Here is a 72,089-nt window from a genome sequence, read left to right as displayed (position 1 = left end):
GAGAGGTGGAGGAGGTGCAGAGGACAAGACCTACATATATGCTGCTTGAGTGTTGCCTGGTCATCCTATGTCTTTTTGTGTGCTGTTTGTTTGTGTTTCCCATCTCCTTGGAGCAGCCATTTTGAGTTCTGTGGAGAAGGTGATTTTGGGTCTTGCTGCTCCTCCAATCAACGCTAAGAATGCAAAAAAAAAAGAAAAACAATAATTCCATGGTTGAAGCAACTTTATTTGCTGAAAGAGATTTATCGTTTGAGGTGATTGCACAATCAGAACTCTCGGAGCTTGTATGTTCCATACTTGGAGAGGAAGTTTAAGAATTTCCCAGATATGGAAATCTGCTACACCGGAACTTTGGGACTTGTTAGCTGAACTCTGGGACTTTCTAAGCAGAGACTCAAAGATGGAAGGCTGAGTGAGAAGGACCAATGAAGCTTCAGGAGAAGGCAGTGCCACACTCGGAGACCTGCTACCCAGCGGCATTCCGCATGGACGCAGCCTGTGCCAGACATAGTTCAGTCTTCTGACCAACCACACCACTGATTTCTTCATAAAAGTATATTAAATAATTCTTTTTGCTGCTTTTCTTGTGTATATTTTCTAATTGAGAGTTCTAGATTACAAAAGTGTGTATTAAGTGAGATTTCTTTCGTTCTATCTACAAGTATGTACACGCTCACTTGCCAATTTATTTGACTCATCAAAGTATAACTAATGAAGTATAATACCAATATTAACTTCCTAATATTTTGCCGGTGTCATGTAGATACATTGACAAAGTATTAGGAACACCTCTCAGAACCGTTCATCACCAGCACCAATAAAAGGAACCTCTCTCCAACAGAAAACAGAACATTCTCATCCTCCCAGAGGATTTTAGGCAGGGCTGTTGTGTTATACTACATTCCTTTATCCAAGTGTAGCAAATACACTGGCAAGTGTGTATACATATACGTGTGTGTGTGTGTGTGTGTATATACCTATATGTATGTGTGTGTATATACAATATATATATATATATATATTATATATACACATATATGTATGTGTGTATATATTATATATATATAATATACGCATATGTGTATGTTATGTGTATGTCACACATATATATATAATATATATATATATTCACACATGCATATATGTGTATATATAATATATAAATACATATATGTATGTGTGTATATGTTATATATACACGTGTGTGTGTGTGTGTGTGTGTGTGTGTGTGTGTGTGTGTGTGAATTTTGTGAAAGCATTAATAGGTTATGGTGTATATTAATTTGTATAATATTCCTTTCTTTAGCAAGCCATGGGGAAAATCAGCTATTTACATCTACTAATAACCTAATATTAATGTTATTGTACGATTAATATTGTTGTTATAAGATATTTGAAGTGCTATTTTTTATTCTATTACAGATTTAGAGATTTTAGCCTAAATGAGAAGGTCTTTGGAAAATATTGGATTTATTTAGAATGTTATGTATTTCAGTTATATTGTAAACAGTGTTTAAAATGTTAATATTGTTGATTGATTACTGTAATAATTATTTGTTTTGTTATTCAGACTTATTATCACTGCATTTTATTTGATATTAATTATGGAAAACAGAAAGCACTTGCGAGGTATGTCTATTTTTTAAGTGCCATGTGACTACACTTCCTGCTCCTTTTACCTGGTGGTTTCTCTGAACCTGTCTCTTGTCATTCTGTATATAATATTTGTATTTTCTTTTTACAGGAAAAAAAAAAATTCATTTAGTTTTGATCTGAATGTCTCCTTCTACTTTCTTCAGTTTCATTTTTTGTTACCGTGATTGTTAAATGTACTCCTGTAATAAACTATAAGGAAAAAAGTAGGACTGAGAAATGAATTATTGTAGTGTGCGTCCATTTATATAGTTAGCTAAAGAAAAAAAGAATTACTTTGGAAAAAGATTGCAGATTTTTTTTGGAACCGAATCATGAAAATCTGCTGCTCTTTCTTGGTCCAGTTTCGTTCTAATTAGCACCTTCATGTACACAATATTCTCGGCATTAATGACGGTTCTAAGTCTCATCATGTGGATCAGGTAATAAATCAAAATATCAAGTATCTGAGAGAACAAGCACATCTATCAAATACCAGTAGCACTGGACACAAAACCATTACAATTTCTGTTCATTATAACATTAGCAGGCCAGTCAGTCTAAACTTTTTCAGGTTCAAGTTTCAATTTTTTTTTTTTAAGTGAATTTAGGCGATGTGAATATGTGGAGGAAATAAGGAAGGTTTTGTCGGGTTTTGTGTCTCAAATTCTCACATCTTTTTGTCTTTCAAGGACGAGACACAGTTGTTGGCCATTAGAGGGTTAATGAATGGACAAGTCCTTCAACTCCCAGCTGCCCCCATCACACGTCTTTCCTCTGAGTGCTGAACACCAGCGACTGGTGCACATCTGCCCGAGTGCTGGATGGCGGGAGGTGGTTGCGAAGCGCATCAGAAACAGATCGGCCTCTCAGCATGTGTCGCGGCTGCTGAAACTCCGTTCTGATCGAACTGGGATACAGTTGCCAGTGCTCCCAAGACGGGGAAGATCTAGATATCCAAACCCCTTCCAGAATCAGTCAAGTGTGAATTCCTGTTCGGTGTTTTTCAAAACCACACAAAACACAAGTTTTATAAACCACACCATCAAACATGAAAGTTTGTTCACAAGAACCTCAGCTGGAAAGTGAAACAGATGTGAGGCACCATGGATGGTCGTCAGCACACTCGCATGGACACCAGAGCAGTCGGTCGAGTCTATAACTTCAGCTTAGTGTTAGCTTTTGAGCTAACGGTCAACCAACCAGAAAGGTATCAGCAGACGAGCCCCCACCCTTGTTGCTGCCTGGAGCTTCGGACCCTGCTGGTCTAGGACGTCCTGCTGGGTTGTCCAGGTTTGCGTGCGCTGCACTAAAGCTAAAATAACTCAATCGTGTATGAGAAACTAAACACAGCTTCTCAATATCTAGAAAAATGCAAATAATAATATAGTCCAGTCCGGTCATCTGTCTTCAGTTATGGCTCAAAGTCCTCCATCGACGTCGAAGCGATACTTCAGCCAAAAACTGTATAGTACCTTTCAAATATTAAGTGTAGTACTTCTTTCTGACCCAAGAATGCAGAAAGAGCTGGCCACATATGTTCACCTCGGAGCTAACGGCGCCACCATGAATGAGCACTGGAAGTGTTCTAGTTAGTTCTGATCTTTAATTGGAGTGTTTGTGGATTACTGATCACCCATCTGGATTAGGAAGACCTGGATTATACCAGATGATGAGCTGTTGTTAGCTGTCATTCTCCATTAGCTTCAAGCTAAATATATTTGGCTGGCTCTTCCTGCATTGTGGCGTAAATAAGAAGTAATGAAGGATGGGAAAAACATGTTTGCGAGCTAAAGACTCAGTGAGTACTAGAAAAGTGAAATACACTTTTTGGTTTAAGTATCAGGGCGGCACAGTGGAACAGTGGTCCTCACTGTGGCCCCCCAGCAAGAAGGTTGTGAAACAAACAACAAAGTGCAACAGGTAATGATAATACATATTATAAGTTATACATACGTTCATACATACATACATACTGTACATACACACAAACATACTTTTATCATTTATACATACAGTCATACTGTTATGGCAGCACGGTGGAGCAGTGGTCCTCACTGTGGCCCCCCATCAAGAAGGTTGAGGGTGGAGCAGTGGTCCTCACTGTGGCCCCCCATCAAGAAGGTTGTGGGTGGAGCAGTGGTCCTCACTGTGGCCCCCATCAAGAAGGTTGTGGGTGGAGCAGTGGTCCTCCCTGTGGCCCCCAGCAAGAAGGTTGTGGGTGGAGCCCCGGCTGCAGCACGGGGTCTTTCTGGGTGAGTCTCCATGTTCTCCCTGTTCCTGCTGGGTTCTCTCTGGTACTCCAGCTTCCTCCACAGTCCAAAGACATCAAGAGGGACCAGGTTAATCCAGACTCTAAATTGACCGTAGGCGTGGCTGGGAGAGCCGATGGTTGTCTGTCTCTATGTGTTGGCCCTGCCATGGACTGGTGACCTGTCCAGGGGGAAGGCTGCTGGGATAGGCTCCACCCACACCACCCTCAACAGGAGGAGAGGGGGAACATGGATGGATGGAAGGATGGTTTAAGTCTCATCTTCAAGAATATGAACCAAGTGCACGCATTTGTAACAAACTTTTTTAAAAACCGTCAGCGATTGATTCAGGAGCACTCGAGTAAAATGGAGAGACTTCGAACAAAGATTTGGACTGAGTGCCCTGGCAGGACTGCAGATGGTTTGTGCAGAGTAGTTCTCTACCCAGTGATTTGATTTTTGTTTTGCTGTTTGGTATTTTTGTTTGTGTAAAAGGGAACAAATGTTTTCTCTCTCTCAGCGGAAACGGCCCTGAATGTGATGTATTAGTACAGATACTTCAGAGCACTCAGATACATGGTGAGGATTTATGAGGGTGCCAGTGCCACATTCGAACCAGACTTCTGCTGTTTCACCACCATTGCTCTGGTGTGTCTTCGGTACTGGATTTGTGCCATGAATTTTTGTTTTAATTTAGCCAAATGTTCCTTTGGTAAACAAGGACGGCTGACCTTCTGTGAAAGTCTGGTTTTATTCTGAGAATCCGACAGGAAAGAAAAGAAATTCACACAAAGTAGCGTTTCTGTCGAAGTCGCGATGCTCTTGTTGGGTATGGATGGCGGAACCAGTGGATCGTTAGCATAGACAGAAAACCAGAGCAGGACCAGAGCCTCACCAAAGACCTTGCCTTCATTCTCAACACGTACATGTGAGGGTCTGTTGTGACCGAACGCACTCAACAGTCGCACTCAAATCTTTATTGTCAACAATTTTTGCATCACCATTAACACATCTTCCTGTGGATGCCGCTAAACTGCACACATGTGGAACATCGCTAACCAGGGGGTCCATGTACTTCCTTGATGAGCTGACATCACACAAAAGAAGAAAAACTGCTCAGACGCCTTTGGCTCGCATGGCCTCAACACACGTCCACCTTCTTTGGATCCTCGTTTGAAGAATCTCATCACACGGGGGTCCGGCTCAGCTCTGGCTGAGGTCTGCATGCCGACGTTTGTTCAGCCGCCAGCAGATCAGTGCAGACGGAACACATCAAGAAGGAACAGACTATTTGAGGGGGCTTTTCCTTTAGTTTGACGCAAGACAGAGACAGAGCCAGAGAGAGAAAACCATTACAATAAGCTCGGCTCCCTCTCTCTCTCTCTCTCACACACACACACACACACACACACATATACAAAGCATGTGTTTGTTCTGTTTGTTTGTAGTTTTGCCGCCAGGAGAGACTGTTTGCTACACTAAGTACTCCAAGATGAAGCACTTCAAGGGAAACAAGTGTGTGTGTGCGTGTGTATGTGTGTGCATGTGTGTTTCAAATGTCCTTTATATATTACACGCACAAACACACAAACACACACGCATAGGTACACATACATACAATACTTTCATGAATGCATTCATACATACTGATACGGAATTTTAGCTGGTGTCCTCTGTTCTAGCGATCTTGTACCCTATATATATATAGAGAGAGAGAGAGAGAGAGAGAGAGAGAGAAATACTTATATTCATTCATATATATACATACATGTTTTAATACATACATTCATGCATACTTAAGTATATACACAATTCATCATCGTCATCCTCCTCCTCCTCTTATCCGGTTGGTCCGGGCCGCGGGGGCAGCAGCCTCAGCAAGGAAGCCCAGACTGTCCTCTCCCCAGCCATCTCAACCTGCTCTTCTGGGACAATCCTGAGGCGTTCCCAGGCCAGCCCAGAAATATAATCCCTACACCATGTCCTGGGTCGGCCCCGAGGCCTCCTCCTGGTCAGACATGCCTGGAACACCTCCTGAGGGAGGCGTCCTCACCAGATGCCTGAACCACCTCCACTGACTCCTCTACATGGAGGAGCAGCAGCTCTGCTCTGAGTCCCTCCTGAAGGACTGAGCTTCTCACCCTGTCTCTAAGGGAGAGCCCAGCCTCCCTGAGGAGGAAACTCATTTTAGCCGCTTGGATTCAGGATCTTGTTCTTTGGTCATTACCCAGAGCTCATGACCACAGGTGAGGGTTGGAATGTAGACTGACTGGTAAATCGAGAGCCGCGCCTTTTGGCTAAGCTCCCTCTTCACCACAACAGACTGGTTTAGCGCCCGCATCACTGCGGATGCCGCCCCAATCCGCCTGTCAATCACCCGCTCCATCTTACCCTCACTCCCAGCCGCTTCACATTCGGCTGCAAACTGGCCCAGCAAGAGCTGGAGGTCGTGGCCCGATGGCGCGAAGAGGACTACAAAACGCAATACGCAAACAGCAGAGACGACACCCTCCCGCCACCAAACTCTACCCCCTCACCACCTGGCTGCACCTAGAAATTCTGTCCATAAAAGTTAAGAACAGAACCGGTGACAAAGGGCAGCCTTGGCAGAGTCCAGCCCTCACTGGGAACAAGTCTGACTTACTACCGGCCACGCGGACCAGACTCTCGCTCCTCCGGTAGAATGACCGAATGGCCCTTTGTAAAGGGCCATCCACCCCATACTCCCGGAGTACCTCCACAGGGTGCTCCTGGGAACACGGTCGTAAGCCTTCTCCAGGTCCACAAAGCACATGTGGACTGGTTGGGCAAACTCCCATGACCCCTCCAGCGAGGTTGAAGCGCTGATCCACGGTTCCACGGCCGGGACAAAAACCACACTGCTCCTCCTCAATCTGAGGTTCAACTATCACCCTGACCCTCCTCTCCAGTACCCTGGCGTAGACCTTACCAGGGAGGTTGAGGAGTGTGATCCCCCCATAGTTGGAACACACCCTCTGGTCCCCTTTCTTAAAGACGGGGTCCACCACCCTGGTCTGCCACTCCAAAGGCAGTTTGATACATACAAACAAATATTTTCGTGCTTAAATTTATACATACATATACATATATTTTTCATATGTACACTCATATATACACTCATACATACATTCATACCTTCATACATACATGAAAAATTACATGAATTCAAACATTCATACATTTATACATGCATACACAAATCCATATTTTTATATATACTTAAACACATGCATACATACTTTCATACATATATCCATACATCCATATTGTTATACATATTTTCATACATACAAACTTACAAATATGAATTCATCCATCCATACATACATATGTACTTACATAAATAATACATCCATTTTATACATACTTTCATTCATATTTCCATACATACATATAGGCATATGTACAAACATACATATGTACTTTCATAAATAATTGAGAAATACTTCCATAGTACCTACATACATAATTTAATACATACACACAGCCATTCATTCAGCCATATATACCTGTACCCATACTTTCTTACATACTCACATAAATTCATAAACAATGTGTGTGTGTGTGTGTGTGTGTGTGTGTGTACACACACAAACACGCGCACATTAAAAGTCTTGCCGGAACTCTACACACATGCCGCCGCCGTTTTATGGTTTTTAATCGGTTTTGGGTGATTTTTATTCCAGTTTTCGGGTGTCTGTCCCCCACACAGCTGCAGCCCCCACAGCCCCACCCTTCCCCCTGGAAATGCTTTGAAAGCTGCTATGTACAGTCACTGCCCACGACAGCACTGACAACAGGGAACAGGCAGACATGACAAAACAGATCATCAATGTCACTCAATGCTTTATTTAGCAAAGTATCAGTTTACACTTTACAGTGAGTGACACAACACAGAACGTGGAAAATTTCATGAACAATCACTGTTTTGTTTTCTTTCTCTTTTTTCGTTCCGTGAAAGCAGAACACGTGTGGTTTTAACCAATCAAAACTAACAATGCTAGTAACATGACCCATGTGTCCGTCAACCAGAAACACCTCGCATGCGGAGATGCACTCATGGGCACAACGCCGTGTCAAGGCGGTTTCACACTGAACGCGTAAGGCGCAGGCTGCGCCGGGGAAGTCCATTCATTGGGTATGTGGGCGCACTGTGACGTCGCATGAGCGCAAACCAAGCCCAGCAGCTCGGTAGCGCCGTGCATGCTTGCACCCCACCCCGCACAGCGCGCCGCGTCTCCCGCGTTCAGTGTGAAACCGCCTTCAGATGTTGTTTTCTTTATTTAATATGGGATTTTGACAGCTCCCTTCTCCTCCTTTTTTAACGGAACTCCGTTCCGGCCGTGAATATTTTACCAGAACTGCGTTCTGGCTCACTTTCACCTCTGCATACATTATATTTACAAGTGCAGAATTGCATATATTCATGTATACTTTCATGCATACCTACAAACATTTATACCTACATTCTTACTTTCATACATAGAGTCATAAAGTATATATTTAATAAAAACATACATTCTTATGTACAGAGTCCTTATTTTCATACTTGAATACTTTCACAGGTTCATTCATACTTATATACATACATACTTTCATAGGTTTATACATACATATATTTTATATACCATCATACATACATACATACGTACATACATACTTTCATAGGTTTAAACATACTTATATTTTATATACATCATACATACATATGTACATACATACTTACTTTCATAGGTTCATACATCATATATTTTATATACCATCATACATACATACATACTTTCATAGGTTTAAACATACTTATATATTATATACATCATACATACATACGTACATACATGAATACTTTCATAGGTTTATACATATATTTATTTTATAAACATACATACATACATACTTTCATAGGTTTATACATATATATATTTTATATACCATCATACATACATATAATACATACCTTCATAGGTTTAAACATATATATATTTTTATATACCATCATACATACATACATACTTTCATAGGTTTATACATAAATATATTTTTATATACCATCATACATACATACATATATACATACTTTCATAGGTTTATACATACATATATTTTATATACCATCATACATACATACATACTTTCACAAGTTTATACATACATATATTTTATATACATCATACATACATACGTACATACATACATATATACATACATACTTTCATAGGTTTATACATACATATATTTTATATACATCATACATACATACATACTTTCATAGGTATATACATACATATATTTTATATACCATCATACATACATACATACATACATACATATATACATACATACTTTCATAGGTTTGTACATACATATCTATCATACATACATACATACTTTCATAAGTTTATACATACATATATTTTTATATACCATCATACATACATACATACATACATACTTTCATAGGTTTAAATATACATATATTTTATATACATCATACATACCTACTTTCATAGGTTCATACATACATATATTTTTATATACCATCATACATACATATATACATACATACTTTCATAGGTTTATAAATACATATATTTTATATACATCATACATACATATATACATACATACATACTTTCATAGGTTTATACAAACATATATTTTATATACATCATAAATACATACATACATACTTTCATAGGTTTATAATACATATATGTTATATACCATCATACATACATTCATACTTTCACAGGTTTATACATACATATATTTTTATGGACCATCATACATACATACATACATACGTACATATATACATACATACATATTTTCATAGGTTTATACATACATATATTTTATATACCATCATACATACATACATACATACATACTTTCATAGGTTTAAACATACATATATTTTATATACATCATACATACATACATACATACATACTTTCATGGGTTTATACATACATATATTTTTATATACCATCATACATACATACATACTTTCATAGTTTTATACTTACATATATTTTTATATTCCATCATACATACATACGTACATACATATTTTCATCCGTTTATACAAACATATTTTATATACATCATACATACAAAAGTACATACATACATATACATATATACATACATACTTTTATAGGTTTATACATACATATATTTTATATACATCATACATACATACATACATACATACTTTCATGGGTTTATACATACATATATTTTTATATACCATCATACATACATATATACATACATACTTTTATAGGTTTATACATACATATATTTTATATACATCATACATACATACATACATACATACATAGGTACGTACATACATATATACATACTTTCATAGGTTTATACATACATATATTTTTATATACCATCATACATACATACATACATACATACATCCAGACTTTCATAGGTTTATACATACATATATTTTATATACCATCATATATACATACATACTTTCATAGGTTTATACATACATATATTTTATATACATCATACATACATACATACATACATACATACATACTTTCATAGGTTTATACATACATATATTTCTATATACCATCATACATACATACATACTTTCATAGTTTTATACTTACATATATTTTTATACTCCATCATACATACATACATACATACTTTCATGGGTTTATACATATATGTATATAAAAATATATGTATTTATAAACCTATGAAATAAATGTATGTATGTATGTATGTATGAACGAGTATAAAAATATATGTAAGTAAAAAACTATGAAAGTATGTATGTATGTATGATGGTATATAAAAATATATGTATTTATAAACCTATGAAAGAATGTATGTATGTATGTATGTATGATGGAGTATAAAAATATATGTAAGTATAAACCTATGAAAGTACGTATGTATGTATGATGGTATATAAAAATATATGTATGTATAAACCTATGAAAGTATGTATGTATATATGTATGTATGTATGATGTATATAAAAATATATTTACGTATAAACCCATGAAAGTATGTATGTATGTATGATGTATATAAAATATATGTTTGTATAAACCTATGAAAGTATGTATGTATATATTTATGTATGTACACATGTATGTACGTACATACATACATACATACATACATACATGTGTACATACTAAATATATGAACAAATATATATTCAGACAAATGTATATATGTATGAATATAAATATGTATATGAAATGTATGTATGATCATACAGATGTATAAATGTGTGTATGAAAAAGTTGTTTATGTATGTAAGTATGCATGTATGTGTATGGATGAAAGAATATATGTATGTATAAACCTATGAAAGTGTGTATGTATGTATCTATGTATGATGGTATATAAAATATATGTACGTATAAACCTATGAAAGTATGTATGTATATATGTATGTATGTATGATGGTTTATAAAAATATATGTATATATACACCTATGAAAGACACAAACACTGTATGCATATGAAAGTGAAAGTATGTCATGAACAGCACAGAGCCGTATTATTTTAGCAACAAGCTAGCAGTGGAATCACTTGATTCCAGGTCAAACTTCCACAGCCTAAGACTCTCACAGAAGCCCTGACACGACTCCAGCCATCATGAAACACAATGAAAACGTTTCCTTTTAAAGCTTCCATTTCCTCCCGTTGAAATGTTAGAGCTTTGTGGAATGTGTGCATGAATGGCATTGATACCGCGCTCTGTTCTTCACTCATGACTCAGGGCCGCTACAAATGCTTCCTGGCAACTGTTTTTCACAAGAAAAAAGGAGGACGGAGAAGAAGAAAAAGGAGTCGTCTGGATACAATTTGACTCGTAGTAGTTCAGTCTTCATTGCTACACGCAGAGAGCTGAGTGACTGTGTGATAATGCGTCATTGTGGTTGATCCGGCGTTAGCATGCTGACGTGCATCTCTGGGAAGTCCAAAGGGTTTAGTTTTTTGGCCTGCAGGCAAAAACTGCTCCTGAGCAGCCACAGGTGCTGAGCAGGATGTTACATGTTCATCAGTTTCATTTTCATATCTGAACAGCAACTCTTGTTTCCGAGAATCAAGGGAAAGCCAGTCTCACAGGTCGCTGCATCTGAATCCGTTTTTATATGATGTCACCATCAAACTGCTGCTGATTGATGGTCTGGGTTGAAACCTAGTTAATGTTTATGGTCACTGCCGATCAACCAGGCTAGCAGAAATATTGATGCTCCACAACTGCAACACATTTGTGCATGAGGAGGTTTCATGAATGCAGAAAGAGATCAGATAAAGTTGCTGCATTTGTTGTGCGTCGTCTGCATGTAACTTTCCTTGTAACGCCAGTCCTTGTACAACTGTCAGTGTCTGCAGGCCAGTAGCTTTGTCCTCGTTGCAGCACTGTGGAGTTTCCCTCCGTGATGGCCTGTCAAACGTGTGTGAACGCCGCCTGCTCTCTCAGTGGGTTTTAAATCACACTTCCTGGTGAGGTAGGGGATGAAAAACTCCCAAAGAAAACATTCTCATGTCAGTTCTTCACAACGCTATTTAAGGAACGTGACCTGCAGGCACTGAAGACATTCACGAAAATCTCCTCCTTCAGTTGCCTCATGTAGCACTTGGTTCCGGAAACTCATCTGACGAGGCTGCACCGTCCATCTGTTCATCTGCTGCACAATCCAACACGACAAAATGACGTTGCAGTGAGAACAAATCTCTGAAGGTACCAGCCCCAATCCTCCGGACTTCTCACAAAGATTACAGCAAAGTACAGCAATTGTTCTGAGATGTTGGAGCAAAGATGCAGGTCCACCTACCACATCTTTGCTCCAACATCTCACAAGTGAGGTTTCCGGTCCCTGAGAACCAGAGACCTGGGCTCCAGCCTGATGCTGATGCTGCAAACCTTGTTGCCGAGGGCAGTGAGGGAAGAAGTGGGAGATGCATGTGCAGAAGTTCTTCTGGTTGGTGAAAAATGTAGCCCAGAACCAGACCAACCCTGAGACCTAGATGACTTGCAAATGTGGGATTTCAGCACCAGTCATCTTGAGTTACGCCATCACGTTCCTCATGCCGCCAACTGTAGTCCTTCATGGTTTTGGGTCGGATCAGGGTCGCCGTGCTCTGGCTTCAACGGAACCACACCAGGGTTCCCTTTGAAATCAGGGGAGACCACTCGGGCTATGTGGTCTCAGTTATGGTCCGGATCAGAGTTCCTCTTTCCCAAGCACCCAAACCATGTGAACCAGTTTAGACCACACCAGGGTTCCATTAAAGAGGACTAGATGTTGGGTTGTAAACAGGGGGGCACTGTTAAAAGACCCTCACACATGGACACTGTCATCATGACGTTGAGAATGAAGCTTTACGTCTCCAAACATGTCGGCCTCATCGCTCTGATGGCAGTCGGAGCAAATCAACAGCAAACCACTGTGAGGCAGAAACACACGACCTCAAGCAGAGACAGGTGAGGAAACACCTGCAGAGGAAAGAGGTGAGTCAGCGAGGAGTGAGTGGGAGAGAGAGAGCGATAGAGAGAGACTGAGAGCTGGGAAGATAACATCAGGGGGAACTACGAGTCCCGTGAACTTGTTGTGATACGTCTACAGCCCAGAAGGTGCAAGAGTCAGCTGGAGGTCAAGGTGTACTCACGAGGACCTGCGATGACATCATTCATGTAGCACTAAGTCTGAAATTGAAGCCATAACCCTCTACAGTGCGCACACACACACACACACACACACACACACACACACACACTGCCCGACCCTGTGCAGGTTCTTTTAGAGGAAATAAAGTGAGTTCATAAACACGGCGCTCCTCCTGTGTGAGGGTTTGTCTGAACTTTGTCCTCTTGTCATCTTCAGTCCTGTTGGACGTTGTCTTCTTCTCTGCGGTTGTTTTAGCTCAGCCACGTCCACCAGACCAGACATCTGAGCGGGCCGGTGCTTGTAGAGCGTTCAGGCTTCAGTCGATGACCAGAATGGGACCAGAACATAAAGCATCATCAATGTGCTGCATGTGATCTATGTCTGCAAGGACCCAAGCAGTTCTTATGTTAGGGGGACACCACCTGGGGGGGGGGGACACCCCCCCAGGTGGTGTCCCCCCCCCCACCAAAGCTTAGTAGGTCAGTCAAATGATACATTTATTAAAATTCTCTCAAGAAATCAGGTTTTTGTTTTCTCTATTTGACAAGAAACAGTTTTAAATGTTGATGGTTTGCACGCTGGTGTCCATGTATGTTGTGTTTGTTAGCTGTGGGAGTGTGTGTGTGTGTGTGTGTGTGTGTGTGTGTGTGTGTGTGTGTGTGTGTTCAGAATTTCCTTCAGTGTTTCAGTGACTAACATGCCGTCATTTCAGTGGTGTGATTTTCTTCGTTGAGCTGCCAGGAAAGCAAACAGAACTTTCTCTCTAATCTTCCTGGAACCTCAAACCATCAAGGATCAATGGAGCTGATTGATACGAGATCGCTGGACCTCATCTTGAGGTGGTTTACTGACGTCTGCCCTCAAGAGGCGGAGCCCATGGAATCAAAGTCTGGTAGATTTCAGAGTAGTCAAGTCAAGTTTATTAGTGTGTCACCAAACCCCAACCAAAGTCCTGTCCTGACTCTGTCCAAGTAGAGCAGGTCCAGCACCTCCCTCCTTCAATGAACCTCCACCCAACAATTCTCCATCAGCAGCACATCCTGCAACAGCAGCCACCAGAACCTTCCTTTACCAGCAGGAAGGTGGAGCAGATCCAGGATCAGTGGGGACGGAGAGAGAGCAGGAGAGCAGGACAGAGACAGAGACAGAGAATGGAGGAGGACAGAGAGACAGAAGGAGAGAGAGGGACAAAGAGAGAGAGAAAGGAGGAGAGACTGATGGACAGAGACAAAGAGGGAGAATGGAGGAAGACAGAGAGACAGAAGGAGAGACAGGGACAGAGGTAAAGAGGGAGAGAAAGGAGGAGAGACTGATGGACAGAGACAAAGACAGAGAATGGAGGAAGACAGAGAGACAGAAGGAGAGACAGGGACAGAGGTAAAGAGGGAGAGAAAGGAGGAGAGACTGATGGACAGAGACAAAGACAGAGAATGGAGGAAGACAGAGAGACAGAAGGAGAGACAGGGACAGAGGTAAAGAGGGAGAGAAAGGAGGAGAGACTGATGGACAGAGACAAAGACAGAGAATGGAGGAAGACAGAGAGACAGAAGGAAAGAGAGGGACAGAGGTAAAGAGGGAGAGAAAGGAGGAGAGACTGATGGACAGAGACAAAGACAGAGAATGGAGGAAGACAGAGAGACAGAAGGAAAGACAGGGACAGAGGTAAAGAGGGAGAGAAAGGAGGAGAGACTGATGGACAGAGACAAAGACAGAGAATGGAGGAAGACAGAGAGACAGAAGGAAAGAGAGGGACAGAGAGAAAGAGGGAGAGAAAGGAGGAGAGACTGATGGACAGACGGGGACGTGAGCAGGTGGAGCTACGGGTGGCAGCTAGAGCCTCTTCAGGTCTGGAGCCTCCTCCAGCAGCACCAGGATCTGGGATGAGGGGAGAAGAAGAGGAGTTAGTAACATGTCTGAGGACAGGAGGAGGAGAGAGAAGCCCAGTGCATCATGGGAGATCCTAGCAGTCTGAGCCTATAGCAGCAGATCTAAGGGCCAGCCTAAGCAGTCCTGACTATACGCCTGATCAACAAGGAGGTCTTAAGACTGCTCTTAAACCTAGAGAGGGGGTCTGGGTCCTGGACTGAAACTGGGAAACGGTTCCACAGGAGGGGAGCCTGATAGCTGAAGGCTCTGGCTCCATTCTACTGTTAGAACTCTAGGAACCAGCAGGAACCCTGCATCCTGGGAGTGAAGGGCTCTAGCTGGATCATAGGGGACTAGGAGCTCTGTCAGGGATGAAGGAGCCTGATTGTTGAGGACTTTGATGGTAGAAGAAGAATTTTAAATTCTGTTCTGAATCTGACAGGGAGTTTAATTCCTGCTACTTTAAAGGACTGAGGGACGGAACCAGATACCAGCGCCACATTGATCATGTCTAAGAGGGAGGGGCTAACGAGGGGAGAGAGTCTTGGAGCAGCTTAGTTGGGATGGGGTCCAGGAGACAGGTGGAGGTTTAGAGGAGGACATTATTGAACTGAGCTCATGAAGGCTGATGGGAGAAAAACTATCCAAGTGTGTGTCTGGTCCTCCAGCTGCCTCTAAGGTTCTGGGTTCTAGGGGCCATGTTGTCAGCTGATGGCAGCAGGAGAAGAAGTTTCTCTCTAATCAGGAGAATTTTGTCATTAAAGAAGTCCATGAACTCTTTGCTGCCCAGGGAAACAGGACTACTTGGTTCAGTAGAGCTGTGGCTCTCTGTCAGTCTGGCTCTAGGACTGAAAAGAGTCGAAGTACATCTGGACAGCAGTACCAATAACATCAGATCTGATCAAAGCTGATATATACTGTATACTTGTCCACTGCAGGGTCACGTGACCCGCAATTGGTATTTAAACTGCGAACCATTGGAAGACATTAGCATGTGCTAGCATGTTTTAGCATGTGTTAGGGTTAGGGTTAGGGTTAGGGTTAGGGTTAGGGTTAGGGTTAGCAGCAGGTGTTAGCATGTTAAAAACCATGGTAGAGGACAAATGAAGGAAAACAAAACAGCCAAGAAGGACATCAAGAGAAAGGAGGACAGATGGAGGATGGAGGTTTAGTGTCCCATAGTGAAAGCAAGCAAAGAATCAGGGTGGAAAAAGAGCCAGGCAGGAAAGATGATGACAGAGAGAAGGATGTAAGAAGGAGGGAGGAGGTGTGGCCAAGATCTAACATCCCTATCAAGCCATTAGCATCTAAATTGTGGAGGAAAACTCCATTTCTCTATCAGCGCCATCACACTCTCTCTCTCTTGCCCTCCAGTTCTCCGCTCCTATCTGCTCTGATGAAGGAACAATGGCCTCTTTCATCCGACTGCCCTCCCTCTCGCTCTTCAACTCTCTCTTTCTCTTCTTCTTCTTCTTCTTCTTCTTCCCAGCTTCTCTCCATCCTCGGAATGCAGATTTCTGACCACAGGGTTTGAAGTCGGGTTGGAAGGGAGCTAATTATTATGGAAAAGAGAACAAGACCAGGGAGGGAGGGAGAGAGGAGAGGGCAATAGAGAAAAGAGAGAGATGAGGAAGAGGAGGAGAACAGTACTGTTGTTCATTAGCAAAAGAACAACAAGAAACAAAGACAGAGAAGTGAAGAGTTCACTCTTAATACTTTACATGTCCTTCTTTGGCTGCTGAGCCGGTATCCCAGCATACCCCGGGGCAACATCTTGGATTCTGGTTCACCTGACTATGTTTCTGTAGGAGGACAAACAAAAGAAGTATCAAGAAATGTAAACGAAAACAAGATATAACAGGGATATGCCCACTTTTAGGGGAACTCTCCTATAGTCCAGAGAAAAAGACAGAGACCCAGGCTAGTTAGCTTAGCACAATGACTGGTAGTGGGTGGGAAGTGTTAGCGTAGCTCCGTCTCTGCCTGCATTAATATCAGGAGGGTTGTGTGTAACCTTGGTGATGAATACCAGTTTGACATGAGGAGACGTAGTGGTAGAATCAGACACATAGCCGGAACTACTTTCCTGACTGGGCGCAGTGATTTGACGCAGCACCTCCAAAGCTCCACTGGAACTTGGGTCAACAGAACCAAAGGTTTGTTGAGGACTAGAAGAGCGACTGCTGCTACTGATGAGGAGGAGGAGGAGGATTCCTGTTGGACACACCAGCATCCTGGACCTGAGCTAGCTGATGCTAACACTTCCCACCCACTACCAGCCATTGGGCTAAGCTAACTAACCTGGACCTGAGCTAGCTGATGCTAACACTTCCCACCCACTACCAGCCATTGGGCTAAGCTAACTAGCCTGGAACTGAGCTAGCTGATGCTAACACTTCCACCCACTACCAGCCATTGGGCTAAGCTAACTAGCCTGGAACTGAGCTAGCTGATGCTAACACTTCCACCCACTACCAGCCATTGGGCTAAGCTAACTAGCCTCGAACTGAGCTAGCTGATGCAAACACTTCCACACCCACTACCAGCCATTGGGCTAAGCTAACTAGCCTGGACCTGAGCTAGCTGATGCTAACACTTCCCACCCACTACCAGCCATTGTGCTGAACTAATTAGTGTGGTTGATCTGGGGACAATAAGAGACTTTCCCAGAACTTTGGTGTTTTCCTGTAACACATCAGATCAGTGAGTCAGAGTTGTTCCAGATTTGAGGAGAACCAAAACTAAAAGCTGCTTCACTCCAGGAACAGACAGCAAAGCTTTCCCATAATAAGTGACAGTATCAGCTGGTCAGGGAGAAATCGTGCCAGACCCATTCAGTTCTTGGTGAAGCAGCAGTTGTATTTCACAATCAAGCCAGTGACTTCAGGCTGGGTTAGCAACAATGTACATTCACAAAGACTTTTATTTAAGAGGAAATCTGAGTGAGGAGTTTGGAGCTGGAGAGCAGAAAACCACGACGCTGATACATACATGGAACCACAGCTTCACGACAGGGGGTGGGGGTCCAAACACATGGGGTCAATCCACCATCCCAAATGTTGCCATAGCAACTGTTTTTGCACTCAATAACCGATGTAATTGTTGGTGGGACAAGTGACTGCGTGGACGCAGATCTATTTTTTTCATCGCAGGTTGATATCTCAGAAGTTTCAGTCCTACAACAAGAAATGAACAACCAGAATCAACAGAACTCCTCAGCTCCTCAACTAATGTTCAATCCAGTTTCAGTGCTGTAATTGGCAAGATACTGGGTTTGGACCTTGTCTCCCCCACCACAGGCTTGAAGACTGGAGCCTGACCAGTGACGTGTCCAGGGTCAACCTGCCTTTACACAGGTGACACACCTGTCAGTCACCCAAGTCAGTGGTGTAACACTGACTGGACAGTACTGCAGATACTAGAATTCCGGTCATCGATTATACTTCACGTCATTCTGGTGATAAAAGGAAACTGTAGTTGTGACACATTTCCTGACTGTGTTAAATGTGTGTGTGTGTCTGTGTGTCAGATCTCAGCCCTGGTCTCCACGTAAACCAGCTCCAGGTGTTGACTGAACCCTGAAGATGAGCTACGGCACCCTTCAGATAAAACGCCGGCGTGATCCGTCACTCTTAAGGTGCCTTCAGACGAGGGACTTTTAACAGGCGCCAACATCTGATGGACTTCTTCCAGCTTCTTTTGAAGTAGAACATCCTCGTGTGACCTAATCCAGCCGATGAGTCATGCGGAAATCCTCGACAGCAGCCAGATAACGCAGAGTCAACTAACGGGCTGGAGATTTGAGCTAACGGGCTGGAGATTTGAGCTAACGGGCTCAAAGTTCAGTTCAGGATGAATTTCAGACTTCCTTAAGAGCCAAAAACTGACGAACCTGTGGAGTTTGTGGCACACGTTGAGTGGTTCTACCACAACTAGGTCATGTCGCACCAATGTTCCTGATCCAGCAAAGGTCCAGAAATGGTGAATCCAGCAGCGAGGGTGGGCAGGTAATGGAGGAGAGCAGAAAAACAAAACCAAACAGGAAATCGAGGCATTTAAAGAACAGGGAGTGATATCAACAGCAATTGTGATATATACAACTAAAGGCTGAAATACACATAACACCAGTGTCCTGAGAGTTGAAGCCATTAATGATCAGGTAAATATGATCTCGGTATGAAAGACGAAAGAACCTCCTGAACTGAGCGGAGAACCGACACAGAGCAACTTGTTCTAACACCACCCCCCCACGTGTGATTTCATCTCAGGCCTATTTTAGTAATTATCATTTTTAGTCAATGATTCAGCCCAGCTAGCACGATATTGCTCTAATACACAACTCCAGATCCACTAAACTCATGAAAACTGTCCTGAGTTTATTTGTTCCTGACACTTACAATAAATGTCCCCCAAAACTACTGAAGCTCATAACCAAATTGAAGCAAGTCAACCTGATGCGCTCCTCTCACCGCAGCGGCCTGGAACCAGTGGCAGGTCTTGAGGGACCTGCCTCAAAACCTCTGTCACGGATCAATCTCGCCAGGGTCAATCAATGATGCTGTATCAGTATAGATCAGGCTGGGAATCCTCCTGAAGACGCCTGACAACACACAGCTGCAAGACCACGACACAAAACCGCTACGCCCCGCTGACGTTACGCATGGCGGACGGCCCTGGTGTGTGTCGGGGTCACGTCCCCGGCTGGCTGTGAACTGGCATTCACGCTTCGGTGATTTAACGACCCTCTTCCTTTCCAATTTTTAGTTTGTTGTCAAAAAATGGACAGATATGAATAAATCAGTGGTTACTCATCACACTGTCATCACTTTCAACCAAATCTGTTTACAATTTGGGATCAGAATTTGGTCCCATTTCATTTCATGCCAATAAATCCCTCTGGGAAAGAAAACTAATTAAATGACAAAGACAGAGAGAGACAGAGAGAATGAAAGTGTTGACGAGGGTAAGACCTGAGAGTTGGAAGCTGTGAACAAACAACGCATGCTTCTAATTAACTCTAATTACTACAAGATGAGAGTCCTTAGACTCAGGAAGGCCAGTGCTAATGTGTGTGGGAACCTTCCCTCCGTCTCAGGAAACAACCAGTCATTCATGTCAACCTCAGCTCCACAAGGTTTGAAGATGGTGATTCAAAGCTAAAAGTTGGGTGTTAACACGGTGAGCAGCGTCACTTCCAGGTAGTCCAGCTAACTATCAGACAGCTGTTGAGTGATAATTCAGCTGACCCGCGTCACCATGCTGTGTGGTGCCTTTTCAAAATATCTGTCACCAGGTAACACAGCTTGCTAGCTAGTGCAATAAAGCTAGCTAGTGGTAGTTAGCTTGTGCTAGTTACACTAAAAATAGCAAGTTAAAAAAAATAATCTGTTTACTTTAAGTCATTTCAGCTCAAATCAAAGTGTTTGTGGAGTGTTGAGCGTACAGCTGCGTAAATTAACCTTGGATTATACCGTATGACGTGTTGGTCATCGTGAACAGACATTTTATGGAATTCATCTGCTGTTAGTCCTCTATTTACAATAACTTCCACGGAAGCTGCACAATAAATCAGAATCAAGTATATGCTAGTGTGAGGCTAGCGTACGAATCATACAACAGAAAAAAATGGATTAGTAGCTGTTCAGTAAAAGACAGTATTTCACTCAGGTGAAATATCACATGAATGACGGCAGGTAATGTTAGAGGAGTCCGGGTGTAAGGTTGTCACTGTGAGCGTGTTAGCATGCTGACGTTAGCATCTCAGTTGTGTGAACTCATGTTACACTTCAAACAAATTGCTGACATTTCAATAATACATGGCTTTTCTATCAAACCACTGAAAGAATTCTTGTCTTTGGAAACATAAAACTGCAAAAACAAAATCCTTTTTTGTGTGTTTTGGGGAACGATGTCCTCCCTCTCTGAACGCTAGAGCACATTTTTTTAACAATTTGATTTGAAAATATTAAAACATTGTCTGCAGTTGTGTGTGTCAACATCTTTAAGCAAATTCTCAATGTCATAAAAGCATAAAAAAGAGGGAGAAACAACTGAATAAAGATGCGGGTAACATGAGGACACGATCAGTGATGATGATGGAAGCTAAAAGTCCACTGGGAATCCTTGCGCTACTGGCCTCTCTTTATTTTCTCAATGGAAACCGTATGCTGGTATTTAGAGACTCTCTCCCAGCGTGGATCCATGTGTGTGCCTTGGATTTCTGGATTTTCACAGGGACGCTAACAGGATTTAGCAGAGCCATTTGACCATTAAGCTAATTATCCTCTGTCTCCACACACACTCTGAGCTCCAATCAACAATTTGAAACCCAATCCTCTCCAAGCAACAGCTTTCAGCTCCTTGTCCAGAAAACTGACCCCCCCCCCCCCCACACACACACACACACACACACACACAGGAGCTGAGACGCTATTTTCCTAGGCTGGCATTCCGAGTCCGTTCCCAAATTTTCTAACTACCTTGGAAAAGACACATAAGAGGTGAGCCTGAATACACACACAGAAGAAAAATGACACATGAACACACTGCTGGAAGCGTCCGTGGCCTCAGACAGACCACCCCAATCTTTTAGAAATACTCAAACGACCACGAAAAGGGCTGCGACCTCCTGACACCTCATTATGCAGCAGCGGTGGTGGTGGTGGCACAACTTCTGTTAAAATCATGTGCCATCACCACGGGACCAACGCCAACAGAAAAAGATGCTCTGATGATGGAGACACGCTGGTTCGGGACGGTGGCGCGCTGGGCGGCAGTTGATGTAGTTTATTTTATTTGCTGACTGCAGCTTCTTACATTGAATTCACTGTTGGAAAATAACGTCTGATGACATGTTGACTCTGGTTCGGTGCCACAGGTGGGTTTTATGGAAGATTTATACCTACAGTAAACCCTCTGGCCGCACGAGGGCGCAGCATCTCATCAGAATATGAATCCCATTGTGGTTCCTGGATGCCGTCGCGTGACGTTGTTGACAGACAGCTACCTCGCATTATTTACGCGTCAGAAGTTGTGGTCAGTTTTTTCACGAGTATTGGAGCAATGTATGTAGCTCCGCCTTCAAAGTAACAACACTGCAAAGTAGTGGTATGCATGGGTGATGTGTGCCTGTCACTAGTGACCTCGACCTTTGACCACCAAGATCTTCTCAGTTCATCCATGCGTCTGAAGACTTCCGGACAGTGAGACATTGCGTTACTGAGACTGACAAGCTGACAACGTAATGGCTCTGTTGCGAATGCAGACGCACAAACATTTGCCAGTTAATTCTCTTGAAGGCGTGAGGTTGTTCCTCCCGCGCGGATGCTGAGAGAGAGGCTGAACGAGAGAGGAGGGGTGATCCGTCACGGCTCGTGGCTCTGACAGCATCCTCCTGCTCCCTCCAACCTTCCTTCTATCCATGTGAGGGATGCGTCAAACATGGGATGAAGGGATGTCCCAACGCAAATTTATATAAGTGGTAGCATCAAAGTTTCAACCAGTGAACCTTCAAACACACAGAGAATGAGAGGCAGAAAAGAAGGAAGGGAGGTAAGACAAGAAGCCAAATGAGCAACTTCACACTCCGAGGTACCAGTGTGTACCTACAGGGTACAAATACTAGAACCACACAAGGTTGCTACCTGCAACCAAACTGTGTACCCTGCAGTACGCTTTCTGTAAGTCATATGGCTGTACCGCTGTTGTTCTCTGAGGGAACATTCTTCAGGAGCACCTGCAGGTCGAGAACCGCTCTGAGGTATGGAGGCGATGTATGTAGGTGAATCCAGATGGACTCACCCTTGCTAGCAGTTACAATGCCTTCTTTTTCTTTGTAATCAAACATGTTGACCACAAACAGAAACCAGAACCATCCCAAACCCACATCTTGTCCTGTCCAGATCCTGCATTCTGTTAATGGAGATCAATATGTGTTCTGTCCTGAAATAACTTTTAATCCATCCATCATTCTTGTCTCAAGTGTATTCTCTCGCCGACCTTCCCTGGTTTTCATTTTATCTTACACAATCTGCCCAACAAATCCATTTGGGCCTCGAGATCGACGGGCTGTAAATCATATAAGGCATAAAGCGCTCGACTACTGGACGCATATTCAGCTCATGAAGTCACTGTTTCCCCAACCAGAGCAGTCAGCTGTGAACAGTTGCAACATGGTACAATGAGAACAGGGCCTGTCATTTCCTCGCAAACCACATAAACACTGAGAAATGAAGCCCAGAAGGTCAGAGAGTCAGGCCGACAGCAGCCGTCATCCAGGAGACAGTCACACCGGCGAGGAAGAGCAGAAGAAGAAGAGTCTGCGCTGCGCTCCCAGCTCATCCCCAACACCAGAAAACCTTCTATCGTGTAAACAAGTGAACTAGATATTTGTGACATAGAACAGTTGAATGTCAGCCTCCCTGCTGGACTCTGAAGGACAGCCAAAGGTTACCAGATGCTAAATAACACAAAGCAACGTTATGTAACAGTTGACCAGATAGGAGTCGTAGCATATTAACATCATGCAAATATATCATAATAAAACTCTGCAAAGTTCACTCCTGTAGTCACAGGACAAAGAACATCCTGGTCCCGATTACTGTCATTGCCTGAAACTCTTTACAGTCCGACCCATCAAACCAACCCGGAGGATCCACATTTGAATGTTAAAACCCCCCAAATATGTGGGTTTATTTTCTTGAGGTCCCTGAACAGTTCAGGGTTGGTCAACAGCAGCATTCTAGCTAATCCAATGAAAATAGAGTTCAGGTGCAAACAATCGACTCGTGCCTGCAGACGAACCAGGACCCGATGAGCCAGAACGCTCAGACTGCCACGAACCCTCACATGGTGCATCTGAACACTGGATGGAATTCCTCGAGATACACAGCTGGAAACATCAGGGAGACTCAACCATTGTCTAGGAGGGGTGTCAGGGCAGCACACACCACTACATTTCCATGAATCACCAAACCAAAGTAAACACAGTTCCGTCAGGACCACTTTCAGCAACAGGAGAACTTAATTGCCATTGCAGTGAGTTGAATTTGGAGCTAAGTCTGTGTTCTGGAACCTCACTGCCCCTCAATGAGCAGACGTGGAAAAGAAGAGACCCCCATAGACCAGAGTTAGCAACAGAAGTGACATGAAGTCTGAAAAAGCAAACCTGACAAAACCGTGGACTGCTAGTTAGCTTAGCACAATGACTGGAAGTGGGTGGGAAGTGTTAGCGTAGCTGCGTCTCTGCCTGCACTAATATCAGGAGGGTTGTGTGTAACCTTGGTGATGAATACCAGTTTAAAGTGAGGAGACGTTGTAGTGGTAGAATCAGACACGTAGCCGGAACTACTTTCCTGACTGGGAGCAGTGATTTGACGCAGCACCTCCAAAGCTCCATTGGAACTTGGGTCAACAGAACCAAAGGTTTGTTGAGGACTAGAAGAGCGACTGCTGCTACTGATGATGATGAGGAGGAGGATTCCTGCTGGACACACCAGCATCCTGGACCTGAGCTAGCTGATGCTAACACTTCCCACCCACTACCAGCCATTGGGCTAAGCTAACTAGCGTGGCTCTCCGCTCAGCTGGAGAAGGGTCTCTATCTTCTGGTCTGGCTCTGGTGACGATGGACAGTGAGAGAGTTTCTCTGAATGTGGTTGTGCTCACGCCGTCACTGAGCTCATCACTCAAACGTGTTCCTCTATTTATTAGCTGTATTTACACAACTCAAAGTAGTCACTTATTGATTGATTACTAGACCGAAGCAGGTCGCTTCTGCTGAGCTCCTCTGCTGTTATCGTCCTGTATCTCTACATGTGGCGCGAGGAGGAAGAGGAGGAGAGGCACAGGACAAGAGCCACGAGGAGAAGCTGCACCAGGTGTTTTTAACTACGACTGCTGAGAAAACGAAAAGAACCGAAGATTAAAGACAGAAAGAGTCAGTCCTTCACAGAGAGGATTCTTCTGGTTTTGTATTTTTCAAATTATCATCCTGTGGTTAGCAGTGTGTTTGTGTGTGTGTGTGTGTGCGCGCGCACGTGTGTGCGTGTGTGACTGATGGATTACTGTTGTTGACTATATGTTATAAATTTCATCAAAGTGCTAAAAGATGTTTTATCAGACTGACACTCAGCTACAACATTTAGCAAGGACAACTCACATCCCAAACACACACACGCACACGCACACACACACACACACACACACACACACACACACACACACACACACACACATATACCTTCATACATTTCTTATTTATTGATTTCATGGAATAATAAAAAACTGTTTATGCAACAGTCTTTACTGTCCCTCTATGAATCAGTGCAGCGTTACTTGTGCCTCACTGTTGTGAGGGGGGGGGGGGGGGGGTTCAGGTGTGAGGACACACACGCAAATGTAGAACCCAGGCAAACACAACACAACAGCCCATTAAAGGTCCTCATCAGGAGGACGATCACAAGCCTGTGCGTGGAATTGTGATGAATTACTTTAAAAGCTGTACAGACTTAAGAGGTACCACAAAACAGAACAACTACAAAACTGAGTCTGAAAGTTACAGGATGTTGAAGCTGTAGACACACATCTTCTTCCTGCGGCACGACAGTTGACTCACGACATTTGAACTTAAAACCAAGGAAATGCATTCAAAGTCCAGCATTTTGTGTTCCACAGTGTAACTGAGGGCAACAATCAGGAAGTAGAAAGAAAACTGCTGAGGAATGTCATCAACATCCTGTGTTTGCAGTACAGGCACTGCTACTGGGGCTCACGTGGGGTTTTTTTAATTTTTGAAGATTTATTTCTTTACCTGTGTAGAGATGTTGGGGTTTCACTGCTTATCTCTAGCTAATACTACTACTGCTAGCTACTAACTACAACCTACTACAAGCTACTACCTACCACTATCTACAGACTACAACTTCATACTAACTACTACGAGCTACTACTAACTTCTGCTTACTTCTTCTCGCTACTAACTACTACTAACTACCACTACCTACTACTTAGTCCTTATAGCTACCTCTAACAACTTCTACCTACTAGCTACTAACTACTACTAGCTACCTACTGCTACTAGCTGCTAGCTACTGTTACCTACTACAGGAGTGATTATTGAGCCTTTATCGTTGGATCTGGGTGAGTTTGTCCAGGTTGAAGGAAGAATCAGGAACCATCCATCCACCTGAGGAGCATTGAGATTGAGCCTCCAGACAGAGTAGACATCCCCTACACACACACACACACACACACACACACACACACACACACACACACACACACACACACACACACACCCAGCTGATGACCTTAGCAACGAGTCTACAGACACAACAGCGTCCCAAACAAACTGAGGTCATTCTATAGAAAAAGGAAAACACACACACACACACACACACACACACACACACACACACACACACACACACACACACACAGAGTTTCATTAGCAGTTGTGTGGCGACATTAGCGTCGTTAGCAGCTCGGCGCTGACAATAGAATTAACTAATCCTTCAACAGTGACATCACAGGGGACAAAACACCACGGTGCTAAGAACTACATCGACTTTTGTAGGTGATTTATTGATTTCCCGAAGACGTCTGGAATCAGCGAAGGGGGTGATGGGGGGGGGGGGGGGCGTTTCCCACCCAAAGGTCAACACTATGTTTGAACCATGGTTTCCTGACTACGACCACAATCACCTCAACATCAGCCGGGTCGGGTGAACCAGAGCGTCTGACTATCCAGGTTCAGAGACACGAAGGTTATCAGTGAGGACAACAGAGCAGAGAGGAAGATCAGAGAGGAGAACACAGGGGAGATCAGAGAGATTCAGGGACCTCTCAGCCCCTCAGTCCTGAGGACGCGCCAACCTTCTTTACATTCCATTCATCAGTGTCTCGCTCTTTGTCCTGAAACAACATGATAACCTGCCTACGAGACTGAGATCAGGGGTTTTGCAACAAGGGCCACTCACAAGTAATGCAGTGCTGTTAACGGCCAGCGGAGGGCGCTGTCTAGACTCATCCTCTTTCTCAGGATACTAAACGTAACCACGGAGTTTCACAAGCATGGTTTAAACACAGTGTGTTTGATAGAGAGTATCGCCATGGCAACATCAACAGATGGTTTTAGTGGCTCTCTAGTTAGCGCACTTGTCATCACGGGGAACACCCTGGGAGCGTCGTCCACCTGGCCAGGTGACAGGTCCGCACGCCAGGCGGTGCGGTCGCACCTGGAACCACGGGGCAGGGTTGGCCATGTGTTCCCTTGGGTTCTAGGTGTTCTGTAGCGTTAGCATTCTTTCCATTTACTGAAAAAGGAAGTTGAACTTGCAAATTTGAACGGATGAAAAAAACAAAGGCTCAACCTTCAAACGTAGGAACTAGAGGGCAGGAATTCTACTGCTACTGTACTGCTACTGTACTTTCCACTGTACTCTTCTGCTGTTCCCCTACTGTACTCCTGCAGTACTTCATTAGCTCAGCCAGTGCTAGCCGCACTCCTCTCCTCTAATCCAATCATCTTGCATTTCCAGCCAACAGCTTCTTGGGTTCTATCACCACATTTATTGATGGATTCGGTTGCAGCCAACGTAGATATTTTGTTGTTCTGATCTCATAACAGGAGAGCAGAACCCAGAGGGAACCGTGGAACCGCCATCGGGCACCGTCCTGGTCTTTGATGAGACGCCATGAATGTTTTACACATTACTGCTGTTCTTAAAAGGACACAGTACTACTACTCTAAATACAAGTCATCTGCTTGTCTTGGTCTGCGAGCTAGTAGTTGTACTTCTGTTACTACAAAACTTTTCAGTGTCAGTTCCAGTCGTACTTCACCTTGGTAATCTTACTGCGACTGGGCAGCCATGATGGACTCAACTAAGAACGAAGGTCACATGACTTGATGACTTGTTCCTTGATAATTTGGAGGAATTGATGTGAAATCATTTACCATAAAAACAACAAAAATATCATTTACATTTTTTAATAAATTTGAGTTGAACCAACTTCTGCTAGGTGGACCTGGATCTTCCGATGACACAAGTTTCTCTACGACTTCAATCTTCTGTTCACGCTGAGTATTATTATCATATATTGCTTCTTATTTATATCTGTGCTAGCTTTTTATCGCTAACAGCTAGCATGCGTTTTAGTATTCCTACTGTCAGTCTGAGGTTTTCCAGCCTGTATAAGAAGTAATGTTTCTGTCCTGTATTCCAGGACGTACACCGAGCCAAGGTTATGATATGTTGGCAGTAGACTGTGGTCCCACACTGATTAATATCTGGAATTAAAGCTGCGATCTGGTGGTTCTTCAGAGCAGGCCACCTATGTGGCGCATGACCGGCCAACTGGAGCACAGAGGGGAAAATTACCAGCAGTAATGAGAGGTAAGTTCCATCTTGATTTTCTTATCATTACCAGAGCCATCAGTTCCAAGGTCTTGTCTACTCCCAAAGTCAAAGTCAAACTCGGGGAGGTTCTGGCCTGAGGGTGTGAGGCCCTGAGTCTGGGCTGTGTTACAGTAATGTACCTGTGCTGTATTCCAAGACGTAGCCTGATCCAAAACCACAGCTGGTGGAGGATTCCCTCTGGCATGTCTGGCTTGATGATTTCTGGATGTTTTATCCCGTTGTAGTCCAGATTAAGATGGAGTGAGCTAATCTGTCGAGGTGCAGGTCAGAATGATGAGGATCTCCAGCCACTCGCACTGAAACTGAGTGACACCACAGAGATGCAGGTAGAAACGCCGGCTGATGCTACGTCACGGAGTAATGTTGCAGGATTTAGCCAGACCCAAAACCACAGCGGTGGCTTAGGATCCCCTCCGGCCTGGGGCGAGGCTAACACCTGGACTGAGACAGCAGATCTCCGGCTGGGACGCGTTTGGCTTCACGGTGCCGGCGGCGTCAGTCAATGGCGCCTCAATCTAACACACAGTTACAAGAAATGAGAGCCAGAGGCATTTGGACCCTGGAAGGAACCTGATCTCAGTAACAGGAGGAGAACCGCACTGCTACTACTACGATTACTACTACTACGATTACTACTACTACTATTACGACTAAAACAACTACTACTACGACTACCACAACAACAACAACTACTACTACTACAACTACTACTACTACTACAACTACTACAACAACAACAACTACTACTACTACAACTACTACTACTACTATTACTACTACTACAATTACTACTACTACGATTACTACTACTACTATTACGACTACAACAAATACTACTACAACTACGACTACTACAAAAACTACTACTACTACTACAACTACTACTACAACGATTACTACTACTACTATTACGACTACAACAAATACTACTACAACTACGACTACTACAACAACTACTACTACTACTACAACTACTACTACAACGATTACTACTACTACTATTACGACTACAACAAATACTACTACAACTACTACTATGATGATTACTACTACTACGATCACTACTACTACTATTACGACTACAACAAATACTACTACAACAACTACTACTACTACAACTACTACTACTACTATTACGACTAAAACAACTACTACTACGACTACCACAACAACAACAACTACTACTACTACAACTACTACTACTACTACAACTACTACAACAACAACAACAACTACTACTACTACAACTACTACTACTACTATTACTACTACTACTATTACGACTAAAACAACTACTACTACGACTACCACGACAACAACAACTACTACTACTACAACTACTACTACTACTATTACTACTACTATGACCACAACTACTACTACTACTACTACAACTACTACTACTACGATTACTACTACTACGATACTACTATTACGACTACAACAAATACTACTACAACTACGACTACTACAACAACTACTACTACTACTACTACTACTACTGAAAAACCACTACTATTACTACTACTATGACTACAACTACTACTGCTACTACTACAACTACTACAACTACGACTACAACAACTACTACTACTACTACTACGACTACAACAACTCCTACTACAACTACTACTACAACAACAACTACGACTACAACTACTGCTACAACTACTACTACTATAACTACTACAAATACTACTGCAACAGCAACTACTACTCCTACAACTACTACTACAACAGCTACAACTACTTCTACAACAACAACAACTACTACTACTACTACAACCACTACTACTACTACTACTACAAAAACTACTACTACTACTACTATAACAACAACTATTACTTCAACAATTACAACTACTACTACTACTGCTACTACTACTATAACAACAACTACTACTACTACTACAACTACTTCAAAAACTACTACTACTACAACTACGACTACTACAACTACTACTACTACAACTACTTCAAAAACTACTACCATTACTTCTACTATTACCACAACTACTACTGCTTCTACTACTACAACTACAACTACTACAACTACGACTACAACAACTCCTACAACTACTACTGCTACTCCTACTACTACAACTACTTCTACAACTACTACTACTACTACAACAACAACGACTACTACAACTACTACAACTACTACTGCTGCTACTACAACTACTACTACTACTAATACGTGTTCATGTCCGTCACTGTGTTTTAGTCACACTAGAGAGCGACTCACATGTTATTGTCCCACATGTTTTCTATCTGTTGTTCTGCTGCTGTGTGTGTGTGTGTGTGTGTGTGTGTGTGTGTGTGTGTGTGTGTGTGTGTATCAAAGACTGAGATCCCTCCTCGTTCTCTCTGTGACCCTCCGACACAAAACACAGAAGAACACACAGAAGAAGGCTGTTCCTTACACACTCCACATACATCACATGACCTGGTACACAAATGTAGTACCAGCCAGTACTTGAGTACTACTTCCTGTTTAATGGTTTACGGAGTCTAATTTAAAGCTATCATACGTGAGTAGTCCAGCGGTTTCCACATAATAAATATTAGAGCGGTACAGCGAGTACTTCAGGCCTGTGAAGGAGGCCCCCGGGGGTCCGCTGATCTTCCTAACTCCAATGACGGCGCCAGGGTTTTGGCACTCGGCCAGGGGCTGGAGGCTGATTTCTGGATCAAAATCAAGCAGAATTATCGACATCACAACGTCCATTTCTACAAACTACAATACGGTGATTAATCTCGTCTCTCCTCAAGATGACAAGTACACAACTCCTAAAAAGCTCGTTTCCTGAATGGAGTTCAGCCCAGCAGCTGATCTGGTCCTCGTCTGATGACATCACAAACCATGTGGAGAATGAACAGCGACACGAACAAACTCCAGCAGCAGACTCACAACACACCTGCCCAGCAAACCTTTCACCTGTAAACACGGAGAGGAAGTGCTGATGCTATCACCACGGTAACAGTAACATGACAGATAGCATCAGGGGGCGTGATGAGGGTGCAGGTGAGCTGGACGATGCGTGAGGCCTGGTGGAAGATCTACATCTGTGTGTGTGTGTGTGTGTGTGTGTGTGTGTGTGTGTGTGTGTGTGTGTGTGTGTGTGTGTGTGAGGTCAACAGGTTGCCTGCACCAACATACACACACAAGTATCCTGACTGTGAATGTTGATGATGACAGAAGAACCACAGACATTGTTAAGGGAGGACAGAGAGAGACAGAGACAGAGAGAGACAGAGACAGACAGAGAGAGAGAGAGAAAGAGAGAGAGACAGAGAGAGAGACAGACAGAGAGAGAGAGACAGAGAGAGACAGACAGAGAGAGAGACAGACAGAGAGAGAGAGAGACACAAGGATGAAGAAGAAGAAGGGCAACGATTAAAGAAGAATGAGGATTTGTTCAACAAAACCAAACTGCCTGAAGACGTTCCCTCTGGTCAGGAGGCGTCCACTGCGCCTGGAGGAGCGTCTGCAGCCAGCGGACCTGAGACAGAACGGACGGACACCAGGACCTTCCAGCTCCTCAGGGGTGGGAGCTGGTCTGACCCACCAGCTCTCACGTGATCTGGCAGCAGCGTGATGTCATGCAAGCCTCTCACTGTGTTGTCACGCAGGCTTGAGCCAAACTGAAATGTCTCCACAGGCACATCAGGTGTGCTTCCACCTTCAGGTCGGGGGGGGGGGCAGGCGGCCGGAGATGGCGGTAGAGGCAGCAGGGCTGCAACAACCAGAAGAAGAAGAGTGGAGCGTGAGGGCGGCGTGCAGGGCCAGCGCTGCAGGGCCAGCAAGTGTCGGACATGTTGCTGCAAAGGCAAACCAGGCGGCGGTGACAGCAGCAGAGACAGCTGGTCAGTCACATGACCCAAGATTCACCACGTCAGCGCATACACACATACACATGCATACATACACATAAACACACACACATATACATACACATAAACACACACACATACACATACACATAAACACACACACATACACATACACATAAACACATGCATACATACACACATGTGGACAAACAAACCAACACACACGCACACACACACGTAAGACCACAAGTGAACACACATACGCATGCATACACACTCATGCACAAACAAATGCGCACATACACTTGCACACACACACTCGCACACACATGCACACATAAACAGACACACACATTTCACACAGCTGTATACATGTTTTGTGTGTGTGTGTGTGTGTGTGCATGTGTGTGTATTTCTGAGTGTGTGTGCGTGCGCATGTGTGTTTTTTGTGAGTGTGTGTGCGTGCGCATGTGTGTTTATGGTGTTTATGGGATGTATCACACACACACACACACACACACAGCAGCCTACATGTGTGTATATGGACGTTGTACCACGTCAATGTTTTTAAGCTACATACACGTTCACCATCATGGTTCTACTGGTTTGGGACCTTTGAAACAGCAACTGGAACACGCCACCCTTCTCTGAGACCCATCCTAGTTAGCTTAGCACAATGACTGGTAGTGGGTGGGAAGTGTTAGCATAGCTCAATCTCTGCCTGCATTAATAGAAGGAGGGTTGCGTGTAACCTTGGTGATGAATACCAGTTTAACATGAGGAACCTGGACCTTAGCTAGCTGATGCTAACACTTCCCAACCGCCACCAGTCATTGTGCTAAGCTAACTAGCATGGGTCTCAGCTCCCTAGAGAAGAGCTTCTATCTTCTAATGTGTATGGGGAGGAGTTCTCTAAAAGTGGGCGTGTCCCTCTGAATAGTGTTATGATGTCACAAGAATGATTTATTCTGCTGTTTTGTGTTCGATAACCTTGAGTGTCGGGCCTGAGATTAACTCTCTGAGTTTGGAGCTGAAGCCCAACCAACTTCCTCTCATTACACACAAGGATGTCACATCCATAACCACCGATGACACACGCGCACACACACACATGCACATACACACACACACACACACACACACACACACAGCACAGCACATACACACACACACACACAAATATATACAGACTAAACCACAACATTCTTGACTCAGGGTCAGGACTGATTTTGGCGAGGACACATGGTGTCACTGGTCAAACTGGTCATTTGTGTGTGTGTGTGTGTGTGTGTGTGTGTGTGTGTGTGTATCAGAAGTGTATATTTGAAGTAGAAACCACTGCATAGCCGGAGGACTACATCATTGTTGTGTCTCTGGGGCGGAACCAGGATAGAATGCCACCTCAAGTTCAAATGGCACCACAGACACATTAGACACAGACCGTTGGACAGAATAGACACAGACACACATGCTAACAGTACACTCTCAGAGTCCGTGTCAGCTGGTGCTACCTGCTGGTATGTTTAGCTGCCGCTCACGTCGGCCCTCCTGTCAGGTGCTGACTGACGCGTCTCTCAGACCCACTGACGACCGTCTCCCTGTTTTTTTTTTGGCTATTAGAGACGTTGGAATCACCACAGGTCGGAGTCGATCCAACGCCTTCAGGACCAGTGACGCGCAGCAGTTGCGCTGCGGTAAAGGGAGTCCTACCAGCAACATGGCCGTGGCGTTGCTCTGGTTTGTTTGAGGTCAACTGAGCGTGAGCACTGTTTCTGGTCAGGAAGACAGGAAGCGTCTGACCTCGCCGTTGTTCTGCGACTATCAGGCGTTCAGAATCCCATGGGCGTTGGTCGGCAGAGATCGGCCAGAACCACAAGAGTTGAAACACTCCAGGTCCAGGTACCAGGGTAACATGAGTGTCACCACGTCAGAGAGACATCCGCGGTACTGTCCCACCCGTGTCTCACGCCACCGACTCTCACAGGTCCATCTTACTTTCCTCATCACTTGGCGGTGCGGTTCTGACGGGTCAGACATGTAGAACCTACCGTGACTGACTGAACTGACCCAGAACATTCTGAGATACCGTCACTACGTGGAGGAGATCACCTGAGTCTGGTCACATGTGCAGCCAGCATTCGGCATCACACACCTGTGTGACCTTCGTCTAAACTTTCAATTAGGAGTCCAAGAACAAGAGACCAGAACGGTTTATGTGCCGATGCAGGTTCCCTCAAAGGTACAATAAAGGTCTCAGGGGGTAGAAGAGAACTGAAGGGTACTTTCACGTATTCCCTCCTAGCAACAAGTATCTGTGCCGTCTCAGGAGTGAGGAGACCGTACCTGAGGACCGGGACAACTCGTCTGTTCTCTGTGGAGTTGCTGCGACTCTCCCAACCCCCTACGTGGGGTTCTTCGCTCGTGATGAATTGTGTTGCGACGTGGTTGAAGACAAACAGCAGGAAAAATACTGAGTTTTATCAGAGCAGTGGGGAATCCATCATCATCGGTGACATCAGTCCAATCTCTACGATGGCCCCTCCCCGGCTGTGAGGAGACGGTCCTTGAGCCAACGTTTGAACATCACCAGGGCGACAGGCGGCGGTCCTCTCTCGACCGCTGAGCGACAGCTGATACGACAACAGGAAGGGAGGTGACGTCGCTAGGGACGCCAGGCTCGTTGTTCCATGTCCCTGAAGTACAGAATCATCAGGTCCGGACCTCCAGGTTAGACCAGGACACAGTCGAGCCACCCCAGGAGGTCTGGAGGAAAACAGCCCCTCTGATGTGCAGTAAAACGTCAAGAGCCGCACGGTAACGTGGCTGCGGTGTGAGGGGCGGCGCATCATGGGCCAAAAACAACAGCCTCTATTTAACAATGCAGAAAACCAACTCAGTCAGAGCCGTAAACATGCGGTTGAGGTCATCAAAGCGGCATTTTTTAAAAACTTTTCATGAAATATTTTTTGTTAATTGTTTGTGAGCCGTTATTTTGGCTATAAGAGGTTAAATTCAACACATTTATGCAGGTTTTACTAAACCTGCTAGGATCTACAGGACTTCAGCTCCATTGAGGGGAAACCATGACATTCTTCTCATGAAGGAAAGAACTGGTGACTCAAAAATTAGTTAGAAAACACATAAAACACTCTTTTGGTGCCAAAGAATAAACGCTGCAGGTTATGGACAGTTTCCTTCCAAATAAAAGTGAAGTATTTAAGTTTCAGAGACAACACCCCTGCAATCTCCTTCAACAGGACGCAGGTCAGGAAATGTCCAGTGAGGGACAGAATAACGACGAGACCAACGGGCTCCGACAGAAACTGACGGTTGAGGGTCGATCAGTCCGATCCCAGAGTTGGTAGGACAGATGCAAGCGCAGCATAGCTGGTAATGAGCGTGTATTCATCAGCCACCCCAGGGAGGAGGGACCATGGCAGCCGGGGAGGACGAGGGCTGCAGGGGGGGGTGTAGTTCACTGACTCCACGTCCAGAACCAGAACCGCAGACACATACGTTCTGCCAAAACCTGAAGGCATCTGAAGGCCTGTTATATAATTCATAACAACTGCTTCTATCATTATTAATAACACCAAACCACAAATTGGAGAATGTTTTTTCTGCCTCTGTACCAAGCTGACAATTGGTCGTCGTCCACACAGACCAATAAACCAGCAAACTAGCTGCACTTGTTAAACGGGCTCAAGTATTCCTGCAATATGATTATGCACTTTTACAACCTGACAAATTAATAATGTTCCAAACAGGCTAATAAAATCTACGGTTCGCCTAGAAGAGGGGCGTTCAATAGCTACTAATAAATGTCTGTAATGAACATCAGCGGAGGACCTCGCCGGTGGGTGGACCACATCTGCTGAAGTCCTTTTTCTCAGCTCATAAAAAAGTGTTTGATTTTTGTTTTGATTGTCAAGTACATTTAGGATTATGCAACACTTTTAACAGTTTTAAGGACATTAAGATTTAGACACTCAAAGTAACATCCATCCATCCATCGTCATCTTCCGTTTATTCCTACACATTAAGGGTCGCGGGGGGGGGTGGAGCCTATCCCAGCGTCAACAGGCGAGAGGCGGGGTTCACCCTGGACAGGTCGCCAGTCCATCACAGGGCCAACACAGAGAGACCAACAACCATTCACACTCACATTCACACCTACGGTCAATTTAGAGTCTGGATTAACCTGGTCCCTCTTGATGTCTTTGGACTGTGGAGGAAGCTGGAGTACCAGAGAGAACCCAGCAGGAACAGGGAGAACATGGAGACTCACCCAGAAAGACCCCGTGCCCGAGCCGGGACTTGAACCCGGAACCTTCTTGCTGTGAGGCCACAGTGCTGACCACTGAACCATCGAGATTCCTTCATGGAAACACGGCTGTCAGGGAAGAAACCCTGAGTCACCCTTGATATTTTAGGCTTATACGGACGTAGAAGAAAGACGCCTCTTGTCATGTTTTTGTTACCCCGCCCATCTTGTCTCTAGTGGCGAAGGAAGTTTCTCTTTCGCTGTACTATTTACATTTTCTACAGTCTGAGGATGTTAAGTCTTTTTATATTAACAAGCGTTTCCTGCAAGATGTTGGCGCGACTCATCATTGGTCCACATTACCGTACACCCCGACCTGTTTATTATTCTATTGTCTTTGTGTGTACGCTAGCGGTGACATGAACAAGTCACGACTCCTACAAACACAAACACGGACAAGTAAACCTGGTGTGAGTCACTCAGTGGGCTGTGCCTGATTTCATCTGGAGCAGCTGGAACACACACAAGCACACGCACACTCTGGTGAGCAACGCTGTGGTCATGTGAACCGCAGCTAAACATCCTGGTACCAGACCTCAGGTTTGCCTCGTTACCATGACGCCACACTTGTTACGCTGTCATGTCTACGGCGTGGGGAGAGTTGAATCTGAGGTCACAGCATTCCCGAACAACGCCTCCCTTTAACCCAGAGTTCATATTTTACAACAAAACACTTGGTGATGAATAATGTGAGAAACTGATCCTGAAAGTCACTTATCAAAGTCAAACTACTACAGAGAACACAGTTTATATTTTGTCTCCAGTTCAAAGCGATAGTTCCAACATGTGTATTTTACCTTTCAAGTACCCACTAACAAGTGTTTTCTCCTCCAGGATGCAGTAAGAGCCAGCCACGTAAATTTAGCCTGACGCTGGTTGTGCTGCTGTGAGCACTGAACCAAAAGTGCTCCACTTAGTTTTAATCTCCAATCAAAATGTTTGTTGCTGATCAGGAAACTGGATCACGAAGACGTGAATTAGAGCAGACGGTAATTCAACATAGACAGTTTGATTCTGGGCCTGACATGCGACGATATGCTAGTGTGGAGTTAGCATTTGCTGACTTGGCAGCACAGCTAGTGCACCGGAGGACACCTACTCAGAAGTGGACTGTAAGGAGGCAGACAAGGTAAAGAGACACGGCCCCCGTTTAAGCCGCCCAGGGTGCCAGGTGATGGTGGATGGCTGTCGTGCCCTGAAACCCAGGCTGATCCAGGACTCTGAGTGTTTCAGTGGTGCTCACATTTCACCTCAGGACAAACGGATCTCCTCCTGCACCAGGTGAAGGAGCACAAGCATGTTTAATATTTATATACAGGAGCAGCAGGAATCCACCAAAGCCATCAGAGGTGGAGCAGGTCTGGAGGGGGTGGAGCAAGTGGAGCACCAGGAGCAGGAGGAGCACCAGGAGCACCTGGAGCAGGTGGAGCAGGTGGAGCAAATGGAGCACCTGGAGCAGGAGGAGCACCTGGAGCACCTGGGGCAGATGGAGCAGGTGCAGCAGGTGCAGCAGGTGGTTAAAATTTTTGGAAACGGCATTTGCGCAGGCTTGAAGCTAGCAATGACACTGAGCTTGAGGGAGCGCCACCTGGTGCCAAGCTGCCAGTGGAGTCAACGATCATACACACAGTTTCTGAGATATTTTGATGGCGGCTTGATAAAATAAAGGTATCTGCCACTTCCTCCTCCCTACTTCCTAGAAGAAGCTCCGTACTTTCAAACCCTCCATTTGTTTGTGTGGATGTGACTTGAGTGAACGTCCACTGCCACAGCTGCTTTTGTTTGTGTTGTACATCCTACGTGTTTTTTCTAAAAGACGCTGGTCAGATTACAGGTCTGCGAGGCCCAGCGACTTGTCACTGTATAAACACAAAGTAAACAAAGACGTCTGACCTCTGGATGGCGTTCTGCACAGTCATTCCAACGTGTAATCCCGTCATTCATCCTGCTCTGGTCAGATGAGGCGGAATCCTGTAGCCCTTCCAAAGAATGAAGACAGAGCATCCGATCAAGAAAAGGAAGCTAAAAGATGCCTGCAGTTAACTTGTCACACCTCAGTATCTGTGGATGAACTGAGGATGAGTGCCGCCTCCTGCTTACAACAATGAGGTCATTCGATGTGCACAAGTTTTCGCATTTTCTGTTGCAGAATTTTTGGAAATTCTGTGAGCGCCGTCCAGGCTAATCTCTTACATGATTGGCAGCGTGACGCCAGGTAACCTTCCTTCAAAAGTGGACTCTGGTTTAACTTTTCTGGCGCCGTCCCCAGAGCTTAAAAGCAGCATCCCCACTCCAATGAGGGAGAGGCGCTCACCGCTGCCTCAGACATGACGAGGTGTCACAGAGAATATCATGGAGGTGTCAGCGCAGGTCAGGAGTGGGTGTTTCCACTCTTTCTATCTGAATGTTTGTGTGCGGCACTGAAACAGATTTTCCTTTCGACATCAGCAGGCTACAGAGGAAGAGGCGGCTATTATGGTCCCACGGCGTCTTTAAACTCCTATGTTTGTGCGCTGGAATCCTGGCAGGTCAGCCAAAGGCTAGACGAGCACTTGTTCTTGTATCATCTGTCTTCTTACTTTTTTCTTTTCCTCTCTTCACAGGAATTTCGTCTCTGTATTTAAACTTCGAAAAAAAAGGAAGAAGAAAAATGGAATGATGAAAGTATAAAATGAGAGAGGCCGACAGCAGGGCCTGGAAAGGGAGAACTACACAATACAGATGGTACAGTTGCGCCAAATATGTGATTGGTTGCGACCGATAATGGTATGTTCCAGTAATTGATTGGCTGTCTGATCCTGTTCCAGTCGCTGATTGGCTGTGATGATGTCGCAGTCCAACAGTAGTGTGATCCAGCGGGCAAGACGACGACTCCAAACCAGTGACCAGGGTGCCGCAAAACATCATGTACTGTCATGCAGATGTTCCTGAATATTTCTCCACAACAACGAGAGCCTGAAGGTTACAGAGTGAATCGAGTGAACGCTGGCCAGCTGAATCCGTGACAGTCAGTTGGGTTCGCACTGACAAACATACCGTAGCATTTTGCATCTTCATTGGACTGTGAAACATTATGAATTATTTAGAAGGAAAAAATGATTTCCTGTGGTTCGACCCAACAACCGTTAGATCCAACCCTTTGATACGACCCTGAAGTATGTTCCTCAGCAGACTCACCGGTGGCAGGAGATCCGCCAGATATGGAGGCTTCCAAAACTGCTAGAAACTGTTGACAAATGTTCCATGATGTGTCAACACTCTGGTTAAATGTCTGGTTGAGTTTAGGCACATAAATACTCAGTAAGGGTTAGGAAAAGACTGCGGTTTGGGCTCAGATGAGGACTTTTGTCAAGGTAATGGGAACAAGTTTTTCATGTAAGACCAGTCTCCACAGTGAATGATTTTCCACTCACACATTTGAAAATCTAAATGATGTGCATGTTCTGAGTGTCAACACATGCTTTTGTGATGTACCTGTCATAGCCACCTTTGAAGGAATATCGGAACGCATGATGGGAACGGGGCGTACGGACGTTCAACAACCTTTAAACATTACAGCAAATGATCCACGTCTTGGAAGGAGGTTCCCTCATGGTGAATACAGTCCAGGGGGACAGGAGGGACATTTCAAACAGTTACAATGACTTCCTTTTGTTTACACTTAAAAAGCTGCACAGAAACCAGTCCTGACACCTGCAGATGAAGTATCATTGTTGCACATCAAACTCCTGCTCGACTACAAAAATATGCAGCATGCTATTGATATATGCCATCGTGAAAGTCTCAAGAATAACCCAAAATATTACATCGGAAGCTTATGTTTTCACAGCTCAAAAATATCTCAAGTTCAGCATCTTGACACTGGATGTTGGAAAGCTTGGTGTGCTTCTGTGTGCACTTTCTGGAAGGACGCGACACAGGTCTTGTCCTGGATTTGAACCCGGGACCTCTCGCACTCATAGTAAGAGTTATACGTTTAGATATGGGCAGAGCGAGGAGGCACTCAGAGGCTCAGCCCACACCTTCACACAGACGGCATCAGTTTAGTCGTCTGAGTTCAGTTTACGTATCCACAACATCAATATGTTAGGAAAGGAAGGAAGGTCGCTGGTCGCTGCCAGACAGTTGAGAGCCATGCTGTACTGGCAAACCATGGAGCATGTTCTCTGCTATCAGCGCGTTAAGGCTGCAGCCAAACTGGCAAACATCTTCGTCCTGGCACTCAGACACAAGAGAATCCCAGAAATGTTGTTTTGAGGGGGCAATGGGATAAATGGTAAGCAGCTAAAGCCATGGTTAGGACTGGTTTGGCCCTGCGGTGGAAACCATGCTGCTGGGGAGGATCCAGACACAGTAGGACGCTGGCTTCAGTTGAGATGAAACTATTGGCAGGACATGAGAGGGCTATAAAACACAGAGATGTCTCTGATGACTCGTCCATCTGGGGCAGAGGCCGAGCAAGGGTTAGAGCGAGGCGGGCCGCGGAAACACAAACGTACACACACACACACACACACATATAATATCCATATGTTTTACCATGATTTGTCACCTCCTGTTTGTACTGTCATGTTGAGTTATTGACAAATATGAGTTTTACATACAAATACTTTGCTACCTTTGAACATTTCACCCACTGGCGAAAGTTGAAAAGAAACCATTGGCAGGCTAATAGACAGCAATGAAGAACGCCGTCTAATGATTTGACCGTCTGGCTTCAAGAGGACATTCTAGGGTCAGGGCGTACTTGTGGGCCTCCCTCTGCTTGAGACATGACGAGGACGCGGGACATACATGACCTGATTCACCTATAATTGGCATGATTTTCATGTTGCCTTGGGCCACACATCTAAATCAGCGGAGGAGCACTTTCACACCAACTTATTTTGGTCCAGATCTTCACTTTTCAGCTCAGAATAGCGAGCGTGAAAGGTGCAACAGTTCAGAGCAAAAGACAAAAACTTCGAGCGACTCCTTGTTTTTCCCACCTGTTGTTAATTAACCTGAATCACCTGATGAATCCTTCAACTTGGAGCTTTGCCTCTGGCTTCTTTTCATCCAGGGAAAACTAAAACACAAACCTGTGAGGGAGTTTTCAAAGACAACAAAGAAAAATGTGGAAACGTCCACTGCTTTGATTGGTTAAATGTGTTGAGGGGCGGAGCAAGAGCACCAACGCAGGACGGTCATCTGTTGGGTCCCGTGCGAATCCCTTTTGCTTTGGTAGAAACTGCTCTGGCGAGTCCACGACCGTAGTCCGATCACAATGTTCGGAACCGTTCCGTGAGGACCTCCTCAACTGCTCATCTGGTCTGCACTTGTTGCCACCTGAGAAAAACAGCTGAGGTCACACCTGCACAAAGGGACCGCACCAAGACGAAAACCAGAGCAGGAGCCGGATTCTGCTGAACTAAAACAGGTCCATGTGACAACAAAAAGCTGGTTTGATCTGAATTGAACTGAGTCTTGCTTTGTTTGCAATGCCACTGTTTTTGGATGGTTTGGAATTTTGGACCAGTGACAGGAAGTTGAGGTGGCAGTCACATAAGAAAAACAAGCAGAAGAAGTCAAACTGAGACGTGGTACCACGTGGAGAAATGTGTTGGCATCGCACATCGCAAGTGTAAATGTAAAGCGAAACATATCTGAACACACGTTTCCATGGTAACAAAATCATGACTGGTCCAAGACCTGAGTTCTCACACTCTCAAGACTCGATTCATGCTTTTTCGCCATTATACTGGTATTACCCACAACAAAAATATGAAAATACTGCATTTGATTGATGGTAATTTGTCAAAAGCACCACAGCAAAAGAACTTGGACAACAAATACCAACAAGAATTTGTGGGCCTCCTTGAGTTTGTGTCATCTGTAATGTGTTGCATTTCTTTTGGGCTTTTTTATCGTGCAATTGAATTAAAGGATAATCATGATAATTATGGCCCATTTTCTCCCGTTATGGCATCTAAACAAATAGTAGGGACAAAAGCTGCTGGCTAGCTTCTGACCCATGAACACGAGAGACATGTTCCAGGTTCAAAATATGACAGTTGTCCTTTCAATAACTGAACACAAGACCATTGTGGCCATCCACACTGTACACATGTTTGTGGCTGCATTGCTGACCGGTTCACAGAGCCTATCTTTGTCTGAGTAGATTTTTATTAATGCAGCCACATCAGCAGAAAAAGATGCTGCTCTCGGGCCAAGTCTGGACACACAGCACCGTGATTACATAAAAGCCTGTAGAATCCAATCTCAAAAATAGCAGAGAAATGTTGAGTGTAACCACAGCTCTTAATTATCCCTTCAGTTTGGGGAGCAGAAGGTGGCCTGGTCCCTGTTGTCAAGATGCAACATGAGCCAAAGGTTATCTTCAGTTAGAATTGAAATAACAGCCAGATGCAGGCAGACAGACAGAGGTTACAAGCAGCATAAAATAGCAGCGTACATAAAATACAACTCCCGTGTGATTTAACCTAAAGCTTAACACATGCTAGGATTCTTAGGGCTGAAACAACAGCCAGCAGCAGGAACACACAGCATGAAGTTGGCAGGCTAAGAGACAGCTATTTGATAGGAAATGAAGATGTTTCTCTCTGTTTCTCTTCTCAGCAACTTGGATTCTCCGACTGACACAAAAGGACAGCCAAAGGTTACCAGATGTTAGCCGTTGATGCTAGCTAACACGGTGCTAGCTTGCTCAGCAGCCTGCCACTTCAAGGGTGGCACAACTTGCAGCAGCCTAAGCAGAGAGTGAAAACAGAGCTTACATCTCTAGCATTTGTGCTAAGCTAAAACCGCCCTTTAGCAATTAGCTGCTCTCGGGGCGTATTGACGTCATCTTCCCAGAATGCACCAAGGACACAGCCTCCACTCTAAACAGAGGACTGGGAGGAAGAATGCTCGGGACCACACACCTGAAGAGAGAACAATAGAAGAAGAGTCTGTCCTCACACACGTTGGCTGGAAGCCACTAGCTAGTTAGCTCGCTCGCTCGCTCTCTGCTCAGAGAGACACTAGTTTGGCACCGAGAGATCTGGACAATCACAAACAGTTAAATGATGAGGCCCTAACAGGACGGCCCCTTCAGGAGCCCCACCAACTGATAGGAAGGTCTCACTCATGAAATGCCCTGCTGCGCAAATTGTTTCTCACACTTGAAGACTTTTTTAGCCCTCAATTTAGTCTTGCAGACAGGAAGTACACAGGTAGGTATACAAGTGTCAGTTCCAGCAGGGATCCCTGACTTCTCTTTCCTGGCCACAAGGACCAGCTCTGGCCCTGAAGCGTTCCCAGACTAGCGTGGAGATGTCGTCCCTCCACCTGGCCCTCGGTCTGCCCCACCCTCCCGGAGACGTGCTCAGGTGACATCCTGACGAGACACCTGACCCAGCTCTATCTGCTCGTTCCAACAGGAGCCACACGCCTCCCTCCTGACAGGAACCACTTCTCCCGCCTGTATTCCCGATGTCCTGCTAGTCCTGCTGGCATCAGCGCCCATCACAAAGCCTAAAAATAAACACAATGAAACTCATCCTTTAGGAAAACTCTGGAACTCAAGATTCCACATTTCTCTCTCCACGTTTCAGTCCAACACACGTTCGAATTTTTCATTGTTGTGTACAAAAAGAAACACACCGTCTCTTCCAAAGCTGCACACAATAAACTCAAACGCACACTTTGAATTTCACACACGTGTCTTTCTGGGTCAGAGGTTAACCACACACACACACACACACACACACACACACACACACACACACACACACACACACGCTGACAGCAGAATACACCCAGGCAGGCACGTTGACAAACAACATGATTATAATGATGATGAGCTCTCTGCTCATGAACTCTTCAGGACCTGTGGCTGGCTACTGTTCTCTCTCTCTCTCTCTCTCTCTCTCTCTCTCTCTCTCTCTCTCTCTCACACACACACACACACACACACACACAAACACACACACGCATTCCTCAATCACACTCAGGCACGCAAACCTGCAAATGTACACTTTCACACAGAAACCCACAGACCCACACTCATCCACGTGGCTGGCTGTCTATGTTTTCTTGAGGTGACTTGTTTTGGCCAACATCTGTATCAGCGAGCTCAAGGAAAACACACTCGCAGTTTATGTTCGTCGCCGGCCAAAGATGCTGCGTGCTTTTGGTCAGCTCCGCTATTCATAGAAGCCCACAAATTCATAACTGTTGTGTGTGTGTGTGTGTGTGTGTGTGTGTGTGTGTGTGTGTGTGTGTGATGTGAGATTAAGATTATTTTACCGCGTGGACTGCAGAGAGAGCGAGGGAGAACTGGAATTGGTCTGTAATCAGGACGTCAACCTCTGGTTCTGAACTCGAACAAACGTCTCACACACTGTCAAACAGATCACACACACATTCCTCGCGGACCTTGAATGCATCACATACACCACACAAGGAAGGCATACACACCTACAAAATCATACCTGTGGTTTTGGGACGTCCTCTGGCGGTGAACTTCCGCTGACCTGCAGCTTTGGCCGGACAACTCAAGAACTCCAACGTTTGCTTGAGTCAAGACACAAACGCCGGTCAGTCATACAGGTACACAGGGCGGGAACCAAGGACACAGGTTTACCCGTCATTATTAGCGTCTGCTGCTCATGATGGAGCACTGAATTCAAATCAGCTGCAGTTTGCAGGCCATGAATCCATCACTGATGCCTGGACGAGCGTGTTAAAGTTCCACAAGTCAGCACAACAATGTGCTGATGGCCAAGGTTCCCACCTCTAGTGGAACACGTGGAGGAACAATCTCAATACACATCAGCTACAAAGCTAAAGATGTTTCAAAGGTTGCAGAGGCAAACATCTGTGGGGTTTTTGGCGTTTAAATGCTTCCTGCTGCCTCCCTGCTGCAACACACCTGGTTCAAATGGCACCAACACGTTCTGCACAAGCCTGTCAACGGTTAGCACCATGTTGGTTAGCGCAGCATTGGTTAGGTCAGGTTAGCTCTGCATTAGTTAGCTCTGTGTTAGTTAGCTCTGGCTAGCTCCTGGTGTGTAGCTCTAGTTAGCTCTGGTTAGCCTTGTGTTGTTAGCTCCTGGTGTGTAGCTCTAGTTAGCTCTGGTTAGCCTTGTGTTGTTAGCTCCTGGTGTGTAGCTCTAGTTAGCTCTGGTTAGCCTTGTGTTGGTTAGCTCCTGGTGTGTAGCTCTAGTTAGCTCTGGTTAGCCTTGTGCTGGTTAGCTCTGGTCAGCTCCTGGTGTGTAGTTCTAGTTAGCTCTGGTTAGCCTTGTGCTGGTTAGCTCTGGTCAGCTCCTGGTGTGTAGTTCTAGTTAGCTCTGGTTAGCCTTGTGTTGGTTTGCTCTGGTCAGCTCCTGGTGTGTAGCTCTAGTTAGCTCTGGTTAGCCTTGTGTTGGTTAGCTCCTGGTGTGTAGCTCTAGTTAGCTCTGGTTAGCCTTGTGTTGGTTAACTCCTGGTGTGTAGCTCTAGTTAGCTCTGGTTAGCCTTGTGCTGGTTAGCTCTGGTCAGCTCCTGGTGTGTAGCTTTAGTTAGCTCTGGTTAGCCTTGTGTTGGTTAGCTCTGATCAACTCTGTGCTGGTTTGCTTTCACGTCATTGTCTGCATCGTCCTCATCACAACTGGAAGGACTTGATACATTCAGATGTGCAGGGTTCTACCAGGTTACACAATTTGGAGCTGTTTTCTAAAACGGAACATCGTTTCATCAGGTAACAAACGATCTTATTTTTGCGAGAGAACAAGAGAAAGAGGAAGTCCTTCAGGTTCAATGAGGCCTTGGTTCCCTAATTCTCTCTGTGTTGGGTTTGGTCCTCGTGGGGACGTTGCAGACGTCGATGGCCGTCTGAAAACTTTTACCAAACGACTTTTCACAGAAGCAGAAACTGAAATTTGAGGCATCGTCAATCATGACTCACTTTCTGAATCGTAACTTGAACATTTTGACTGGCAACAGCAGTGATGGTCGACTCGAGTAAATCGAGTGTGCCTTATTTGAATAAAATGGGGATAATCAAAATCAGATAAAACTAATTATCCATAGCAAAGTGATGGAAATTTATCCAATAGAGAACTTAAAATGTCTGCGACTTTGGGTTTGAAATCATTTCAGGCCGCCAGCTAATGTGGAACAGATGTGAACGCAGGATTCGTTATAGCCCCACTGACATTAATAAATTAGACTATTTTATGCATATTTTCCAGTGAAAATATACATTCATATGTGAGGTTCTACAGCCATCATTCTCTCGACTGACACTTCGACTCATTCAGATACAAATATTCAGCTCCTCGGGTCCAGGGAGGGGGAAGAATCAGGTCACGTCATGATTCACATGCTTTCAATAACTGAAGTCGCTGAGATGCTCAGATGTCAGGAAGACACACAAGTCAGAAAACGTTAAAGAGAATGGAAATAAAAAGACAGCTGATGAGAGGAAACATGAGTCCTGCGGCTTTTGGGCTTCACTAATGAAGTTTCATGGTGGCGAGCTGAATTCCCTGGATGCCAATAACAGCCGCTCACCTGGCAGCGGCGGCGGCGGCGGCGGCGGCAAAGGACGACATCCCGACTAGCGGAGCAACACATGAGAATCTCTCGGGTTCGTTCTCTCTCAGAATGCTGACTAGCTATTCTAGAAATTACACAATAAGCTTCGATGATCTTCTTGGATGCGGTTCACCAGCCTTTGGCTTCATGAGAGTAATTCCATTTACTTTCCACTCAAATGAATAAATGACAATTCCCAAAGCTGGAGGGATCAGGAGCGAAGCTATCAGGTGACAGCGGAGATTTAATCAGGACGGTTCGAGTCCGTACGTGCGCACACTTCAACACAAGAACGGAGGGTTTCATGGCAAGCTGCACCTCTTCTGGGTTAAAGAGAAATAGCAAACAGATGGGATGAATGGAGACGATGATCAGGAGTCAAGTTGGGGACAAAAAGAGGATTACTGAGCTGATTTACACCAGACTGGCGCTGGCAGTCCCAGCGGAGCTTGATTAGAGGCTCGCCCGTCCTCTACGTGCAGCTTGATTATCTCTTAATATACGACATCCAGATAATGCCATTAATGTAGACTTCTATTTATACCTGGAGCCCATTTGATTTTCATCTGTAGAAATCTGTTGAAGACCACAGGGGCCAGATGTGCGTATGCCGAGAAAAAAAAACTAACCAAAACCAAAAGTCTTAAAAATCAGGAATAACCGCACAATCACTTGGAACTACTTTTTTGAAAAGAGCCATCGTGGCTGCTGGTTGTTGTGCATTAATGGGAATCAGTCGTTGCAGTGCAAGGGCGTATTTACACGAGCTATTAACACTCACGTCCCGGCCTCATGTTTTGTCCCTTGTAAGCACCCTCGGTTGGCTCGCCTCCCCCAAAGAGTAGCAACTCTCCTGCCTTCGAGGTACGGTACCACTGCTGAGGGACATTTTGAACATTCTTTAGTTGAGAGTGGAGGTGTTTAAACCTCCAATTACCAAGATGATCCCATGTTGTCTGTGTATAGATCCGCGTTATAGAACCGCTTAACCTCCAACACAAGTGCACAGCCTGGCAGACACAGACCTGCGGCGGAACATCGTAGAATGATCTGAATAAATACTCTCATCTCTAGTTGTTTCTATGGTGCTTTCACACTTTAGACTCCTAATCTAATAACAGTTCAGTTTACTCTTCTGATAACAGTAAGAAAGACGAGCCGGGACTCTTCAGTTCCCGGAGTTGCAGAGGGATTTCGATCAGTTCGGAGTGTGGCTCCCTGTGTGGACACCGACCAGGGAGCGGGAATGACAACACTTGCTGGGTCTTGTTGGCTCCACAGAGGAGAGACGTCCAGTAAGCAGCGTGTGTCCGTGTCTCCGCACCTATACTCACTTGTCTGTCTTATTGTCTGAACCATTTCTCCTTCATCTGCTTCTTTGTCTTCATATTCGGTCGGTGTTTGGACGCTCGTGCTGTCATGGAGCGTCCAGATTTAGCGAGCGCAGCCTATGATAACAGGATTATTAGACAGCCGTGTTTAATTTGAGGTGGCCTCTGTTCCAGTAAGAGCTGAACTGGCGTAGCAACCTGATTTACCTTCCTGCACACGCACACACACACACACACACACACACGCACACACACACACAGGGTAAGACGAGAAGACACCACCCCTCATATTTGGATAATACCTCGATATCTTTGACCAGTTCACTTATTTTTAGAAGGGATCCCGTCCAAGAAACATTTATCGTCCTTAAAACACGCAGAGAGACCGGCTGCGCCGTCCAAGGAGAAGACGAGGGGAGAAATGTATCCTCCCTCTGCTGCCAAATACTCCGAGTCGTGTAAACACACTTGGTCTTTCCTTTTGTGCTGTGGTCGAGATGCTGAAATGAGCTGGTCAGCAGTCAGTCGAGTCGAGGGGGGTTGTCGGTTGGATTCCCGTAACTGAAGCTTTTTTCATTTAATGCTATCTGCATTCTTCAAATAACCATGACTCTTAACATTCTTTCCTGCCTTTCTTTCACTCTTTCTACTGTGAATGGTTGGGTCTCTGGCTGCGATCGCATTGTGAGCTCATTAATCAGTGAGGATAAGTAACCAACCCTCCGTAACGTCTTCATTGTTGGGGTCGTTCACCCACAGCAAAGGAAGCTCCTGGCGAGTAGCGCGTTAGCAACATCAACCAGTTATCGTTCTCATGCAGGAGGAACAGTGAGAAGAGAGTCAAGAATGCAAGGATGTGAGGCCGCTAGCGTGGGCCAGGTCACGCAGGACCAGGTAGGTTGTGAATGGAAGACACATTGAACCTGCAAGTGTCTGATGTCACAGGAGTAAGGACATAAATCCGCATCATCCCCCCAACATCCCCACGGTCGTCGTAGTAGCGGGGGTTCAAACCACCGTACGGTCCTCCATCGATTCTTTGGGCCAAGGATGGTGTTAATATCTCATCGCTCGCTGCGTTTCCATGAAGCGTCAGTTTGAGGAAAGCTGCAAAATTGGAAATGCAAATTACAGATTTTCACTCAAGCGGTTTGAAGCAAATGAACTCCGTGAATGAGGTGTGTGGGTTTTTAGGAAATGTAGAAGAAGAAAGTCTAAAACCACCGCAGGTCATTCAGTTGTTGCGGTCAGTGAGACGTTAGGAGGGGTTTCCTTTGGTAGGACGAGATGGAGCAGTCCTTTGGTGCCAGCCAGGCTTGGACACGTTGCTGCTCTGGAGACAAAGACAGCAGCCTCTTCTTTAAAAGATTTAGAGATTAGCTTCATAGGGTTCATGCAAATCAGCTGTTTTCACCTCCCTTACCACAAGGCAAAAACCAGCTCCAGCGAGTCTACGTTCATTTTGCTAATTTGATTTAGCTTTGGTTCGTTTGTTTCTGTAAAAATCAAAATGCGCATTAAAATCCCTTAATAGGAAAACGGCTCCTGAAGCTTTTCTTCCATAAAAAAACCTTCATAAACGAGCTAGCCTTTAGATGTGGGTCTGCTACCAGCTTACAGGGCGTGGCGCCACCTACAGCACACGGTTAGCATGGTCGCTGGAGCGGAAGCGGATCACGTTGGCTCAGGATTGTTTGGTGGACGCTTCGATACGGAAGGTTTGCTCGCCGAGAGCAGCTTCGTCTCTCGCCTGCGTATGTTGTCTTTATCGGCCGTACATTTACTGAGCCCGATAACGTCGCTCCAAACCGTCTTCATGCTTTTAAACCATTCTTATTTTTTTCTTCGCTCCGTTTCTCTCTTCGCTTTCTGCTCGCTCACTCATCTTTGGACTGCAAAGCTCCTGGTCCAGACTAAGCAGTTTTCCAGAGCTTGTGTTTGTGCGAGTGTATTAGTGGTCCAAACCTCTCAAAAGGTGATGACAAGACCTCAGGGCTTTTCTTTCGGGCCTCTCTCTTTTTCTTTTATGACTTATTTTCATTCTGTCTCTCTCGTCTTTTTCATCCTCAGCTTTCTCCTTCGCTCTGATCCAATCCAGGTTTCAATTTTGAAAACATTCATTGGCATAAATGAGAAAAATGCTGCCAAAGCACTTTCAAGTACGTATCAGACATCTGCACTGACAAATGTCTAACACAGTGAACCATGTACTGTTAGGAAATATAATAAACACACTTATTATTTAGTCATGTGAAAAATGTCCACCGCAAGAATCTGCTGCCGAGCCGTCGCATTTGACCGCATTTTTCATTTTTTCCCACCTCATTTACTGACGTTTTTACACCGTTCGCTCCAAGTTGACGTTTTAACTGCAGCATGTTAGTGGATTTTATTTTTAAGTATTTTATGATTTGTTCTCTTCACCAAAGAGGTCATGTGATCACCATGTTTATTTGTCAGTAGAGACGTTTGTGGCTGATGTTCACCAGACTGGGTAGACGGGCGTGGCGTGGTCCCAGGAAGGAGCCGCTCCGTTTTGGGATAGATCGGTTTAACGAAGCGATAAATGGGTTTGGCTTGGTTCTCCTTGGCGGCGGTTTGTTTGTCACCAGGATCTCTCAAAAATTAACGGGAGGATTTTCATGAAATTTGGAGGGAAAATAGAAAATATTACAAGGAACAAATGATGCACTTTTTGAGGAGATCTGGATCAAATTAGAGATCCTGGAATCTAAAGACTTGTTCACCTCAAAGCCATTAGCAGTATTTTTCTCCTCCGCTAGTTTATGACTGTGTCCATGACATGACGGGGGGCGCTCAGCTGGTTCAGCGTGTCAGTTGCAAATATCAAGTACTTGTAGCAGATGGACTTTGACATGGGCAGTTGACCTGAGGCATAAATGCCAGCTCACGGTTGCTGGTCTTTGTGTTCATGCACGATTTGTAGTTCCACCTCCAAAAGGTAAAGCAGTAGTCTGGATATAACCTGTGATTGGGAGTCAGGGACGGTGCAGCTGTTTTCCTGCGGTTTGAGGAAGATGTCTGGATATTCTCAGTCCAGGCTCCAGTGATAGAACCAGGTGTTTTGTGCAACGAGTCAGACATATTCAGCCCTTTTTATCTGAATCTCAACTGAAAGCTACCCCAGTGCTTACCAAGCGTTGGTACATTGGAACAGCTCATCCTAGGAGGTCCTCAGAGAGCGTATCCCTCCACCAAAGATACGCAGAGACCCAGTAAAAACAATGAATCATCGAAGTCTTTTCATGAATACCCCCCCCCCCGGAACCAGTAACAGTTATTTTCCAAAACACCATCAGGATGACTTGATTCTGGGGGCTGAAACGTTCTTCAACGCCATGCCAGTGGCCTACGACAGTCGTCAGCATCCACCGCTGATCACTTGTTCCTTCTAGCATCGCCTCGTTCTAACAAACTCCATCAGAATCCTCCAGCAGCATTGGAGGTACCTCGCTACTAATCAAAAGAACGTACGGCACGGATCACATGACCCAAGACCACAGCAGAGGTCATGACTTTGGTCCCCATCCATCATTTCCACCCGAAAATCCTAATAAAATAGGTCCCAGGTTGACATCGTCCTTCCAAATACCTCCAACGCAATCTTTATACCAAGACGTTATAATCTCATCCGTACATATTTTAAACTGCCACTTAAGCCATAACATAGTTCTCAATACCTCAGAACCAATTTCCTGGTGCTCACACACACACACACACACACACACACACACACACACACACATCACATTCCCAATGGTCCGTGAGCTGTTGGAGACATAAAGAGATAATGAGCCATTGAATACTGTAGATGATCCACTTTTCCAGAACCTTCTGTCTGACCACAGAAAATAGAGCATAGACATTTTTACACGACTACACACACACACACACACACACACACACACACACACACCCTCAGCCTCCCACTGTAGCTCCATGTTGCGCCGTCTCATCTTTCGGGTTCTGTGTTTCGGAAAATCCATGCTGCTGTTAAGTGAGGCAGAACGAGAACGGGAGTCTGGAAGAGGCAGCGATAGGTAGAGGGGGAGAGGAGGGGGAGGCGGCGAGGGGGAGAAGATGAGGCAAAGGGGCTAAAAGAAAGAATGAGGATGAGTCGCAACAAAGTCCAGTGATCGGCAGCAGAGTCCGACTGGTTTGTAAAGACCTGAAGTGGCGTTGAGTTACCGATGGCCTTCAGCACATCAGAAGTAGGTGGCGGCACCATGTAAACAAGGCTCATGTGAAGCAGTTAGGACCCTTCTTCTCCGGGGGAGCAAAGGTCACATGACAGGCTTTAGTCCGCCTCCAAGTCCTGCTGATTACACGGCCTCACAACGATGACCAAACCAGCAACTTCGCCACGTGTTCTGACCACGAACCCTAACCAGACCGTAACTGTTCTGACACATCATGAAGCACGAGTGAGTTTCCTTCCAGCGGTGAACGAGTTGGAAGTGAATTTTCAAAAGGCGTCAAAAAAGGAAATGTGCACCTTTCCATCAATAGGTGGCGACGTTACAGTGGCTGAAAGAGGCAGCGCAGACGAAGAGAGAACACGGGTAAGCAGCAGGTCCGGAGAGAGGAGCATATGGAGGGAGGCGTGGAGGAATTCAGGGCAAAGTTTGAGAATAACCGGGAATAACGTGTGCAGTTTAGGCGCATGGGAATACAGCAGTCGTAGCGAAGCGTCACCAAACGAAGGCGACCAAACGAAGGCGACCAAACAGATGCTCCTCCCTCTGGCAGCCGTAGAGCGCTACGCTGCCAGACCAGAGGTTTTAAGGACTCTTCTGGCCTGGTTTCCACGGTGCTGACACATTTGTTTTTCAGAGAAGTCGTGAAAGTGTAAATCTGGAGGCTGAAGCTGGTCGAAGACTTTAGCAGGACTGGATGGAATGAAATGACTGAGAATCCAGAAGTGGTAGTCTGACTCCAGCTCCATTAACTCTCACACACTCTCCATCTGTTCAGCGTCAACTGTCTTCAGCTCCACACAATCATCCTCTTACACTTCACCACTGTGTGTGTGTGTGTGTGTGTGTTAGGGGGTGCATCTGAAGACAGTTTGGCGAGCGAGTGGTTGGAGAAGGACAAGGCCACGTCCCGGGTCGCTGAGTGGACGCACGCACAATGAAAGTGGATATCTTCAAACTTCAGGGTAGACAGAAGCTGAGAGACGCTCCTCACTCATGTTGGACACACACTTTGACGTTTAACACAACCTGATCGAGGAATTTTGTTGTTTTGGCTGCAGGATTTCAGGTGGAAAAGATGAGACGATGAAAAACAGGTGAGGAGGTGGAGAAGAATGGAAGAAAAACAAGAGCAGAGGAAAACAAAGAGCTAGAAGGCCCCGTCCGTCCGACGCGCCGCTCCAGCGAGAGTATTTCATGAACCATGACTTCTGCCGTTAACAGATAAAGAACAAAAATGTGTGTGTGTGTGTGTGTGTGTGTGGGGGGGGGGGGGGTCATCAGGTCACCAAGCCAAGCCAGGACAGGAAGTGAAACAACAACACATGAACTACAAAATAAAACAAAGTATCTGGAGTGCGTCAGTCGCCCTGCGCAGGTTCACCTGGACTCATCGGCGAAATGTTTGAGGAGAGACAGGACTCACCTGAGAGGAGCACCTCTCTGTTTACTGTCGCTACTTCCTCTTTTCATGGATTCTGTTCGCAGGAATCAACAAAAACATCCGTGGGGAGGCACTGAAAACCCATCAATGGAGCTTTCCTCTGTTTTCTTCCTGTTGTGTGTCTCCAACACTTTGATCAATAAAATTAACGAAGAAAGGAAATGACACACAAAGCAACAACATTTCTGTGTTTCAATGCGACTCACCAACACTTGAAAAACCCACAACTGAACTGAACTTCTGTGGGCACCAACAAACATTTTTTTGCATGTTTGGGCGTCTTCGAGGGTGTCATGCACGCACACGCGTGTGTGTTTGTGTGTGCGTGAGCTCTCTGTTTGTTTGTCTGCAGTTTAAATGGGGGCACTGGGAGGTTTGCGAGAGGCAAGCTGGTTTACTGGTCTCTAAACAGAATTAATGAAGAGAGGAGTCAAGCAGAGGGCAGAGACGAGTGGAGAGGAGGAGACAAGAGATGAGAGGAGTTGATACAGACGAGAGAGGACTGAGGAGAAGAAGGAAAAGAAGCAAAGAAGAGAGGAGATGAGGAGAAGTGAAGAAAGGAAGGTTAGAGGAGACGAGGAGGGAAGGACAGACCGGGGGGCAAGAAGAGACACAAGAGGAGAGGATCGATGGATACTGAGACTGAAGATAGGATGGAGAGGAGTTTGACAAGGGAGCAAGAGTGGGAGGAGAGCAAATGAGGAGAAACTGAGAAGGAGGAAGACTCAGAGATGATCAAGAAGACTGACAGGAGAAATAAGGAGGGAGGGGAGGAAAAGGAGAAGTGAGGAGGACAGAAGAGAGGACAGGGGGATGCAAAGAAAGGAAAAGGAAAGCAAGAGGAGTGAAGAAAAGGTAGAAGGGGAGACAAAAGGAGGAGGAGAGGAAGGAAACAAACACATGACGAAAAAAGTAACAAGAGACTGGGAGGGGGGACAGGAAAGAGGGGAAGATGAGGCAAGGAGGGAAAACCAGAGTTTGCAGGAGATAGTGGAAGGAGAGAAAGAGTAGAAGGACAGGAGAAGGGAGAAGATGGCCGTCCTGTCCGCTAGCAGCTACGCTAACAGAGACACAGCAGGTCTGGAATCCCCACAAAGTCAGACTCACGCTTTCATCGGGAGACGCGTCTTTCCTGGCGAACTCGACTCCAAAAGCAAAGCAGGACCCTTTCAGGTCAAACCCCCCAAGAGCTGCAGAGGTTGGTGTCCTTCAGGGGATGCGAGGGCCACCCACGACCAGCCAGACCTCCAGAGGTTATGAGTGTTTCTCAAGCGAAGGTGAACCTGCTTCCTTCATGTGCTGTTCTTGATTATCGAACACAAAAAGACAAGTTGGAAGTTATAATACAACCGAACAAGCGAACCCAAATAAGCCGATAGTTTCCAAGACAACCCTCTGGACTGAAAAAGGCAATTCCACTTTAATGTCCGTTTAAGTCAAATTAGAAGACTCCTACGCCTGCTCCACATTCAGCCGGACCACCGTGGAGTTGGCCCGCTCAAACTGTCCCTGCGGTCTGAACCGGCTTCAAATCTGGAGCTTTGACCCGCCGCACGGCTCCAGACCTGGCGGAGCCCGGCAGGACATTTGATTTCTTTACCGAAGGTGTTTGATTTGGTTGGTCCGGCCTGGCCAGGCTCCGCAGTCACAGACGGGCCAAGACTCGCCGAGGCAGGGATCTGTCAGCGGTCCTGGCAGCCGCTAACGGGGGAGGAAGGGGTGAGGGACGTGGAAAAGAAAAGAATCAAAAGGCTTTAAAAGAAAAATATTGTAAAAAATGAAGAAAAGGTTCAGGAGACTTAAGTATGTGGACACATGAAGTTATTATAAGTGAAGTTCAGGACCAGGACCAGGTTCTCTGCGTTCAGCCTCCTCATTATTCTAATCACCTGAGGGCTCAGTCCTCTCAGTTCTCCTGACCCCTGACCCTTTGCTCAGTGTAGTGGTTCCCACCATGTTCTTGCACCAAGAAGGTCCTGGGTCATCCCAGGTCCTTTCTGTGTGGGTTCAGCATGTTCTGCCATGTTCTCGCTGGTTCTGCTTCTGCTTCCTCTCACCATCAAAGTCAGGAACCCCAACTTCCATCTGTGCAACCATTGTCACCAAGGGAACCGTGTTGATGGGGATGCTCCCGGAACACCATCCCGACTTCTCTCTATTCCAGAACTTTCACTTTTGACATAAAGCGACTTTTGCTCCATACTTTTGGCGAGGTATTTGCTCTATGGAACTGAGCCTGAGTTAGGAAGTACGCCCGCCTCTCAAACAGCAGGTGGCGATCTGACGTCCTCCTGGTTCACCCTCTGTGTTGTATATCAAACAAGCTGGCTTGGCCTTCGGATGTTTTGCTCCTGTGCTAGAACGTGCAACGAGGACAACACCTTGATTTTGGTTGTTTGACTCTGGGGTTGAACAACGGCAGTGGAACCTGCGGAACATGAGCAGGTTATGTGTGGCTGTTTGAAGCATAAACATGCTGCAGTACCTGGACCGGCGGTGTTATCCAGGTTTGCTAGTCAGACTTTGTTTACGTATACTTTACGAGTCCACGTTAAACTCAGTCACATCATGTAAATGTTTGCATGCGAGGTTTTTGGGACGAATGACCCCGGACGGCTCACGCGTGGACGGAGGGTCCACGTGGGACAGCTTCACGTCTGACCCTTTTTCTTCAATCCTGTTTTCCCATCCTTGCCATCACACTCTCTTTGCTCCAAATCTCTGTCTTGTGTCTTCATCGCTCAGCCTCTTCACCAAAGACCTCCCTCCTGTCCAGACGTCTCTCATCATCTTCTCCAATGTTCTCTCATCTCTGCTCCAAGTCCTCGTCTCGGCCCTCCAGCTCTCTCCTCCTCCTGAAGCCTCTCGCTCTGTTTTATAATTGGTGCTCCTATGGAGCGGGACCGCCAGCTTGAGGTGTTGAAGACATCCTGGAAGCCGTCGTGGACGAATGAGCGTGAACCCAAATCGTGGCTTTGTGTGTGTGTGTGTGTGAGTGTGTGTGTGAGAGAGAGAGAGAGAGAGAGACGCTGTTCAACACTCGAGCCAGGGGTTTAAGAGGGGCGGGAATTATGGGAAATAAAGATTGAACATAAAAAAGTTAGAAAGAAGTCAAACGAGGTTCACAAGGGACGCGCTGCTTTCACAACAAATAAGTAACATTGCGCTTGTTTTCATTCTGTGATTCGTAACCATCCCTCCTCCTACTTTGTCTCCTGAATGAGGCTGATTGGCAGGAAGTTTAATCCCGTTAATGTGGCCAAAGATTTTGAAAGAGCCAGTTATTGCTTTAATTATCCATCAATGGATTCAGCATCTGTCTGCACTGAAGACATGGCTCGCCGCACGGGAACACCCCCCCCCCACACACACACACACACACACACGCCGTCCCTGAATACTCACACACACCAATATTTTAGATATTTGACCTGCAAATACGTGCACACACTCGGTAGTGTTTGAGCGTCCTCTAACCCATTTCATTAAGGTCGACTTATATCCAGTGTTTCGGTCATAAACACGCCATAAAGGTCTGTCCTCGCTAATGACTTGGCTAACGAGAGAAGCAGATCTGTTCTGCCTGAGCGACAGCCTCTTTACAGCCTGGCTTAGTCCTCCTCCATATTTTTCAGGAATTGTAGCTGAGAAGAAGTACCTCTGGCAACTTTCACTTTACTGTTTTATATCATTGCTTTATCTGTTGTCTGTTAGCAGGGTTATGCAGAAACACTGGACAGGTGCAGCACAGGTAAAGTGAAGAACTGAGCGCCTTCTTCTTCTTCATCAGATCTTTCCGCAGGCCCCCCTTGAGATCCACAACCTCCATCCGGCTGCCGTGTCCTCTGGAGCTTTTCCTTCACTTGTCTGTTGGACCTCTAGTGAAAGCCCCATTCCTCGTGGAACACCGCCGTCCGCGGTGGGAACGAGCCAGCGGAGCGGAGAAACTGTATTCTTAATGAGCAAATACCAGCAGGCGACTTTCATAAAAGCTGGTGGAGGAGTGCGCTGGAGGCAGAATCACCTACCAATGATTCCTTTTTCTTTAATCGCCCCTTGAGGACATGTTCAAATTACTCTGATCTCAGACCACGAACTGGTACACTCATGTGCCAGCACCGTGGATATAATCTGGGTCCGGTCCTGGTGAGCACAGGACATCCCAGATATTCCTCCCTGGCACCGGCTTCTCGGAGGGAATTTCACTGTTGCTTTTATGATGTGTGAATGTGGTTGGGGTCTACAAAGGTAGACGCAGTGGCTGGACGAATTTTAACACATCGCAAATGATGTGTTTAGGTACTGGTTGTTGTTGGTGGGTTTTTAGTGAGGTTTCAAATACTGAGAATGCGTCTTTGTCTTTTCTTTCCAGCTATTTCTCTGACTGAATTTGTCCAACTGAGTGAGGTCAAGAACCCACATTTAAACATTGTTCCAGCCAGGAGCATGATGGGTAGCTGAGCCCCTAAAACGCCTCCTTCTTCTTCTATTAATTTTTGAAGCTGTCCATCATAACAGACTCGTTCACTGATCCCACCCGCATCGACACTCTCTGAACGTGAACACAGCGTCCACAAACACGTGAACCAGACAAATAAAACGTCTCAATCTGGGCAGAGACGAATAGGTGCAGTCCTCCAAAAGCGGTAAAATTACAGCAATTACACATCCCATTAAAACGCTCCCGGTGAGTCCTGCCACGACGGCTCATGTCACAGTAATCCTGAACACGTCGTTCTGCAAATTATGAATATCACTGATGGAGATGAAAACACTGATTACATAACGGCTCGCTGTCAGAGCCAGAGGGTTGCTGCAGATCCCCTTCACCGCCGCGTTTCAGTGGGATGGAGAGAAGTGAAGTCACAAATAACCTGATATAAAGAAAACAACAAGAGAAGAAGAGTTGCTGCTTCCCGGTAACTCTCATTTTCTGTGTCTCTCTTATATCCTCATCTGTCAGTTGGTGAGCAAGTTCACCCGTCCATGCCAGGCCCTCTGTTGCCAAACACAATAACACTGTACCACACACGCACACACACACACACACACACACACACACACACACACACACACACACACAGAAAAGCATATAAATACTTCCACATTACTGGAATAGTTGGGGAGAGAGGAATGGGCGGCTGGAGCTGGAGGACAGACCGGCCGAGGTGTTCCAGAGGGCAGACGGACGACAGGAAAATGAAAGAGAGGAACAGAATCAAGGAAGACTTGTTCTCTAAGCACTAAAGAACGTCCCGATTAGCACAATCACAGGTTCTTCCACAGACGGATGCTGTTAGCATTTCTCAGCCACTCCAAGAGCTTTCTGAGAGGGAGCGATAGATGGGCTGTGACACACTTAGCATGAGTGGCTGTGATTAAACCTGTAGAATGAGCGGGATCACGCCAACGTAGCGTCATGCTAAGAACATCAGGAGCAGAATATATCCACTCAACGGGGCGACCGACTGTTGCCTCTGGAGTTCTCCCTGACAAGCTGGTCAATGGTCAATCCATATTCCAAACCTCAGGACCAACAGGAAGTGGTCATGTCAGGGATGAGATGTTTCTGTAGTCCAACAGGAAGTGGTCATGTCAGGGATGAGGTGTGTTTGTAGTCCAACAGGAAGTGGTCATGTCAGGGATGAGGTGTGTTTGTAGTCCAACAGGAAGTGGTCATGTCAGGGATGAGGTGTTTTTGTAGACCAATAGGAAGTGGTCATGTCAGGGATGAGGTGTGTTTGTAGTCCAACAGGAAGTGGTCATGTCAGGGATGAGGTGTGTTTGTAGTCCAACAGGAAGTGGTCATGTCAGGGATGAGGTGTTTTTGTAGACCAATAGGAAGTGGTCATATCAGGGATGAGGTGTTTTTGTAGACCAATAGGAAGTGGTCATATCAGGGATGAGGTGTGTTTGTAGTCCAACAGGAAGTGGTCATGTCAGGGATGAGGTGTTTTTGTAGACCAATAGGAAGTGGTCATGTCAGGGATGAGATGTTTTTGTAGACCAACAGGAAGTGGTCATGTCAGGGATGAGGTGTTTTTGTAGACCAATAGGAAGTGGTCATATCAGGGATGAGGTGTGTTTGTAGTCCAACAGGAAGTGGTCATGTCAGGGATGAGGTGTGTTTGTAGTCCAACAGGTAGTGGTCATGTCAGGGATGAGGTGTGTTTGTAGTCCAACAGGAAGTGGTCATGTCAGGGATGAGGTGTGTTTGTAGTCCAACAGGAAGTGGTCATGTCAGGGATGAGGTGTGTTTGTAGTCCAACAGGAAGTGGTCATGTCAGGGATGAGGTGTGTTTGTAGTCCAACAGGAAGTGGTCATGTCAGGGATGAGGTGTGTTTGTAGTCCAACAGGACAACAGGCTAAAACAAAGTCCATTGGGACTCGAGGATGAACTGAATCTATTATGATGGTCACAGGTCAAAGGTCACTGTCCCTTCATATGAATAAAATATCTGTTACTCTCATCAACATGATCTCTCAGGAATGCCATGGGGGAATTCCATCAAACATCAACTGGGTCTTACCAGAGAAGGGTCAAAGGTCATCCTGTCCGGCACACATCATGGAGGCAACCGCCTCAGAGTGGACTTCCTTGCTGAAGGCGACATGTGGCGCTCCAGCAGGTGAGGCATTGCTGGGTGTTTGGCAGAGACAGCTGAAGAGAAACCTCGCCGTTAGATGAAAGGGGCCTGTTCAGAGGCGAACGCCATCGAGACGCTGCTGGGTTCAAGTGAGTGTGTTCACAGCAGGGGAGACCAAGTCACAGTCGCTCCTGTACGACCTTGTGTGTGTGTGTGTGTGTGTGTGTGTGTTTAATAGTGGCTGAATCATTCCAGTAGGATCATAACAATGTCATCAGAAACTTGGGAGCGCTGCAGTTATGGAACACATTGTTCCATAAGTGTATGTTTGTGCGTCCAAACTTCTGTCGCTCTGCAAGCGTACGTGCCTGTACACCTATGTTTGTAATTCTCTGTGTGTGTGTGTGTGTGTGTGTGAGAGAGAGAGAGAGAGAGAGAGAGAGAGAGAGAGAGAGAGATGAGAGTTTGAAAAAGAATGTGTGTATTCAAAAGAACAACCCTGCTGTTTCCGAATCAGAATTCTGGAAATTTCAGAAGCCGGAATTCCTTGGTTTGCTTCCAAGCATCATTCCCTCTTAGCGAGGTCAAGGCCATAAACACACACACACACACACACACACACACACACACACACACACACACACACACACACACACACACACACACACACACACAGGCACTTGTGGACACAGACAAAAAGGGTAGCCAGTGTAACATCGGTGAACTGTGTCGGCATAAATGTGATAGTCCCAACATAATATGACGACGGCCACAAAAATGTCAACAGCCTACTTAAACCTCTGGAACGGATGTGAGGGGGAACGACGCAGAGAGAAGAAAACACAGCGACGGGTAAACAGAGAAGAAGAAGAAGAATGGCAGCAAGGTGGCCAGCGTTACCCTGGAGGTGCGGGCGAGGCGAGCGGAGGAGGAACAGAACTGGAGAACCCAAATAGATGCTGAAGTTGAGATGGAGAACGATGATTTTTACAGATTCACATGAATGAAGGAAAATGGCTGCTGGGGCAAACTTTCCAGAAAACAGGAGGGTCAAAATGACTCCCTCCAGCAGACAGGTGACGTCTTCACCTGTCTGTCGCTCTGAATAACACAAGTTTTTCAGGTCAATTTTTTAATTAACCCTACAGACCCCTGACAGCTAGTTAGCTTAGCTAAGTGAACGCTGGCAGTGAAGAGAAAAAGACATTTTAAGTCATCAAATACATTTTCCTTTAATACGGTTTTGACCTGCAATAATAGAACTTGAGTTGTGTTTATCATTGGGTGTAAATAAATCTTATTTCATCAGCTACTTACCTGGAACTGCCTCAGCCTCTGGACTGGCTCCCAGAGACTGTAGTTCTCCCTCTTTTGTTATTCTGGTTCAGCTAGCTCAGGTTCAGGATGCTAGTTAGCTTAGCCCAATGATTGGTAGTGGGTGGGAAGTGTTTGCATCAGCTAGCTCAGGTCCAGGCTAGTTAGCTTAGCCCAATGCCTGGTAGTGGGTGGAAGTGTTAGCATCAGCTAGCTCAGGTCCAGGCTAGTTAGCTTAGCCCAATGATTGGTAGTGGGTGGGAAGTGTTTGCATCAGCTAGCTCAGGTCCAGGCTAGTTAGCGTAGCCCAATGGCTGGTAGTGGGTGGAAGTGTTAGCATCAGCTAGCTCAGGTCCAGGCTAGTTAGCTTAGCCCAATGCCTGGTAGTGGGTGGAAGTGTTAGCATCAGCTAGCTCAGGTCCAGGCTAGTTAGCTTAGCCCAATGGCTGGTAGTGGGTGGAAGTGTTAGCATCAGCTAGCTCAAGTCCAGGCTAGTTAGCTTAGCCCAATGGCTGGTAGTGGGTGGAAGTGTTAGCATCAGCTAGCTCAGGTCCAGGCTAGTTAGCTTAGCCCAATGGCTGGTAGTGGGTGGAAGTGTTAGCATCAGCTAGCTCAAGTCCAGGATGCTGGTGTGTCCAGCAGGAACCCTCCCCCTCCTCATCATCATCAGTAGCAGCAGTCGCTCTTCTAGTCCTCAACAAACGTTTGGTTCTGTTGACCCAAGTTCCAATGGAGCTTTGGAGGTGCTGCGTCAAATCACTGCTCCCAGTCAGGAAAGTAGTTCCGGCTACGTGTCTGATTCTACCACTACAACGTCTCCTCATGTTAAACTGGTATTCATCACCAAGGTGACACACAACCCTCCTGATATTAATGCAGGCAGAGACGGAGCTACGCGAACACTTCCCACCTACTACCAGTCATTGTGCTAAGCTAACTAGCCTGGACCTGAGCCAGCTGATGTTAACATTTCCCACCCACTACCAGGCATTGGGCTAAGCTAACTAGCAGTATTTACATGTTTAATAAAACAATATATATTTTTTACATTTTGGTGGTTCTCAACTCAGTTGATCCAGTACACCTTTCATTACATAATTTGAATTTCCTTTTTTTAACTGTCCAAACTGAGCCTGACTGTTCATGTAACATCAAGGTAAAGCACTGAGTTGTTTCACTGTTGCATGAGTGATTTGAGCTCAAAAACAAAAGCACAATAAAACTTGACGGAACGGACCAAGCAAAGAACCGTGAGCAGTGCACAAAACACCAGAAAGCTACAGAAATGGATCGATTGCCAGCGTCGCAGCAGAATGAAGCCAAAGCACAGATTTATATGATAATCTCCTGCAGCCGCAACGTGTTCCTGCAGCGTCACGTAAATAACCGACCCCGGCACTGCAGAGACAAATCAAGCGGAAGATTTAAGAGGCAGAAAGACAACAGGAGCCATCGCTGCTCTCCTGCAGCGCCAAGTGGAAAAGCTCTGCAGCAAAGAGTGGAACCTGCCGATGCCAGAGTTGGGAAATCCGTCCGCCGATGTGAGTGATCCCAGCTGTGTAACCAGGATGAATGAATTCCCTGAAATCAACTGGAAGACCAGACGGGACGCTGACTGGGCCAGAAGGTCAAGAGTTTGCAAGCACAACAGGGACGAGTAAATGATGGGTGTGTACGGATGATCAGAACCTGCTTTATAAAACGCCTGATGTTGGTCGTTCGGCTGATATGGCACCTGTCAGGGGGAGATTTCCTCTTTGGAAAACATGCAGGGATCTGAGAGACAAGGGACGAATTCTGATGGTTAGTTGAGCGGGTCAGAGCCAAACCAACAAGTCTTGTGGTGTCTTCCTGGTGTGGTTACCAAATGGAGTCCAAGGAAGGGAAACTATTGAACCGGGTCATGGGAACCCGAGGCTCACTGATGCACACACGGGAGCGTGTCTGGTCCAGACCCACAGAAGGGGTCTAGAAGAGTCGTCCAAGTCCTCCGTCCAATTTGCGAATGCCATTGGGGAGTAGCATTTAGCTAAAACAAATACAAGTGTGGCATTGAAATAAAGTAAATAAAAACTCTTCTTCAGGAGTGTCAGGAAGTTGCAGGTGTTACTGTTATTGTGCTACACCCTCACTTTAAACTCCAGTGGGTGTGGATGAGTCCTGGATGAGGGACGGCGAGTTCTACTACCCGTCAGAAGTTACCACTTGGGATTTCAAACCACATGATCAGAATGCATTCCAGTGCATCTGCTCAGGAAAACTACAAATGGCCCGTAGCAACCGGAGGTCTGTTTATCAAGTGTTGTTCCGACGCATCCGTTAAACAGACAGGAGGAACCCGCCATGACGTTTCAGTCACAAATCAACTGAGTGGAAATAGACACTCAATGACGCAAAGTTTATGAGAGGCAGCTAAACTTCAAGTGTCAAGGGGGCGAAGTTGCACGCTGACCGCTTGGATTCCAGCGTGAACGATGATTCTATTGTACTTCTCCTCGATTAGAGAAGTTGGGTTTTCTTAGAACAGCAGAACGTCCCATTGCTCCTCTCCTGGCCTACGAGAGGCCGCTTAACGTCCAGCTCAGCTGTGTCTGAGCGTCTGACTGTTTTACCAAATCCAGCCGGCTGTCACTGTAACATATGGGGGAGGAACGTTGTTCCGGGCGTTCCTCACACCTTTCAGAGAACATCCATGCTCCAAGGAGGGAATAGCAGTAAACTTCGTCTTTAACACCTGAGTTCAAGTAAAATTTCCAGATTAATCATGGAAATAAACAATAAACTTTATTTTCTAAACCAGAGTGACAAGGTGCTTCACATATACAGCACTAAAACAATGGTCAAGCAAAGAGTTCCAAAAATGGAAACCCGTGAAAATAAGACACAAATCCAAACGTTGGGATGTGAAACGCTTCTAACGTGAGCCGCAGTGGTTTCTCAAAGACGGAAAAGACTTTGGGAAAGCAGAAGTATAATTTCATGGAAATTTCATGGTCGTTTACGGGTGAACGATGGGTTAATTCCCAGTAATAAACAATAAAAGGTTCTTCAGTGGCATCCACCCCCACCCCCCTGCTGTCCCCCTCTGCTACAACGCCACCTTTTGACCCGAAACTTGACTCTTTCGCTCTGTTCTCCCTATAACTTCTCACTCCGTCCGTCTGTCTCACGCTCTTCCCCCGGTCCAGTAAACCAGACCTCCTCCTGCTGCTGCCCCGCTAACATGCCGCTCACCTCATACCCTCTCTGCAACCTCCCCTCCCCTGGCCCCCCCTCTTCCAGCTGTAACCCTAAACGTACCTTTACACACTGTTAGGCCCCCTCTCTCCACACCTCTACCGGCCCAGTGGCCTGACCTTGCCTCCTTGCCGTTTTAACTCTCCCATAACTTCACATAGCGCTGAACTTGTGACCTGAACGCTTCCCTCCTCCCTCCCTCCCTCCCTTGCTCGCCCGCCCGCTCACACAGATGTGCATGTTAAGACGTGTAAATGCTTCCGTTCTTCGAGCTCTGAATCTGAGTTCATCCACGTTTGCGTGTAAATCGATTTGTCATCATCAAAAAAGCACATCTTACAAAATCTTTTCCAAGAATTCTGGCAAAGTCTGATACCAATCATCAGTTTCCAAAGTCGGGAATTCTGTTGAAAAAAAAGAATGTCCCATCATGTCCGTGTCATCACTCTTCCCTGTAGAACGTAGTAGATTAGATTACTAGTGATTACTTCCCTAACGAAGGGACCAGAATATTTCCTGAGAGCTGAGACCTTCAGCAGCGGAGAGAATTGCTGGATACTAAAAAGGCTCAATTTAATGCCAGAACCACTCACAACAATGGCCAGAGCATCCATAGCACCCATGGAAATAAGACTTCCTGGTAAATAAAGGTTAAATAATATAAAATAAAATGATTCTTTGGGGCGGCACTGTCGCCTCACAGCAAGAAGGTTGTGGCTGCAGCACGGGGTCTTTCTGGGTGAGTCTCCATGTTCTCCCTGTTCCTGCTGGGTTCTCTCTGGTACTCCAGCTTCCTCCACAGTCCAAAGACATCAAGAGGGACCAGGTTAATCCAGACTCTAAATTGACCGTAGGCGTGGCTGGGAGAGCCAATGGTTGTCTGTCTCTATGTGTTGGCCCTGCCATGGACTGGTGACCTGTCCAGGGGGAAGGCTGCTGGGATAGGCTCCACCCTCAACAGGAGAAGAGGGAGAACATGGAGGGATGGATGGATGGATGATGGATGGAGGGATGGAGGGATGATGGATGGATGGGTGGATGGCTCCCCTGTGCAGATGGCACAGCACAGGAGAGCCAACTTTAGCCAGTCCACACCTCAGTTCAAGACTCTGCTGTCCACTCACACCTGAAGGAGACCTTTGAGTACAGTGACATACACGTCTGAGTTAGAGAAGAGTCAGAAGAATCTTGAAAACACCTATAAATGAAACCGTCAGTCTCCTTTTGCTTCAAGCTAAATCACATGGCTGGTTCTTCCCACATTCTGGAGTCAAAAGGAAGTGATGCAGGAGGGAGAAAGTTGCATGGATGAGCTTAAGACGTGTACTTTTAAGTACTTGAGAGGCAAAATATGCTTTCTTGTGTAAAGAGCTGTGTTACAATGTGATTTGTAGCGCTTGCATCCCTGCTGCAGCTAAAGTTCATTCATAAGTTTGGTTGGCGTATGACGGTTTTGTTCAGAACGTCTGCTTCGCTCTGCTTTTCCATCCGTAAAACAAACCATAGACACACAGCTCACTTTCATTGTGTTAAGTTTTTTTCTTTTCTTCTGTGGTCACTGGAAGGTCAAACACTGGCGAAACATCCGTTGGGTTTCTCCCAATTCACAACCGTCCGCACTCCAATATATTCTCACATTCTCTGCAGTTATCACATTCTCAGATGTTAGCCGAGGGGGCAAGAGGTCTTATGGATTCTGAGAATACCCGAGTGTAACTCAGCCTCTGGCCAACCTTGTTCTTTGGTTGACCTCTCTTCCGCACTCTCACCCCGTAACTTGTTTTCACGTCGCACGCACACATAAGAGCACATATAGAGGAGCGCTGTGTGAGCGAACACGCTAGATACCCGGCGCGATGTTAACAGGTTCTCTCGTTTGTCCTGGCCAGTGAGCACACACACGGCGCTGACCTAGGAGTAACTCAGTGGAGTCAGCCAATAAAACACAGAGGAATCGTCGGCACGTAACTTGACATTCAAGTGGTTTGTTTGGATAACCTCTGGCTGTGGGGAACTAACACACACACACACACACACACACACACACACACACACACACACACACACACACACAATTTTACATTTACGACTCTCCAGATCCTGCAAGACCCCACTGCCTTGTTCACCTCCAAGTGTTGCCCTCTTATCCACCCCGCCACACACACACACACACACACACACACACACACACACACACACACACACACACACTGTCTACCCAGCAATTACCCAAACTAAACAATGAGCCAAACTCTTTTCAGCCACGTTAGCCAGGTTTTGAAATATCAAACCAACTACTGGATGGATTGCAACGGAATCTGGTACCGACATTCACAGTCCCCAGAGGATGAACTGACCCTCCACTAAGTGCCCCCCCCCCTCCCCAGTTACTGTTGCTACACCTGTCAAACTTTCACACCCGGCAAATCAATCTATTTCCTTTTGGAGAGAGATATTCCAAAGGAAACATTCTGGAATCTGAGAAATCAGACAGAAATGAGAGCAGAGTGAGGATGTGTGAAGGACTAACAACTCCTGGAAGTTTTATTTTAAGCTATAATGTAGGTCAGGGGTCTTGATCTCAAAGTACCTCGAGGGTACAAGTACATAAGTTGAATGACCCCCCCCCCCCCCATCCACTTAAAGTTATGGGTACTTCTTACAAGACGCATATTGGTGTTTAATGAGCAAAAAAAAGAGGAAAAACTAGAATAAGCACCAAAACATTACATTAACTTAGAGGTAACAACAAACGCCAAACGACAATATTAGCTTATAGCTAAGGGTGAAATTCGGAAAATATCGTAGCTTAAAACGGACAACAAACTCTTGAAGATGTTGTAAAGTTAGAACTGAAAACAAACACAGAACTATAACTTTAGCTTAAAATGAAGTACAAACACCAGAAGATAACGTTAACGTAGAACTAAGAGCGAACCTCGAGCGATAACGGTAGCCTAGAACTCAGAACAAACAACACAAGGTCACGTTAACCTAGTCACCATTCATGGTGCTAGGGTTCGTCTCACATCCATATTGCAGCACAGAGGAGAGGACACCTTCCCCTCTGGTTCTGGTGATGATGGACAATGAGAGCGTTTCCCATACAATTGTCCCATGAGAATTTTTTTGGTAACTTTTACAGTGTGGTATTTTACTTAAGAGTGTAAATATATCCTCCACGGCTGCCTTCAAGAAATATGAGTCCTAGCAACCGAAGGATTTTGGGCTTACGTGTGCTCATCATGGGCCTGCTTTTTACCATCAGAGACCAAAGATGACACTGGAGGACAATCTGTGGAGCATCCACGGTCACGGACTAGAATAAAATATAATATCCTCAAATACACTCGTAGAGGTAACTAAGGACTTGTTCAAACACATTAGCATTCTTTCTGCAAGAAAACTGTCATTCTAAGAGACAATAAGGCACAACAAAGTGTAACCCACACGTGTGTGGCGTTGACAGTGTCGGGATATCTGTGAAATCTCTGTGGTTGGACTGTCCGTTATGAAAGCAGAGCTGAAGGCAGCGCCAGGACCCGGGTGGAGACAGTAACATTAACCACAGCACTGGAGGAGCTCCAGTCAAGGTTGAGCAGGATACTCTACCCTGGGAGAGAGGGAAGGTACGCTCCGTCCTTCCTGGGAGGGGGTGTTCGTGGATGTAGCCTGGCGTGCGTTAGCCTGAATTGTAAATTATACATGATTCTGTCCTCACACATGTTAGTGTTTTCACATTTTCAAAAGCTAACCGTTAGAATAGTCGTGTTAAAGCTCGTGTCTTTTTTATTCTGTATTTGGTGATGGAAGCTGTTTGCCATCAGTGTTACTGCGCAATCATCAGCACGCAGAAAATGAAGCTCAAAAAAAGGGAAAGACAAAATTTTTCTGCTCTTGTTGAAAGGCTAAATACAATAAATACAACTTTACATGACACGTATCATTGCCAATTAAAAGCCTTTTTGTAGGGTGAATCTATTACAAACATTACGGCTGATTAACTGACATTGATAATACGAACGTTAACCCACTTCAGGCAGTGCTGGTTTACTGCTGTTAATACAGCAGTGCAACAAACAATAGCAGTAAAAATATGACACATTGGATTAACTGAATTAATGAAATTGGTGAAAAATGTCATGGAGTCCTAACAAGCACTGTCAGTGACCCCTCACACTGAAACACCCCAATTTCCAGTTTACAATGACCTCAAATGGCTGTACAACGAATAAAATTCTCGTCCTCCTCCTCTTTATCCGGTGGGTCCGGGTCGCGGGGGCAGCAGCCTCAGCAAGGAAGCCCAGACTGTCCTCTCCCAGCCACGTCCACCAGCTCTTCCGGGGGAATCCTGAGGCGTTCCCAGGCCAGCCCAGAGATATAATCCCTCCAGCGGGTCCTGGGTCGGCCCTGAGGCCTCCTCCTGGTCAGACATGCCTGGAACACCTCCTGAGGGAGGCGTCCTCACCAGATGCCTGAACCACCTCCACTGACTCCTCTACCTGGAGGAGCAGCAGCTTTGCTCTGAGTCCCTCCTGAAGGACTGAGCTTCTCACCCTGTCTCTAAGGGAGAGCCCAGCCTCCCTGAGGAGGAAACTCATTTCGGCCGCTTGGATTCAGGATCTTGTTCTGACTTACTGCAATGCAAACCAGACTCTCACTCTGGTAGAAAGACTGAATAACCCTTTGTAAGGGGCCATCCACCCCATACTCCCGGAGTACCTCCACAGGGTGCTCCTGGGAACATGGTCATAAGCCTTCTCCAGGTCCACAAAACACATGTGGACTGGTTGGGCAAACTCCCATGCTCCTTCCAGCACCCTGGGGTGAAAGGCTGATCCACGGTTCCACAGCCAGGACAGAAAACCACATTGCTCCTCCTTGGGGATTACCGCCGCGACCATCCCCAGTAGCCTTACGGTCACAGCACAACACAGCCTCCTCGGTAATGGCAGAGCGGAACAGGGTCCATTCGGACTCAATGTCTCCCCACTACCCCTCACCCTTGGGGCAGAGGGGGGACACGGGGGACATCTAACGCTCTAACACAGATATAATAAATCTGAAATGTGTCATTATTTCCATAATAAATCTGGGGCCTTCATTCGTCTTGGAACCAGACCCCAAAAGTATCAAATTCACATCCCATCAGGGGTCCTGAAACTGTTGGCACCTACAAACACAAGTCAAGATTGATCCATGAGGTGCACGTGGATGCTGCTGGTGTCCATCATCTCATAACTTCATAGGTAAGATAACGACTCTGGACCACCCCCCCACACCCCCCCCCCCCCAACCTCAGTGTCTCCTTTGATGCAGCGAGTGACAAACACCACCATTACAATGTTTTATACCACCAACGAGAGTTTTTGTCCGGAGGTCGAGGTCAGGATTAGGTGGGAGGGAACGGTAATCCTGATATGCTGTCTTTATGTAAAAACACACACTTACGCTCTCTCCCTCATACGCACACACACACACACACACACACACACACACACACACACACACACACACACACACACACAGTGTAATGAAAGTGACGTTCAGCAGGGAGTTGAGAGTTGAGGAGGTTAAGAGGTGAAAACGATAGTGCTGTTGACACACACACACACACACACAGAAGTCCAGGTGAGGTAATGACACTGTTTGTTTATTCACATGCCCAGTTACAGCACAAACACACACACACACACACACACACACACACACACACACACACACACACACACACACACACACACAAAGACTGCAATGAGTCATCCTGAGGATGGAGTTTAAGAAGATTTGGTTTTCAGTGGGCGCCTAGAGACTCATAAATACAAACCTGGAATACACACACACACACACACACACACACACACACACACACACACAAAAAGCTCTGCATCCACAGTTCAGTTGCAGTCCTGCCCCCCCCCCCCCCCCCCATCTCCTTCCTTCTTTGGCCGGGGCAGGATACAAAGTGATAGCCCGTTAGCTCACTTGTAGCATGTTAGAGTACGTTTGCTAGCACAATCCAGCCTAACTCAGCAGCAAGCATTCACATTTGTCACTGACTCAAGGCAAATACTGGATCGAGGAAAGAGCTTAGCAAGGACAGAGGGATCCCGATGGTGGAGACCGACTAGGCTGTCAGGTGTGTTCAGGGTCTCACAGGCTCCATATGCAGGTATGTGACCAAAACTTGGATCCTGTTATGTAAGACTTGCATGAACTGAGGTTTTGTACAATTCTGCTGTCATTAATCTCCTGTCTCCAGTAGCTTCCAGCAGCAACTTTGAGGTTAGCGTTGTCTGAATTCTTGTTTCATAAATGACATGCAGAGAAAACAACTTTAAGAATTCAAGACTTCCAATGGTGAGTAGTTA

General features: G+C 45.6%; 1 protein-coding gene and 4 long non-coding RNA genes across 7 annotated transcripts in view; 2 read left to right on the top strand and 3 right to left on the bottom strand.

Moving 5' to 3' along the window:
* cyp26b1 (cytochrome P450, family 26, subfamily b, polypeptide 1) overlaps nt 1-1,853 on the top strand; it is a 37,526-nt gene extending 35,673 nt beyond the window's left edge. For both annotated transcript variants that reach the window (XM_086197141.1, XM_086197142.1), the window contains exon 7: nt 1-1,853. This exon is cut by the window's left edge and continues 2,132 nt beyond it. The gene's annotated coding sequence lies outside the window, so the exon portion shown is untranslated.
* A 2,827-nt stretch (nt 1,854-4,680) lies between these two features.
* LOC147238963 (uncharacterized) lies at nt 4,681-5,998 on the bottom strand. The gene is made up of 3 exons (XR_015111858.1): nt 5,681-5,998; nt 5,532-5,578; nt 4,681-5,190 (listed from the first exon to the last, which is right to left on the bottom strand). It is a non-coding gene; the product is annotated as an uncharacterized LOC147238963 (long non-coding RNA).
* An 8,525-nt stretch (nt 5,999-14,523) lies between these two features.
* LOC147238962 (uncharacterized) lies at nt 14,524-27,046 on the bottom strand. 2 transcript variants are annotated; one of them, XR_015111820.1, is made up of 4 exons: nt 19,338-27,046; nt 18,437-18,621; nt 17,167-17,247; nt 14,524-15,454 (listed from the first exon to the last, which is right to left on the bottom strand). It is a non-coding gene; the product is annotated as an uncharacterized LOC147238962 (long non-coding RNA). The 2 variants fall into 2 exon arrangements; XR_015111821.1 differs by lacking the exon at nt 18,437-18,621 and having other exon boundaries at nt 19,338-21,803.
* Nucleotides 27,047-38,947: 11,901 nt separating this feature from the next.
* Nucleotides 38,948-54,607, bottom strand: LOC147238960 (uncharacterized). The gene is made up of 3 exons (XR_015111823.1): nt 54,562-54,607; nt 42,016-42,355; nt 38,948-39,006 (listed from the first exon to the last, which is right to left on the bottom strand). It is a non-coding gene; the product is annotated as an uncharacterized LOC147238960 (long non-coding RNA).
* Nucleotides 39,475-40,025, top strand: LOC147238961 (uncharacterized). Its single transcript, XR_015111900.1, has 3 exons — nt 39,475-39,555; nt 39,631-39,751; nt 39,835-40,025. It is a non-coding gene; the product is annotated as an uncharacterized LOC147238961 (long non-coding RNA).
* Nucleotides 54,608-72,089: the final 17,482 nt, after the last annotated feature.

This window comes from Aulostomus chinensis, chromosome 24, assembly GCF_037954235.1.
Source record: "Aulostomus chinensis isolate RoL2024-O1b breed Wild chromosome 24, RoL_Achi_v1.0, whole genome shotgun sequence".
In the NCBI taxonomy this organism is placed as follows: Eukaryota; Metazoa; Chordata; class Actinopteri; order Syngnathiformes; family Aulostomidae; genus Aulostomus; species Aulostomus chinensis.
This window is presented reverse-complemented; position numbering and strand designations above follow the sequence as displayed.